The sequence below is a fragment of the Phasianus colchicus genome, chromosome 1 (assembly GCF_987193195.1).
Source record: "Phasianus colchicus chromosome 1, bPhaCol1.hap1.1, whole genome shotgun sequence".
Taxonomy (NCBI): domain Eukaryota; kingdom Metazoa; phylum Chordata; class Aves; order Galliformes; family Phasianidae; genus Phasianus; species Phasianus colchicus.
This window is the reverse complement of record NC_143436.1, coordinates 19,880,950-19,953,038: the sequence shown is the minus strand read 5'-3', so window position 1 is coordinate 19,953,038 and position 72,089 is coordinate 19,880,950.

Sequence of the window (72,089 nt, the reverse complement as noted above, 5' to 3'; positions counted from 1 at the left end):
TAGCGGCAACCTTATCACTCTCTTCTCTTGTAAAGAAGCTTCAGTGAGGGGGTGGAGCAGTCTCATATTCAGGTTGGATTTTAGGAAAACTCAGAAAGAGTGGTGAGGTATTGGAACAGGCTTCCCAGGGAATTGGGGGAATCATTGCCCCTGGTGGTGTTCCAGAAACGTGGTAGATGTAGTACTTAAGGACATGTTTTTGTGAGCATAGTGGCAATGTATGGATGGTTGGATGAAATGATCTTAGAAGTCTTTTTCAAACAATAATTCTATGATTTTATGCGTTGCATTTGGGTTGAGGTAATCCCAGATATATGTAGAGACTGAAAGAACTAATTGAGAGCAGCCCTGCAGAGAAGGACATTGGGATTCTGGTGGACAAAAAAGCTGGATGTGAGACAAAAGTGTGCAGTTGCATCCCAAAAGACCAACTGTATCCTGAGATGCATCAGAAGAGAAGTGGACAGCAGGACAAGGGAGATGGTTGCCTCCCTCTGTTCTGCCCTTCTGAGGCCTCATCCGGAGCATTGCTTAGGGCCTCCAGTACAAGAAAGGCACGGAGCTATTGGAACAAATCCAGATGATCAGAGGAGGGACAGTTGGAACTCAATGACCTTTAAAGTCCCTTCCAACCCAGGTCACTCTATGATTTTTTTTTTTAATTAGTAAAATTTCTCATTTTTAAGATCTGGTATTACTGGGACATTTCAAGGCTAGAAATGAATATAAAATTCCAATGTGAATCTGGAAATCTTTTCCAGAAAAGGAATTTCTACAGAGTAAAGATATTGGACTTGGTTTTTTCCTTGCATTTCTCAAGGCTACTGCAATTCAAGGAAGTACAAGGGGAACATCTTTTGTCAATATGATAAAAACAAATCCTGCAGAATTAAGAATTTGATAAATTATTTACAACATAAAAACTAAGTCAAAAAAAAGAAGAGTTCAAATGTAGCATGTGGTAGGCAGAATAATAAGAAAGGTATCAAACAATACCAGCATTTATGATATCTATATCACAATATAAAATTGCATAAATTGTACAAAAAAGTTACAGCAGGTGTTTCTGTTATTAGTCTGATTTTCATTTAAAAAAATCTAATATTTTTACATAACCAATTCTTTTTTTTCTTTTCTTTTCTTTTCTTTTTCTTTTTTTTTTTTAATGAGGAAATACAGCTATTTTTATATTATTAGAACAAGTTGAAATGTTGGAGAACTCAGAGATCATAAAATATTATTTTCTGCACCTCTACTTTTCTCTATATTTTGCATATGTGGGGAGAGCAATGAATGGGACATTAATCTGGAAACCAGGAATACATTTCTCATCTTGATATTGACTCTGTTTGATCTTGGCAAGTCAGTCAACACCTCTGTACATCAATATACTCAAATGTAGAATAGAGGTAATAAAGATATATATATATATGTATGTACACTATAAATCCCTGAGAGTTAAATTACAACATCCTAAGTAAATAATTTTGGAAGGGATGAAAAAACTTGTCAGTGTTCTCCAAAGTTTTTTTCTCTTACTGTTCCCCCAGTGATACCACCCCCACATTTCTCAAGTACTTTAAGAAGTCACAGTAAAATGCAAGCCCTGTGAGACCTCAGTTAGAAATCTTTGCAGGACCCACTAATAAAGTTTTAATCAATTGTCTATATTATTAACAAAAAAAATCCAAGAACTCCCAGATGTGGAAAAGAAAAGGTAGCTATGCTTCTATAGAATTCTGTATAGAATTGTGCTTTAATGCTGTTTACAGCACTAACTTGTTCCTCACGATTCCACCTTCTGCATCTGTCTGCACACAGGGAGAGCCCATGCACACAGGGGATTTGCTGTAGCCACCCCTCAGTGCCTGTCTCTCAACCTGCTAGATCTTCTTTTGCCCTCATTAGTTCATTTTCTTAGTAGATTCCAAGATCTGCAGACAGAGCACAGTGGAGACATTCTTCCAAGAATATGAATCATCTCTTTCCGTGAAGCTGGTACTGAAACAGGCTGCCCAGAGAGCAGTCCCCGTCCCTGGAAGTGTTCAAGGCCAGATTGGCCCTGGGCAGCCTGGTCTAGCGTTAAATGAGGAGGTTGATGGCCCTCCATGTGGCAGGGGGGTTGGAGATTCATGATTCATTCTGTGTGGCCATTCTGTATGAAGCTTGGAATTTATTTTCTTTATGAATTCTGCATGAAGAACTTCTTGTAAATGGAAAATATGATCAACTTTTCTCACAAGCTGTTAAGTATTAAATAGTTAATGACTATTACACTTTGTTAAGTATCATTTTGCAATTTTGATTTCTCAATTCTAAAATATTATTACAGGAAGCATTGCGTGAAATTATCAGTCACTACTGTCTGGAGCAAAGATCATATATTTTAGCTGAGTTATTACTGCAGAGTCTCCTTTATCTCACAGCAAAGCTGTTACCTAATTGTAGATGAAATAATTAAGCACTGAATGTTTTCTATTTACAGACTCCATTCTTTGATTCAAGACTGTTTGGCCTGGGATTCCTTTGTAAATATGTCATTTGAACTTCTAAGGAATGTCAGGAAATTATACAATCAGTAACAGACTGATATTACTACTGTCATGACATCAGTAAAGTTTTTCTTCCTAAGAATTTAGCTGTGTTCTGAGGAACTGCAAGGTGTTTAACTAAGTGTTCTCATTAAATATGCTTACGATATCTGGCAGGAGCAGAAAAAGCAAATGTTTATATTATATCAGAGAGTCCAATATCCTTTGTAATATTTATGTTCTTTTACTGGATTAAAACATTACCCCCAGACAATATATTCCAGAGTCATTTTTCACATCTTAAAGTTTTGTTGTTGAAAACATTGCTTGACCCTATTTACATAAACTAAGGCCTAACTAACTCTTGAGAAAATCTTCAAAAGATCAAGTCTATGAGGTGTACAAAGCTATAGATTTTGAAAATGAAATTCTGGATTCTCTGCATTTTAGCAATTACAGGAATTATACTCCTGTAATTCAAGAGTGAAATAATCCAACCTAGAGAACTGGAAGAAACTGAGGGAAAGCTCTTTTCTTTAATGGATAATTTCTTTCCCATTTTGTTGATTAAAGCTACTTTTTACTTCTGCTATATAACTTTGTTTTCTCATTGAATTGAAGAAACAACTTATTTAAAAATGAAATATTCTATATTTAAAATTTTTCTTGGTGGGTGCATATGCCTCTTTTATTCAATTGCAATTTCCAAATATTTTTCAGATTGTTCAGATGGAGTCTATTTGCAAATAGTTCAGAATAATCCCACTTTAAAATATGCCTTCTATAATTTTATGCATATATATATTTATGTGTAAAAATATTTCTAAGTATAATGATAAATCAAAATATTGTACAGGTAGAAGAAGGATCAGGGAAAAACAAATAACAATCTAGGGAGTTGAGTCACAGATTGGTAGAAGACAAGAAGGCCTTGTAATCTCCAGTGAGAATCCCATCATTGTCCTATCAAGACTGGTTCCAGATCTGAATCTGGCTTTTAAAATTATCTCTCAGTTTTACACTAATCCAAAAATAATCATCATAATACGGGTACCATCCCAAACACTCATGGCAAATCTGCATTGAATAATAGAAATTATTTCAAAAACCGCTTAGTTGTCTGCAAGAGAATTCATTTTTAAAATGGGAATACCATGGATATGTTAGCCACAGAGGTTTATTTATTGGAATATAGCAGTGAACTAACCCCGCCTATTGTTTTCAGGCCTACAGCTCAGAGTGTTGATGTGTGTTGTCGAAAGAAATGATCCTTCTGTAGCTAGTTGAGGTGCCATGTTGCTCACAGAGGTACGGAAATGCTCTCAGACATTTCATGTGTAAGTTTGTTGGGGCTCTCTAAGAAACTTCACTGTACCTTGTATTGAAGTCCGGCCTGCAATTAATAAAAAGCATGATCAAAAGATTGAGATGCTGTATCTCATTTCCATTTGCTTTCCAGATTCTTAAAAAATCCAGACAGATGTTCTAATTCACAGTAGAACATATGCAAAAACTAAAAAACAGCGTTTTTCAAGATGACTATAGAATACTCTTTTGACCTAGTATTTTGACTTTACTCCCATAGTTGTCATTTCACCAGTAATTCATTTTAAAAATTCATACATGGATCTCTTTAAATCAATTTGTAAGTATACCACTTATGTGTGATATTTATATTGTGCTTGTCATCTTCAAAGCATTTTACAAATATTAGTCAGTGATTGGTTGAAGAATAAGAAAATTCTGAATGGAATATTTCAATACATAATCCCTTGATAAATTAATACTTTCAGTGTCCATTTAAGCTCTGGTAGGATTCTATGTATCTGCTTGGAATTAACCTGGAATGATTAGAGGCCATTTTATTTCTCTGCATTTATGGGAGGTGCTAATACAAATATGAAACATGAATTTCTAGACTAATGTCTGCAGTGTTTTCTACATTAGTTTGTACACATCTTTATCTCTTGAGTATAGAGCTTTGCAGTTTTTGGACAGATAACTTAGAATAGTAAAATTCATCTTGGGCCATTTCAGACTTTTCTTCACAGAGGCAATTAGCATCTAGGGGAAATGGTACTGTACTCAGTTCATCTCTGAAAATCCCACAATTCTAAACAATCAACTTGAGTAAGCGGTGAGGGCAGATGGGAAGAAATGTGTGCAAATAGTTCACAGTGACAACAATTTCTAGATTGCAAATAATTTAGAAGAGACAGGGAAATTATAGAGTCATAGAATGGGTTGTGGTCCCTGGTGATCAGATGGAAACACAGCTAGGAAAAAGAGTACATGAGAGGTTTTATCATATACTGCAGTCATTTTGTGGTATTCTTGAAACAGTCTCTGTAGAGGGGACACAGACAAAACTTTGGTGTGGACAGCAGTAAAGCAGCCTATTCCTCCAGGAATTTCCTTAATTTTCTTTCTTTTTCCTTCCTTAATTTTCTTTCTTTTTCTTCCTTCCTTCCTTCCTTCCTTTCTTTCTGTCTTTATTTCTTTGTCTTTCTTTTTTTTTTTCTTTTTCCTATATCTTATCTTCACATATCCTGACCAAAATAAAATGTCAAAAGCTCCCACTTTGATGTATGCTGAATACTTCAAGGACTGACTTAAAAGTCCTTTCTTACAGTAGAATTTGTGAAGATAGACCGACGAGGTGAGCAAGTGCTTTAATATATTCTCTACCTGTTCACGTATCATCTTTCTTTGACATTCCTTTCTGCCACTGAACATGTCCTAGACAGTGAGCTGGGGAAACATCTGTTCACCATCATCTCCACTTCCCTGTATGAAGACTGGCAACATACATTTGTGTTTCTTTGCATTGTGTATGTATATTGAGTGCTATCTGTATATGGTTTTGTTTGTTTGTTTGTTTCCATTTTATGGCCCCTTTATGGCTTCTAGACCATATGAACTTAGATGATTCATAACTTGAGAATAACTACCATTTGTGACCAGTGAAGAATGTACATCTTTTTACTTTTACTACAGTCATGCTGCATCTCAAATTTTTTGTAATGACTTGTGGAATTTAGAGACTATGATTCTTTTAAATTTAAGTTGTGTTATACTGACTTACTCATTTTGCCAAGGTCTAGTATTTTACTGTAAAATTTTTATTTAATTAATACATCTGTGACTTTCTATAACATGTTTTGACATTGAATTGCATCATCTAAAACATTTAGCAATTCTCAGTGATGAAAATAGTCTTCTGGCAATTGAAAGAAGGACAGAGTTCAAAACCAAGATAACTTATAACCTAATCTGGTAGGAGATATAGCAGCTTTATTAACATATTTAAAGAAATCAGTTCTTCTTAGGAAGTAGATAGATCTTTTTTTTTGGCATTCCCATTTGTCATAGAATGGGTATTTATGAGCATGTGTACTGATATGGGAAAGTGTATGCCAAATCTAATTTCTGCTTAATCATTTTAAGATTCTCATTACTGTAGGTTTGTTCAAAAATTGATAGGAAACACATTAGTTTAACATTAGTAAAAAAGCAACCAAATAGTCCAAATAAAAACATCAAGAACATTGCTCTATATTTTCAAATTGTATTAAGTAATTTTCCACACTACATTTCAAACGTTCCTGCTTAATAAATAGCATACAAAATGGGCAATTTGTAAGAAATACTTTCTTTAATTACCTTATTAAATCTTCCTTCAGATGGAGCACTGCTTGTGCAGTGCAGAATACTTGTGCATAATCTGGTATACGTTGGTTTTTTTCAACTTTTCTGATCACAAAATCCTAAGGGGGTCTCCTTCAGTAAGTTAAAAAAGCACAGACTTAATCTTTCTTCAAAATCTTTCAACCATAAGTGAATACCAAGCAAGTGACATACAGTCACTAAAGCAGCACTCTTTTCCTGCCTCTTCTAGTGATTTAGCAGTGAATTTCGCAATGTCTTTTGTTGCCAAACTAGTACATAGTGATTTTTTTTCTTTGTGGTTGTTATATGGCTTACTAACCATTGCAAAAGATTTATACCTATACTTACCTCCAAAGCATCTGTTGCTTCATTCCAAACATGCAACTCTTACATTGTTTCTTATACTACTTTTTTTTTTCTTTCCTGTTAAAAGTTCAGTTAAACTGAACAGATTGAAGTTTTATTCTAAACCACTTGAGTTCTTTTATTCTTGCTCTTTCACATAACTGAGACTACAGGTAACCATGAGCAACCTTCAAACATTTCTTAACTAACAACATTTTTGTATCCCTGCCAGCTACTGTTAGTTTCAACAAAGTCAATTATTCTTTTATGGTGCAGAAAAAGTAATGTGCAAATCTTTGCTATACTGTCACTAATACATTTATAAAGAACACTCTACAGTTCAAAAGACCAAATGAATTTTTAAAGTTTAAGGCTGTGCATTTATTTAAGACTGACTAATAACTTGGTGGCCTTCTCTGAATATTTGTTCTAATCTTCAGTACTCACTGTACACATATATTTAGGAGATACCTAGCAAATAAGCATTTAAGGGCTTTGTCCTCTTTCTATATTGGTACTTCTCAGCAGCAGACCTGTTCCTATGGAAAGATAATACACCTGACCCTCTAATCAATAAATCTACTGTGCATTAGACAGAAGATTTCTTTTGCATTGCATATTTGATGGCACAAAAACATCGGAGGACCATCTACAAAATAAAAAATAGCAACACTATAGTAAGACCTTATCCACTGAAATAAAATTTACAGAGAAGGAAAAGAGTTTCTATCTGCATTTGACACACTGAAATTCAGAAATATATCTATAGATGGTCAGTTGTACCTTTGTGAAGCGAATAACATTCCCTTGGTTTCTCTCTGTCACTACTGACTACAGAGTTGATGACTGTATTGTAATTTAAACACCTCATTCAGGGGCTAAAATCAAGTAAGAGACCAGAGTGATTCTAAGAGGAACTGACAATATTCTATTGCTCATGTTACAATGCAAATTTTGGACACAGTTCGAGTTATCTTTGAAAAACTACACAAAATCAGATTCTCAAAAGAACTTAGGAATTGGCCTCTAACTCCTGCAAAGCACTATTTAACAAGCTTCTCAAAGATTTTCCAAGTGAAGATTTTATTCATATCAACTTGCTCTCATGCTAAATTTTCCTGAAAAAAAAATTACTCTGGTATATGAACATGAATCACTTTCTCTGGAAAGATGGCTCTGAAGTATCTGGAAGTATGATCTTTATTATCTATGTCCCTCATTGATTTGTTTGCAATTAAGCTAGAATGACAGCTCACATTGGTGTTATGAAATTTAAATTTTTATAAGGTGCTTGCGTATGAGATAGAAATCCATATATACATATAAAGTTCATCTTTAGGTAAAAAAGCTCTGCATTCTTATTAGAATTTTCCTGTCTGAATTAAAATAAAGTAATATGCAATGTTTGTCTTGGGGGAGGGAAAAAAAGCAAACACACAGATCTACTTCCCCTCCCCACATTCACTTACTGATCTGTCTACATATACTGTTATACTTCAACACAACCTTTTAGATCATTAAAACGATTAACTTGTCTTAAGAAAGATCACACTGTTCCATTCCTCATACACTCCAGCTGATTGTACAGCTCTGCAATCTGTTCTGGATCTGGGAAGAGAGTGTAACGGAGAAATGGTCATCGTTCACCAGTGTGCATGCAGAGTGTACCTGCTACAAGCACCTGCATGGATACAAATTATAGCTCAGTAATACCAAAAAGCCTACTTACTGTTCTTTGTTCTTTTTCATAAATGCACGCTCTCTAAAAAAATAGAAACATTAGCTTTTGTGCCAGCTTAGACATGTACTGCTAAACGTCAGTTTAATTCATCAGAAGTAGCTGAAAACATGCCAGCTGAAAAGATGCCTTTCCACTGGGTCTTTTTGCTCTTGCAAACAACTGTTTCTTAATGTTGAATATCTTCATAAAGGGCAAGTTCTCCCTTCAGAAGAGAGCACCACCTCCCTGTGTGGTGCCATTATTACTGATACTAAGCTCTCACTCTATATACAGACTACTCTATTGCACAGAAGTGAAAACTGAAGTATCATACTCAATATATTTCATAAGGGATTGGGAAGATATGTCAATATAAATATGGAAGAATATGGTGGCTTATCTCCATTATCTCCATTATGTTAGCATTTTAGCAACATCTGCAGCATCAGCTATCTGTCATGCTGTAAAAAATGTACATGTTATATAGGTACAAAAGGATTATGGAGAAGCAGAGACCTAACACCTTACTGTCTAGTAAGATGTTATGTAAAAGAGAACACAGCCTGAAGCTCCTGGTTTTGACTCAAGTTTCACATTGATGCACACACATAAAATTCTGTAAGAGAGAAATATAAAGCTTTGTAAAGAGACAATGAACACAAATTGTCAGCAGTATAAACATGGGAGTTGGTAATCTCATCTGATTTGTGTATATGAGAAACTATCAAGTTGCATAACAAGACCCTGTCTAACACATAGAGAGGAATAAGCCAGAAATGACACTGAGTCTATTTACAGACAAGAGGTGAGAATGGAAATATCAGCCACTGATATGAGAGGGAACTATACATTTATTTGTACATTCTTGTATACACTGTATATCAGTGCATATCAACACATAAATTCATAAGTCAATGGACTTGATTAATCTTTATTGATACATTTAATAGAATATCTTTAAGAAACAACATTTTCCCCTTATTTTGCAACAGCTTTTTTTTCAAAATATGAAACTAAATATATACATGTATACATATAATAAGAAATGACTATTCTTTGTTTTCATATGAATGTTAATTTTTTTTTTTCGATTACCAGATATTTATTACAATTAGATATATATAAAAGATATCAGGATAAGTAGCATATCATATTAAATAACTATGTGAATAAGGATACCTCTAACTAACAATTACATGTGAAAGGGTTAAGAAGAAAAGTTCACACTGAATAGCTGCCATTTTTCCAATGAGCAGTAAGTTAATACTACAACACAGTGTCAACTACAGAAAACAGGTGCCATTAGATTCAAATATACCATTCTTTACATCAGAGGTTAAAATGGGCTCTTTTGCATGAGATTCTGTTTTGGAAGTGAACCTCTTAGAAGTAACAACACCTCTCTTAAAATTACTAAAAGAATTACATAAAATATAATATTAATGTTCAAATATTTACAAATGCAATCATATGGATTCTCAGATGCCATGGCTACTTGGCAAGGGATTGCCTTCAGACAGATTAAAAATATTACTTTGCTCTGCATGAGTTTTGTTACCAAACATGAATAACACCAAAAAGGGTTTTCACCCATAGTCACAGCATTTTGAAGGAAATATGTAAACTGTGATTTGCATAAAGGAATATAACAGTCGCTAAAAAGTATCCTTTCCAAAATTTTAGAATCTTCTTTGCCAGTGGTGCAACACGCAGACTGTTGCAAGCTGCAGAGATTGGAACCTTACTTTTACAAGACTGGAGATTACTGGAAAGTATATAATTGAAATCACTGTTATGATCAGTTCTTCCTATTTAAAATTGTGTTAGACACATTATGAAGGAGGTATTTAAGCCACAACGAGGCATTTAAGTGCATAAGAACAAGTGAAAATCAATGACACATATCACATATCTCTGAGCTATTTTGTAAGCTTAGCCTGCAGAGAAATAAGGTAATAATACAGATGTCACCTGCTCACATGCTAAATATACAGAAATAGTTTTAATATATATTTTCTGTGTGCAAGTTATTACTGCCTATATGATTGGATGTCATGATGTCAAATCAAGCATGTTTCATACACTGTGACAGGTTGAGTGAGGAACCCAAAACCCAAGATGATTCAGGGCTTCCATACTCCTGTTGAAACTGCAGCTAATGCCACTGGCTTGTACAGTATTTGTCTGAGTAAAGCAGCTTTTCTCGGATGCATGGAAGTGCACAAGGCTTTCAGCGTAGAGGTTACATGACCTTCACATAATCTGCAATTCAGAACCTATCAACAGAAGTGCAGTGGAGGGAACATGATTGAGAATAAAAGGAAACAAAACAAAGGAGAAAAAAGAAATAAAGAGAGCAAAAAGGAAAAAATCATTCTTACATATCATTCACTGCTGCTACAGATCAAACAGTTACAGAGCTGTACATATGATGCATACACAAAATAATTACAGAGAAATTATTTTGCTGACTCAAAATAAAAGATTGTATTTCTTGGCAAGTTCAAATGATACAAACCTCAGCACAGTATTCTTTTGTTTCTAATTTCATGTTCTTTCTCTTCTTCAATTTCTTAAGAACTCATACAGTACATCACCCAGAAACCTTAAAGCAAAACAATTGTTATTTGTCTGAAGACACAGTTTCTACATATTTCAAATTGCTATTCCTTTTCTATTTTATTTATATAGCTGAACTCATTCACACACTTTTGTGCCACAGGTGTGTGTCACTCAAGAATTGAGGAAGAGGCAAAGGTAAGCCAGGAGGAACACAGAGACGCGTTTAAATATGCAAGAATGGGGCTGGAAATCCTGGAGCTGAGACCCATGTAGTGAAAGACAAAGTGGGCATTGGTAAAACAAAGAGTAGGGAAAACATGGGGCAGCTATTGAACCGTGCAAGGGAGCTTGCAATGAAGGACACAAAAAAGAACAATGTACTAAAAGCCTTCCTCATCTCAGTCTTTACTAGTCAGACTGGTTTTCATGATTCACAGGTCTCTGAGACCACTGGAAATGTCTGGGGGGAAAGAAAAGGGGGGAAAAAAAAAAAAAACCCATCGCTACAGTAGAGGAGGATCTAACTAGGAAATAAACTGAGCAGACAAGTACATGGGCACAGACAGTATGTATCCTTGGGTTCTGTGAAAGCTAGTCAAACTCATTGCAAAGCCTTTGAAATATCATGAGGATTGAGGGAGGTTCCTTAGGACCAGAAAAGTCGTTGCCTTCAAGGTCACCCATACCTCTAACGTTGGGAAAGAGACAGAGACCTTGCAGATAAGAAAGCCAACAGTGCTTTGAATTGGGAACAATATTCAGCAGATCAAGGGGGGTAATTTGTCCTCTTCTCAGCACTGATGAAACTATATCTGCAGTGCAGTTTAGTTCTACATTTCCCAGTACAATGGAGGCATGGCCATACTGGGAGACACATCAGTGAAGATCACAGAATCACATAATGGCCCAGGTTGGAAGAGACCTCAAAGATCATGAATCTCCAACCCCCCTGCCACATGCAGAGCCACCAACTTCCCCATTTCATACTAGACCAGGTTGTCCAGGGCCCCATCCAACCTGGCTTTGAACACCTCCAGAGACGGGGCATCCACAACCTCTCTGGGCAGCCTGTTCCAGCACCTCACCACTCTCATAGAGTACTTCTCCCTGACATCCAACCTAAATCTTCCCTCCCTCAACTTAAAACCATTTCTCCTTGTCCTGTTGTTATCTATCCTTTCAAAGAGTTGTTTCCCCTCCTGTTTGTAGGCTCCCTTTAAGTACTGAAATGCTTCAGTGAGGTCACCCGCAGCCTTCTTTTCTCCAGGCTGAACAAGCCCGGTTCCCTCAGCCTGTCTTCACAGGGGAAGTACTCCAGCCCCCTCATCATCTTTGTGACTCTCCTCTGGACCCTCTCCAACAGCTTTCTGTCTTTCTTGTGATCATGGAACTGGAAAATCTTTCACACAAGGAAAAGTTGAAAGAGGTGAGACTGTTCAGAATGGAGATCGGAATGATACCCATGTGGTTCAACTCCCGATAAGAGGGCATAAAGAAGATGGAGCCAGGATCTCCTCAGTGATGTACAGTGACAGGACAAGAAGCAATGGGTATAAGCTTAAGCACAGGAGATTCTGCCTGAACATTAAAAAATAAACAAATAAAAAAAAAATCTGACAAGGTGGTCAAACAACAGTTAGCCCAGAGAGGTTACAGAGTCTCCATGGGTGGAGATACTCACAACTCGACTAGGCAAGTCTTGGCAATCTAAATTAATCTGCTTGAGTGAGCCACTGGCTTAAATATGCTGCCAGCTTCAGTGATTTTCTGATTCTGTAGTTGCTGAAGCATTTCTTCAGTTATAGTTTATCAATTTTCTTCATTTTTGTATTTTTTTCTTAGTCTCTTTTACTCTTATGGAGATTAATTTCATCACTCTCAGACTTTCTTTTCCATTCTTTATTTCTCCGCACTAAAATCCCAGTGACTTTAAACCTCCATGATAATGTTCCATAATCTTCTTGTACAAAAAACTCATTTATTTCATATTGGAATCAACCGATACATTCACAAATTTTTCTGCCTCCAAAGCGCGCATCTTTTACAAAAATAAATAAATAAATAAATGAAATAAAAAAATAAAAAATAAAAAATACTGTATCAGTTTTATGAAAGGTAGTGTAGAAATTTTGGACACTCCTGGAAAGGAAGAGAAATATCATCTATGCAGTCAAGTACCTGCGCTCTTCCCAGCATTTCCCAACCCTCAGCTCTGTGCCCACACCCTTGGGCTTTGCCTTGCAGGACATGCAGGCCTCAGAGACACCACTTTTCCTTCCAGAGCTTGTGTGCTCTGTGGCCAGCAGCATAAGAGTAAATACCCATCACAGTGACACCACGTCTGCTAAGGAATTTTGACATAAATATTAGCTTATCCTGTAACGCAGTTCTCTTTTATGCTCTCTCTGATTAGCAGTATCGCTTTATTTCAACAATTTGATATTTATAAAATATGCTTCACAGACAAAAATATTCCCTGTCCTGAATATCAGCATCCTTTAATGATAAGTTACCTTGTAGGTATTCTAGCTACGTGATTTAAAACCTATATTGAAAGTTGTTATGAGTAGGTTTTGGTTTCATTTAGCCTTCTTTAGCATAAATTTCTTCGTATGTCTATTTATACTCATGCACATGTCCTGAAATAACTTTGCCACTATACTACAACATCCCCATTGTAAATACTTTCCAGCATGAACAAGAGAGGCCAGTTTCCCAGCCAAGAAACCAGACTTCAGCAGGAAGTGATCTCAGTAGGCATATCCTTCATTTCTGGAGTTATTTGCTTGAGCCCAAAGTCAAATGAGGACACATCTAAGCATACAAACTAGAGTAAATAAAATGTGTTACAAATTAAAGGAGAATCAGTCAACAGAGGACATATAAAGTACAATATGTTCTCTTCCTTTTGTCAACCATACCATATTGATGCAATTAAAATAGTGATTTCTAACATACACACTGACAAGATAAGGCACCTATTTAAGTGGCAAAGTGCTCTATATATTCTACTGTGATCTAAATACATATGTAGATTAAGAAGTTCTTTTAAAAAGTGTATCTTTCTTAGATAAAGAATTGCAAAGCCTTACGCAATGGCATACAGCATAGTAAGACATGCATTAAATTACTGCTAGGAAGCAAAGAAAATCTTTTCTTTGCCTGTTTTTAATGTTTAAACAAATATGTGCAAGGTAAGCTACAGAGGCATTTAACTTTTAAATGGAAGCCTCATAGCATATTCTTATCTTACTAATTTCTAAACATCATAGAATATCTTGGGTTAGAAGGGACCTTAAAGCCCATTTAATTCCAACCACCCTGCCATTTGCCACCCACGAGATCAGGCTGCCCAGGGGCCCATCCAACCTGGTCTCCAGTGATGCCTCCAGTGATGGGGTATCCACGGCTTCTCTGGGCAGCCTGTTCCAGAGCCTTACCACCTCTGAGTAAAGAATTTCCTTCTAACATCTAATTTAAATTTTCCCTCTTTTAGTTTAAAACCATTCTTGCTCATCTTTTCACTATCAGATCACATAAAAAGTTAGTCTCCCACCTTTTTAAAAACTCCCTCCAAGTACTGGAAGACCTAAGTGAGGTATCCCCAGAACTTTCTCTTCTCCAATTTGTGATTGCTCATTTTACTTTTTTGTTAAGATTTATGAATGGTTTCGGAACCAGTTTCATATTTGTATCTCATATTTCATATTTCTAAGGATACATTTTTATGGATCTATATCATGAACACATTTATTGTTCCATATCATACCTACTTATTTAGTAGTTTTAATTGAAATGTACTTTGAACATTATTGTTGATACTTCATGGTTTCCAGCACTCAGTATTGAGGCCTGCATGTACTGTACATCACTCATCTCTTAATACATCATTGACCATTTCTTTGTGATCTTTTTTTTTTTTTTTTTTTTTTTTTTTTTTTTGTGCTACTATCAGTATAATTTCTGAATATTTTAGAAGTGACCATGAAAAACTCTTGACAGCATCTGTGTGAGATTTACTGACATTATTATTTCCATGTTACATAGACAGGAAAACATAGAGGTAGTGTTATTGTTAGAACCTAGGTCATTTTTAAAGAAAATATTTATCTCCACCTAGACATCATCAAATCTTCATCCTAATCTCCTTGTTCTTTCTACCCCTTCTTTGACTGTTCACCACCATTAATTCCAGACATTGGTGTATTCTTCCTTCATAGGCAGCAATACACAAAACATGTTCATACTCCTTAAGTACATAGTATGACAGTAGTCCCTGGCAGATTAAAGCAGCAACTTGAAGGGAAATTTACCAAACTATCAAGTCTTGGATTTAAGTGTGCCCAGTTCAGATGAAGTCTTCAGATAATTTCTCTACATCAGTAATCTCTGTCATGAGCATCGCTCTACTGCATCTCAGATTTAAGACTCACAGTTTGGCCAGTAATTCACATATGAGGCAACTAGTGCATTTCTGACAGTAGAATGACCTCCCTGTATTTGCTGCTAGGTAGAATATAAGATAATTCAGTGAATACTTACAAGCAATTTAACATTGGCAATAGGCAATGGAAACTTCTTCTCTCACCAGTAAAATTATACAGGAGAGAACATTTCAGCTTCAACAGTTTGGCAATCTTATAAGTAAATGAAAGCTAGAATGCTGCAGTGGAAATTATTGGGCAACTTTATAGGCTTTATGTGTTCATTCTGAATTGCATAGAACAAAGTAACTAAAGCAAAAGATAATAAAACACATAAAATGACAGAAAAAAAAAAAGTAAAACTTTCTGATAACTGTAAGTGAAATTAATTAGAAGACAGTGAAGAAATTAATAAATACCTTTCACTGCAGTCTTTAAAGAGAATTAAAGTCCTTGTTAGAATTCAATTTTGTATTTAATTTTTATTCTGTTATTAATCTACAACTCTTTGCTCTCAGGGATTCTTATGAAACACGTATGTCCTTTTTAAATATATTTCATGTATAATGGATAAGGCATGATTGTATTAACACATTTAATCATTAAAACTCTAATGAACAATGATTCATTCAAAATATGAAAATATTTATAGTTAATTTTTCAAACTAGGTAGGAGAGAAGACATACAGAGAGCAAAAATATGTTTTGCTGATTTTTTGAATGTTTTTTTTTCACATTTAAGAAGTAGAAAATTACTTGTAAAGGTTCAGTAGAAAAAAAAATCAGCAATTTGTGTGACAAAATATTTAATTGTGCTATAAGAGCTTGTCTCAACAATGAACAATCATTTCCTGAGAATTAAGATTATTGCAAATGTGAATTTTCTTTTGGCTTACATGAATTTCATCCAGGATATCAATGATTATGAAAACACAGAATCACAGAATCACAGAACGGCCCAGGTTGGAAGGGACCTCAAGGATCATGAATCTCCAACCCCCCTGCCACATGCAGAGGCACCAACTTCCCCATTTCATACTAGACCAGGTTGCCCAGGGCCCCATGAACCTGGCTTTGAACACCTCCAGAGACGGGGCATCCACAGCCTCTCTGGGCAGCCTGTTCCAGCACCTCACCACTCTCATAGAGTACTTCTCCCTGACATCCAACCTAAATCTTCCCTCCCTCAACCTAAAACCATTTCTCCTTGTCCTGTTGTTATCTACCCTTTCAAAGAGTTGATTCCCCTCCTGTTTGTAGGCTCCCTTTAAGTACTGAAATGCTTCAATGAAGTCACCCGCAGCCTTCTTTTCTCCAGGCTGAACAAGCCCAGCTCCCTCAGCCTGTCTTCATAGGGGAAGTACTCCAGCCTCCTCATCATCTTTGTGACTCTCCTCTGGACCCTCTCCAACAGCTCTCTGTCTTTCTTGTATTGGGGGCTTCAGACCTGGACTGAGTTCTCCAGATGGGGGCTCAGAAAGACAGAGTAGAGAGGGACAATCACCTCTCTGGAAAAAAAAATATATATATATATATATATATATATATATGAAATTGTTTGCTCCACCAGAGCTTCTCAATTTGAAATATTTTAAGGTTTACTCAAACCTCAGACAAATCCTTTGTGATTAGAAACCAAAGGACTTAATTCCTCACACAAGTTTTCTAATAATTTTTGTTATACAGAGGCTGGAAATATCCCCCGAACATCTGTACACTGAACTATCAGTTAAGTTTTTAAATGAAGCCAAGACTTATATTTCTTCTGAGTGGTTAATTCCAGTGAGAATGAAGTACAAAAAACTGAGAGGGAGAAGAGGAAGAAAAGTAGATAAAATACTTTCCATAAAGGAAGAACTAATTCTTTACTTAGAGATTTGTAAATATTTTGAAACATTGAAAAAAAAATACAAACTTCTGTGTTATTAAAATGATTATTTGTGAAAACTTCAGGGGCTTAGGATTGTCTACACTGGAAAATAAGATATTTTTAGCTGTACATCATGATGATTGCTTTAAAATTTTTAGTGCAAATAAAAATAACAATAAATATTACACCACATTAGATTCAAAATAATCTGTGCATAACTGCTGATATCCATAAGAAAACATGGATTATTCACTCCCACTATACTTTATGGTTTATTTATTTATTTATTTATTTATTTTTCTCTCTACATATTTATTTATTTTACTAATTAACTAAAACCAATAAGGATAAAAGAGCTTTCTGTTCACTACAAAGATATGTAGAGCCACATAACCTGCCTCTGAACAAGACAGTGCATTTCAGCTACAGTTTTTCTCTTTTCTTAATGTTCCTCAGATGCTCCTCTGCTAGGAGCAATCTTCAGATTAAGTGTTTTGGCTTTAACATTTTGATTTCTAACATCATTTTCCTGGGAAAACAGTTGTTTTCAATCACAGAACTGGTTTTCAAACTTTGTTCTCACATGGTATTTGGAGTTGCAGTGGACTCAAAGGAATAAATGGACCTCTGGGGGTCTCTACAGGACCCTTCCAACCCTTATGATTCTGTAATTCTGTTACCAAAGAAAGATGGTGACCAAAACCAAGTTGCTATCTCCAGAATAATAAATCTGTCGTACTGACATCTTCTTTTCAGTGATTGAAGACCTGTTGAGAAAGTAAGAAATCATGAATAAAACATACTCTTCTAGTAACAACAGACTATCTCTGGATGTTCTTTTTTCCAGGAACAGTTTAGGAACAAGCAGTTTGAAGACAAGAACTTACTTCACAAAAGTATGTGTATGCATATGTACACTAACGCAAGTCCAGTGTTTCTATACGTGGCACCTTTTGTTATGAGGAAAAGCATACATCACATGGTCCTAAGAAGTCTACACTGGAATGTAGGAAGCCTAAAATGGCAAGAAAGTTGGCTTACTATGTCTACACAGAGAGGCTGTTCCTTTGAAGACTTTCGGCTCACTATGGATGAAGCTCAATATATGAAACCAAGAATTCATTCTTTATTTAGTAGAAGCATGTGCTATAGTTAATGCTATTTTATGACTTAAAAAATACACACTGTATTTGTATTAATAATTTAAAAAATAAAAAAATAAAAATCAGGAGTTCATTTTTTTTCGTAATCTTAAATTTTTATGTCATCCAAAGTTTAGAAAGAAAGTTTATCTTGGGAGAATTATTAATCTAAAAAGTCTGCCTTTTTTAAGGGGTGGAAACTCCCTAAACAACTGAGAAATAATTTAGTACATGCACTGAAATACACATAGACAGCAAAGATAAAATTTACTTAGAAGCCTAACAGGTTATATGAAAGAACTCAGTGATCTTAACAAATTAAAATCCAAATGCACAAAAGGAAGAAAATCTCATTAAATACAAATAAATCAACAATGACAACAGCACAAATAGTGAAGCTAAAGAAAAAAAATATATCAAAAACTATATTTCTGGATTCTACACTAGAAATCAAATATTTATTATAAATATTTACTTCCCAAGGAAATGTATACAAAGCCTTCAGAAGGCTAAATATTCACATGGCATGGATTTGTCAAAAATGTTCTTAAAACAAAAGGAAACAAAGTCCTGGGTGAGACATTCTTAGAGAGATGACTGACTTTTAATTCTGTCTACCACAAAGACTTTTGGCAAGCCAGTGCTAATATTTTGATCCTTGAATGAGATCATACTTTTTCTATTACAGTAATTGGACTTTCTGCAGATTTTACTGGGATGTCAGAGCACTGTCTATACAGAGGTTTACATTTCATCTAAATTAGGCATGGCACCACTAAGAATCATGACACTTTTGTGCATTGTGTAGCCAGCAATAAATTTATTGCAGTCATAGAGCCTCTCTTCACTCAGTTACACTTGTAAATATTTCCTTTGGCAGTGAACTGTGAAAGAAGCCATACTCAGTAATCTTAACGTGATGATGAAATCCTACCATGCAGGAAAATATTGGAGGGAAAAAAAAAAAAAAAAAAAAAAAGAATAAATCATCCTTTCTATGTAAATAAAGAAATAAATAACATGTAAATCAGGACTACCCCATTATATGCAGTTTGCAGCTGAAAAAGAATTGAATCAATTGAAATTAAAACCTGGTCTACCAAAACTGTCACTAAGATTTGTAGCTTTCACTGATATAGAAGATTCAAGTTTTAGCAGAAATGGGTCATTCACAGTTTGGGTGGAAACCAGTTGTTACTCATTCTGGTTATGACTCAAAGGGGAAAAAAAGTTTTCCAGACAAAACTCAATGATATGGGTGGAGTTTTCCTTTGAATTTTTGGTTTGTTTGAACTCAGTACTCAAAGCAAAACTTGGGGGATATGAATCCACATGAAATGTAAAAGTTAACGTGGACCTCTTTTGAAACAACTAGTTGAGATTACACTGTTTTAGCTATAAAGCTCCAAAATAGAAAAATATTTCAAAAATGACTGCAATTCAAAATAGAGAAGAGACATGTAATAAACATTCCAGAATGCTAAAAAATAATTCCACCAATTCCAGAATGCTATCATTTACTGCAAGTCATTAATTCACTACACATTTCCAGCTTCTCACAATCCAGTTAGAACAGACAAAATACAAACTTTACTGAGCTAGGAGCCAGGTCTTAGCTTCCACCATCTTCGAAGTTTAACCCTTTACATGAAAACCTGGGTGAAACTGATAGCTATGTACTAGCAACTCTTCAGAATCTTTTCAGGAATACACTCTTCACATCTCTCTCATGAAGCTGAATTTGTATTAGAAAAACACTCTCACCAAAGTGTTTTGTAATAATAATTATATAAGTCCACAGCTATCTTGGTGCTTAAGTGCACCAAGGGGTGCATTTAATAAATATCAGATATTCACTCTGGAAATTAATTTTCTGATTAACTTTGATCATTAAACTTTGAGTGGGAAAATTCTCTCAAAGTTTGAGAACTGGCTTCTTTGTGTAATAAAATAATCCAGGATGAAACAAATTGTGGCACACTTTTGGCCCTGGAAGCTCTTACAGGGAGTTCATATGCAGAGAAACTAGAGTAACACATGTAGTGTGGAAGTCACTCCACCAGTACCAGCTGGTTTGCTCCAGATTCTCAGCTCAGTTCACTCATAAAACATCATTTTAATGTACTTGATCTGATACACTAAGGACCAGTAAATTGTCTTTCCCTTAATCAATAAGAAGTCGTCTTTAACTACACTGTCTAATAGCTTTTCATAGTCACTTAAAACGATAAGTTCTAAGGACTTTTAACTAAACCTACATGAAAGTAAGTTATCTTTTATTCTTTTTAGATGCTTCCAATTATGTAGTATATTTAAATGCCACCAGTGAGAGACAGCTATCTGGGTACACTCTGTGTCTGGAGTAAGCATTTCCAGAAGTTTCTGAGGGCAGCTGCTTCATACGTTTCCCTGACTATGTCAAGCAGATCCATTTTTCAGAGAAGTGATGATTACAACAAAGAATCCTCAGTTTGTTAAGATAAGGCTTTAAAGTAAATAACCTTCAGATTTTTTTGTTTTCTTGAAAACACGAATGGGAGAAAAGTAGAATTTCCAGACAGACCAAAATAAATCTCTAATTGAATAAAGTATCTAAGAAGCAGTGAATTTGAGTAATGCAAAAAACATCAGAGAAACTATGTGGGAATCATAGAATCATAGAATGGGCTGGGTTGAAAAGGACCACAATGTTCATCTAGTTTCAACCCCCCTGCTATGTGCAGGGCCGCCAACTACTAGACCAGGCTGCCCAGAGCTTGGCTTCTAAGACTGAAAGTTACATGGAAAAAAAAAATGTAATTAAAAGGCATAATTTGTTTGGAATTTATTTTGTATTTTTATTTTCTCTCTTTTTTCCTCCACATATGAAATATGTATTTATGCATGCACTTATTTACTATATATTCAGATATTTGTGTGTATTTATAAATATATATGAATATATATGGCTTTTTTTCTTTGACTGTATTTTATTTTATTTTCATCCCTCATATTGTATTTATCTCTTTCTGTTCTTCTCTTTTGCATGTCTGTTTTCTCTTCTTTTCTTCCCCCTCATTTCAGAGCTTTGTTCAGTCTTTATCAGTCCTTACTCTACAGACAGATACATCTGTGTCTCTCCCGTTTCACCATCTGGACACACTAAACCTCTCACTGCATTTTTATAATTTTTCTGCATGGGAGATCAGAGACAGTCTCTGATTGTGGTTAAAAAAAAAAAAAAAAAAAAAAGCAAGGAAGAATTCTCCAGGCTACTAGCCAGCATTTTTTTTTTATTCTTTCTTGAGAGTATCTATTAATCTGAGTTTGATTAAGAAAGATTCCCCTAAGCAGTACTGATCCTTGTTTGAGTTTTTTCATTCTCAAAGGCAATCAGATGTAATGCTGCACTCAGATATGAAAGCCTTCCATTTGAACAATCATACATATTTCCATATTTTACTTCATTTAAGTAGTATTCGTTTATTGAAGATAATTTTGCCAGCATCTCTCAGTGGAGATGTATATTCCTCTGTGACGGAGTTGGACTGTAAGCGAAGAGACATTCTGACAATGTGGTTAATCTAATCTAGCTGTCAGCAGCAACCTGCAAAAGGAGGAGGTTTGCCCTCACATCCTTGCACTGGATCTAGCACCTGCCCAGTTTTGTGGAACTGATTTTAAACATTTTTTTTCCTCTTGGTTGCTGTTTTATTGTGGTGGTGGTGGTGGGATCAGTGAGCTGACCTGACCTGACTGAACTCAGTTGCGTGTAATGAATTGACTGTGTCACCACAGACAGGAGGGCAGCAAGACAGCCATAGGCAAGATGAAGGGAAACAGTGTCACACCCTGATGGCTGTCTGCAGTTAGTCAAAGGCATTGGCTCTGAGAGGACGGACTACATTTCTTCACTGACCACAGAGGGATCCTAGAAAGTCAAGCATGCTGGTCTAAAGTCAAGTTTTGTCAGTGCTCCTCCTTTTCCCTCAGTATTTACATCATCCCTCTTCAGTACATGAAAAGTCTCAGAAAATAGACGGAGGTGATCAGTACTCAGTAAATCAACATATTCATTACAGACATGAAAGTCAAATATATTAATGTAGTTCACTGCACAACATAATTAAAATTACTGAGTTAAGTAACTAATGACAAAAATGGTTTACAGTTATATTTGCATTATGTATCATAAACCGTGCAAACTGAAATCTCTAGCAGATGTAATATCTAACACTGAAGTTGTAGTACACATTTTACAGAGACGGATCGTGTACAACATTTCATCAAACAGTTGAAACGAGAAAAAATAGCATGTTTATTTAAATACGCATAAATAAACTGGTACTACTCTACTAAATTGTGAATTAACTAATACATTAAAATTTTCATTTTATTTTGTTTCATCTCTGAGTTTAAAAGGTTAACAAAATCAAGAAATTGAAATAAAATTTGGGCTCTTATCATCTTATTTTTTAGACTATGAGTCTGCTTCTACCCTGAACGACCTACTTTTGTTCATATTCATTTTTCTGAGCTAGAATTCAAATCTTTTTTTTCTGAAAAACTCTATGGAGATCTGCTATTTAATTCAATTAAAATAGAAAGCAATTAAAAACAAATAGGAAAGAAAAGCAATTTGTTATTCATACAGTTTGATCCTGTTGTACTTAGTTAATTTTAGTATTTATTTACTGCAGAACTTAAAAAAATATTCAAGAAAAGGTCATTATTATACATTAAAGTCCTCTGCCATTTGGATAAGACCTCAGATCCCAAACTGAGAACATATTCTGTAATATTCATACTGTTGATTAAAGTGTGCTGTCAAGGGCCACAAGTTTTGTAAAATAGACATCTTTCCAACTTTTTTTGAAAACTGTGTCTACAAGACCTCACGAACATGGAATCATTAAATAAAACAGGAAACTAAAACATAATATTCTTGATATTTTCTGAGAGAAAGAACAAGAAAACCAAATTCTAACAAAAAAATGTAATTTTTTCTTTCAAATATTGTAAATCCAATAAGAAAAAGAGTAACAAACAAACAAAAACAAAAACAAAACAAAACAAAAATACCAACAAAAGCAGAAGGCCACAAAATTCCTCATGGTTTTCCTTGTCTATAATTGTCAACCTTAGGGCTGGTTACCCAACTCTGAAAGGGTGATATGGCTAAGATTCATTTATTTGATGGTTTGTTTGCTTTTATATTCATGTGAATTAGGCTAACTATATTCAATGTTCACCTTTTTTATTAAAGGAATAACTTATGGTTTATTTTCTTGTCCTCTAGCCAAACTAGAAAGGAAAAACACATAATTTCTTTTTCGTAAGTATTTTGTATTGAATTTATTTATATGGTTTCCCTTTCATCTGAAAAGGAAAATTTATTTCAATTAAACTAATATTCAACTTAGGAAAGGTGCAATCACTTCAGCTGAAGTCCTATTGAAATCAGGAAACTGGCTTTCTTGTTGTCAAAAGTAATAAAAATATCATCTTTAATATTTGTATACAGGACACAATGACTGCACAAAAACCAAAAGTGTGCTAACATTGCTCAACAGTAAAGTTTCCAAGTATTAGGGAAAGTTCTGTACATGTTTGGTTCTCAAAATACAATAAATACTAGAAGTGTTCTTTCTCAGGTAAGCATAGTCATTATAAATGACAAATGACACAAATAAAACAGAATGTTCTTTCTTGCTCAGACAAATCCCCATTCACATTTACATTTTGTGTTATCAGACTTTTTTCTGCACTGCAATCTGTGTGTTTCCCACTTTCATACACAGAATCACAGAATGGCCTGGGTTGGAAGGGACCTCAAGGATCATGAATCTCCAACCCCCCTGCCACAGGCAGGGCCATCAAACTGCCCATTTAATAATAAGGCAACCCAGGACTCCCCATCCAACCTGGCCTTAAACACCTCCAGGGATGGGGCATCCACAACCTCTCTGGGCAGCCTGTTCCAGTACCTCACCAGTCTCATAGCAGAGTACTTCCCCCTGACATCCAACCTAAATCTTCCCTTCTTCAACTTAGAACCATTTCCCCTGCAGTCCTGCTGTTATCTACCCTTTCAAAGAGTTGATTCCCCTCCTATTTGTAGGCTCCCTTAAGGTACTGAATGGCTGCAATTAGGTCACCCTACAGCCTACTTCTCTCCACGTTGAACAAGCCCAGCTCCATCAGCCTGTCTTCAAGCTCCCTCTCCTCTTCATAGGGGAAGTGTTCCAGTCCCCTGATCATCTTTGTGGCCCTCCTCTGGACCCTCTCCATCAGCTCACTGTCTTTCTTGTATTGGGGGCTCCAGACCTGGACCTAGTACTCCAGATGGGGGCTCACAAAGGCAGAGTAGAGAGGGACAATCCCCTCTCTGTCTCTGTTGGCCACCCTTCTTCTGATGGAATCCAGGATACTATTTGCCTTCCCTGCTGCAAGAGCACACTGCTGGCTCATGTAAAGTTTTTCATCCACCAGGATCTCCAAAAGTGGAGATCACTAAAGCTTTGGTGTACTACAGGATAGCAGGAAGAATCAGTTTGTGTTTTTGACTCTGCACAGATCCAAACCATATATGCTTGCTTCCAGTGAAAGCACTTCCATTGCCCTGAGCAAATTTTTGACTGCCATCTTTTTCTTAACCTAAACCTTGCAACTAGTAGTAACTTTCTGTAATTATCATTGTTCTTACAAGCTTTACCAACAAAAAGCTTAGAAACTTTACCAACAAACTCAGATGACTCCTGTCACCACAGCTGTATTTTCCAGAGTTCTTCATCCAATTACAACAAATTACCCTCCCCTCTGGTCTGAGCATGACTGAGATGCTGGGGTTACCAGTTTCATTTGCTCACAATGTTCAAAGACTTCTTTATAAACCACAAAATTTCAAATTTGTCCGGTTTGAATAACTGGACTTCAGGTACCCACTCCAGGCAACACTAGTGAAGAGGTAAGAGGCAAAACAACAATACCATTCACCAATTGTGCAGTGTTGGGATATCCCTTGACCCCTGAATTATCCAATCCTTCATATCATGTCAGGCTAAAACCAAATTCTGGAAGGGATTTGGATATCCTACAGAGCCTTGTCCTAGAAATTTAAAAAATAAATTCGAGGAACAGTTAGAGGAATATGCTGAAGGCATGCTGTAATTAAATGGACGTTAATATATATTTAACAGGTTTCTGAAACCAACAGCAGGCAAGCCGGGGAAACATAGTAAGTTTGAGAGATACTGGTGGATGTCTTCATTTGGCTACACTGAGTGGTATATGTTCATATGATTATATGAGTAAAATTACGGAAATCTCTAAATAGTGGAGCTGAAGAGGAGATAGAGGCTGGGTGACGGATAAAGGAATCTGACAGATGAACTTATATCTAGGACCATATTCCACTGTAATATAGGCAACAGACCTGCTGGATCCTCATAAGATTACCTTTACTTTAGCTCGTCAGTGACAAGGTACTGGGCAACATTAGACTACTATTGTTTGCTCTTTCTAAAGGTATTACTAAGTTCATTTTGTCACAAGAATCTCATGACAAAGTGTCAGAGAAGATAAGGTCAGGTTAGTTTGTACAGCACATATAACCATGGACATCCAGTTCAGCAGTCAAGTAGAAAACACCATGGCTGTCATAATCCTTATTTTAGGTACCCACTGCTGTACTTCCATCACATTCTACACACATATAAGTTTTTACAAACAGACTTTTACAGTACTGGTTCAGAAAGGATTTTGATTTTAGAAAGCTCAGGGAATATTAAAACAAAAACAAAAACAAAATTTAAAATGCCCTCTTTTGAAAGTCCATTTTTAAGGAGATAAGCCATAACAAACAAAAAAGCTCACACGATAGCATTTTTTGAAGGTAAAAAATCTAAAGTGTCATGTTTCATGGATATTCTGCAACCAGATATATGTGGTTAGCTACATAACAAGATCACTGACACACTGAACTGAGCTCAAAGGCAATCACTGGGAAATTAATAAAGGAATGAGAAAAATATAATGTATAATCACATTAATAAGCCAGAGAATTTCACTAGAATTTTATATCCTTACATGCTACATAAAAAAGTGATTCCTCAGTCAGTGTATGTACAATGACTTAAGATACCCCGAATCCAAGCAGAAGCTTGGAAAATGACTAAACTGTGCAAATTACTGAAGTCCTTCTAGTAAGTCTGATAAACAGAATCACAGAATCACAGAATGGCCAGGGTTGGAAGGGACCTCAAGGATCATGAATCTCCAACCCCCCTGCCACAGACTCATTCAATGCTAGACCAGGCTGCCCAGGGCCCCATCCAATCTGGCCTTGAACACTTCCAGGGATGGGGCATCCACAACCTCTCTGGGCAGCCTGTTCCAGTACCTCACCACTCTCTCTGTAAAGAATTTCCCCCTGATGTCCAAAAGCCACTGCCTTTCCATGTGCCCCACAGCTGCAGACAACGGCCGCAGTGCACGCAATAATAATCAACAATAAACAAACAACAGTGTACTACAGAAGGTCTCTCTAATAATGCATAAATCAACACAAAGTGCTGTCAAAAAGAGCAGAGCAAAAGCAATTCAAAGTAATATCCAGAAATAATGTGTCTCTATTATAACGCGTGACAACATTATGTATATGTCAACATGTCTTACAAAATACTAGAATCCTATGGGAGTTGTGGTGCAAGAGTGGTTTGCCAATCACACCAATGACAGTATTTAATGTCTGATTACGTCTATTAAAATCTATAAAGAAATTGCAAAATTATAAAGCTAAGATTTTTTTCTAATTATACATCCTGAAAATATAACACAGCTGAAGAAAGAAGAATTGCTTTGTCAGCAGAAGTTGCATAAAACATCCTGATATCGGAGATTTCTGGTCTTTGGTTCCCCAAACAGGCAACCACTACTTACTGCTGGTTTATTTAGATTTGCTTAGAGGAGAATGAAAAAAACAAAACAACTGCTTTGGTTTACAGTGCGACAGAGGTGTAGATAGCCTGGCTTTCCACTAGCCCTCAAGCTGCAAAGCACACAGTTCCCTTTTGTGTTAGTTTGGATGCATTCCCGTAACTACGCTAATTTTTAAAAATGTTTGTACATTTCATAGTAATTATAAATGAGTGTAAATAAGAGTACGCCTCCTTCAGCATAGTCTTCATTCTTTTTGTCTCATTACAACACTTTCTATCATTTTTTCACACTGAATGAATCCTAAAATAAACACTGAAAGGAATGTATAGCCAGCTAAAACTGGAAACAGTACTTGTTTTAGCTTTGTGTTGTGATCTCTTAGGAGATAGTAAAAGAACAAAATGCACCATAAATCTTTTGATTTCTATCCTAAAAATGTCTACTTTTATTATTATATCTATTTTCAGATCATTACTTGTGTTTTAAATGCAAGTGGAGACAAAGTGAAGCATGTTGATTGAGAAAGTATTAGACATAGAATAGATTTTTGTCTTGTCTTTGAATTAAGGATCATCACCATGTTTTTTTCATCCACCTTTTTGCACAAAGTGAAAAACTGTTATCTCAGTACTCTATCATGAAATACTGTTAGTTGATATCTCTACGGTATCTCAATACCTCCTTATGGCCACTTTAATCTATGCATGTACGGCTAAAGAGTTCTGTAAATATATGCACTACTGGATCAATTAGGGAATGAAAAAACTGCAAATGATCAGTTTTGAAATTCTTTTAATGAAGATATTCCAATAATGACCATTCAAAAAATATCAGCATTTCCACAAACTGAAAGATACTAAAGACTAGCTTCAGAAATCTGATCTATCTGAATGAGAATACATTTGAAGTAAGGCACTTGTGACTATGGTTAGCTGAATTATTAGCACTCTCAGATTTCTCCCTTCACTTCCCAAGCAGTTCTCAATGTGTCACTTCTATTCGTTTGTTTTCTTCAGTTACGGGTTGATTACTAACCTGCCAGTTAAATTTGCTTATTTCTTGACTTAACACTCCTAATTTCCATTCTTGATGTGTCTAGCTCACATCTTCTTCAGTAGGGTACTGAAGCAGAGTACCCTACTTGTCATTTACACCGGGTCTTCCTGCTAAATCTGTGGATGACTGTTCACCTATCAGGAAAACCTGTGGTGTTGTAATATGTCACATATAGGTTGTAATCCATTTTGTAAGTTCAGTTTGATTAAGCAGGTCTCCAGAAATGTGGCATCTTCTATTGAATCTCATCTTCACTTAAAATAATCTCCCTTTCAATTAATCAGGCATTATCACAGTTTGAAAATTTGTTTAAGTATATGTTTAAAGAAATCTATTAGCTGTAAATGATCAGTACGAGGGGTTTTTAAGATACTTAAAACATACTGACCTCTGACATAAAGAGCACTAGTGCATAAGGGCTTTGGGGGCTTCTTGGAGATTTTTTGTTTGCTTTTGCTGTTTTGCTATGAAAAAAAAAAAAAAACCATGCCTAAATTCTGCCTCTTTTAACATCTTCTCAGTTTCAGTATGGTTGCAGCATTTTTGGTTTTTGTAATGCAGGTTCCATTTTTTCTGCTATTGGAACACCCCCTGTTAAGTCATTCCACTGTGTGAGATGAGTCTGTGTTGCTCCTGGGTCTATTCTGTCATTTTGGAGTGAATGTAGAACTAATAATGTTAAGATGATTTAAACAGTGACAATAAATTATTCTGTGTTACAGTAACCGGATATCTTCTATTCTTACTGATGTATCTTGTCCCAGTATAACCTTTATCCTGAAAAATTTTAAATAACCCGTCTGTAACCACAGAAGACAAGCTGAACTTTCCCACTGAGAGGGAATTTTCAGGACAGCTGGCGAAGAGCGTACCATATATTGCAAGAATGCATTCCCTTCTCCATGCTATTTTAAGTGCACCTTAGGAAGCTATGATAATTACTGTGCTCATCAGCTGTAGTAATTGCAGGGAAGAATGTTCATATCAGAGTTCACATTGCTATGGTAACACAGGCAGTAATAACAGTAATAACAGTGTGCACCATTTTAGAGCAGGGATTCCCAGTTAGGGATCAGAAGCACCTGCAGGTGCAAAGGATTTTTCCATCCCATTCCCTTCATGAAATATCTGTGTTAAAATAACAAAGTTCTTTTCTAACACCAAAGTAATTCATCAAGTTGGGGGAGGAGGTGGGGGGAAGGGGGAAAGCATCAATGAAAACCCCAGCCATACAGACTGTAAGAGCCTATTCTAACATTACACTGCCTGCTGTTAGAGGAGCACTGCTGTAGCCAGAATAATTTACAAATAAAATAGCTTGATACTGATACAAGGACCTCTTTTCACCTTTCTAGCATTGTAAGGAAGGCTGAAAGTGGGTGTAAATTATAATGGAATGTGGGTGCTAAATTTAATCACGTTCACACCCACTTTAAGGATTCTTCATGTTAACAGAGCTATGAAAGAAACTTAGGCTTGTCTGCTTTCAGAAGTTATTTCAAAATAAAACAGAGTGCCAATTTTTAAGTGCAGTGGTTATTTGAAGGAGCTCCCTGTGCGGGAACTCTTATTCTGCAAAGCATTTCCTCTGTCCCTCTTTCAAATTTAACTTAATCCACTTGAGATAACCAGAAAAAGGCTCTCATCACAAGCTATTCCAGTCAATTTCCCCATATTGCCTTTTACTGTAACTGCAATCAAACTCAGAGACTTAAAGCACTGGTTTTAATGGTCTACTTTAATGCTAGGACTTCCAGGAATAATGGAAAATGGCATAATGAGCCATAGAGTAGAAATGGCAAAAGCTAATTTTCAGAAACTGGTGGTCATTTTTTGATCATTGATTGAGGATGTAGCCTACAGTGTGATTGAAATTTGAAGGAATTCTCCCTGTATGCAAATTGTCCACTGGATTTGGAAGGAATTTTGTCTACTAAAGACACTGAAGTACAAACTGTAAATACTTCATGTGTTTTTTGTTGTAATTCTCATTGTTTTTTTTACCCTAGGCCTCTAAGTAAGAAAGTTCAGTTAGTTTCCAATTTTAGAGAGAAAAATCTCACTAATGTTCATTTTTTCCTGTTCTTCTATTGCATCACATCACATAGTCCACTTAAAAATATAGTTCACAGGTTTCATAGTTATGTTTCACTCTAATAATTTACTGCCTATTATTTGTCTTCTCAATCTCCATGAGATGCTAACTCTGTACGTTTGATATAACAGTGTTATCACTAGCCATGAAGGCCAGTTCAGACCAGAACAGAAGAATTCTCTTCATTGCAGAATATTTCATAGAATCATAGAATCGCAAGGTTGGAAAGAACCTGCAAGATCATCTAGTTCAACAGTCCTCCCATTACCATTGCTACCACAAGCTACTAAATCATATCTCGTAGCTCCTCATCCAGATGTCTCTTGAACACTGCCAGGGATGGCAACTCCACCACCTCCCTGGGGAGGCCATTCCAGTGTCTAACCACTCTTTGAGAGAAAAAGTTCTTCCTTAACCTGACCTAAACCTCCTCTGGTACAACTTGTGGCCATTTCCTCAGGTCCTGTTTGTTGTCTGGGAGAAGAGGCCAAACCTCTCCTCATCACAGCCTCCCAACTCCTGGGGTACACCATTCGTAACAGGTCACCAGCTGGACTTAACTCCATTAACCACTACCCGTTGGGCATGGCACTCTAGCCAGTTCCTTACCCAAAGAAGGGTATATCTGTCCAGGCCACAGGCAGCCAGTTACCCCAGAAGAATACTGTGAGAGATCGTGTCAAAGGCTTCGGTGAAGTCTAGGTAGACTACATCAACAGCCTTTCCCTCATCTAACAGGCTGGTCACCCAGTCGTAGGAGACGAGGTTGGTCAAGCATGACCTGCCTTTCATGAACCCATGCTGGCTGGGCCTGATTCCCTGGATGCCACACACATGCCATGTGATCTCACCCAAGATGATTTACTCCATTACTTTTCCTGGTACCAAGGCCAGGCTGACAGGCCTGTAGTTCCCTGGATCCTCCTTACAGCCCTTCTTGTAGATGGGAGTCACATCGGCAAGTCTCCAATCCTCTGGGACCTCTCCAGATAACCAGGAGAGCTGGTAGATGGCAGAGAGCAGCTCAGCAATTACCCCTGCCAACTCCTCAGCACCCCAGGACGAAGCCCATCTGGTTCCATGGACTTGTGTCAGATCAGATGGAGGAGGAGCTCTCTGTCTCCACCTGAATCACTGGGGCTGTATTCTGCATAGCATCCCTTACTTCCAGATCAGGGCATAAAGTGCCCTGAGGATAATTGATCTGCCTATTAAAGGCAGATGTAAAGAATGTGTTGAGGACCTCAGCCTTCTCCTTATCCTCAGTGGCCACATTTCCCGCTGCATCAAGTAAAGGATGGAAATTCTCCCTGGTTCTTCTCTTACTGTTGATATATTGATAAAAGGATTTCTTATTCTCTTTTACTGCAGTGGCAGCATGGGTCCAGGTAAATGACATCGGTCGCCTTTCCCTTGTCCACCGATGCCGTCACTCCATCATAAAAGGCCACCAGATTGGTTAAGGATGACCTTCCTCTGGTGAAGCCATGCTGGCTGTCATGGATCACATGCTCATTCCTCATGTGATCAAGCATGTCATCCAGGATGATCTGTTCCATGATCTTCCCAGGCACAGAGGTGAGACTCACTGGCCTGTAGTTCCCGGGGTCCTCCTTGCTCCCTTTCTTGTAAATGGGAGTGACATGACCCTTCCTCCAGTCATCAGGGCCCACACCTGACAGCCACGACTTCTCAAATATGATGGAGAGCGGCTTGGCAACCACCTCAGCCAGCTCCTTCAGAACCCTGGGATGCACGCCATCCAGCCCCATAGACTTGTACACATTCAGTCTCATGAGGCAGTCTCGGACCTGCTCTGTCCTTACAGCGGTGGGGGATTTACCACCCCGGTCCCCACCCAGAGGTGTGGGGATGCAGGGCTCAGAGACACGAGAAGTACTGGAATCCTGGCCACCAGTGAAGGCTGAGGCAAAGAACTCATTCAGTACCTCAGCCTTCTCTTCGTCCATTGAAGCCAGTTCTCCTTTTACATTTACCAAAGGAGGTACACTCATTTTGGCTTGTCTCTTCTGGCCAATTGCTTTACATCCCATGGGAGCAACAGAAGGCCAAGCAAAGGAAGCAGAGAAACCAATCAGAGTGTAACTAGCAAGGCTATTTTCAGGATGATGAGTGAATTAAGAAATAAAATGCATGGAAATATACAGATTAATAGTAAAATCCTGACTGCATGTAAGACATTAGTCAGAATCTGGCTGACATCAGAGACAGGACACAAGTTCCTATAATTAATCAACATATTTTAAATGTGAATATATAGGCAGGCATGTGTGTACACATACACATGCATATTCATCATATACTTTATAAAATATTTTGCACTTACCAACTGTATTTCATAATTATTTTTATTTCATGTTCTTGCAAAAATATTTTGCATTACTCTGCAGTGATTCACAAACTATGGAAAAAATCCTGAGTAAGCAAATTTTTGAATGATGTAAAAGTGTCTGAAGCTTTGTAACATCCATTTATGGAAATCATTTTGGCTTCCTGTGTTGAAAATGTGTGAATATGAATAATTTGATCAAACTATACACATACTTTGGGCATTAAATTAATGTTTTTTGCTCGCTGTATTAAAAACAAGGCCTAATTGAGAGATACAATAAAAATCCCATGCATGATACTTACTGAATAAAAAAAGTCATGTGTAAATTCCTTTTTATTTATTATTTTCTTTACAGGCATGATATTAATATTAAAGCAAAACATAATAACAAAATTATAAAAAAAAATAAAGCTATAAGACCCAGTCTCTTTTGCATGTGTAAAAAAATAGGGTTTTTTTCCATTTTTTTTTACTTCAGAAAATCATAAACATAACTACTGAGAACAACATCTACCCTAAGCACTGTTTTAATTTTACTTTCATATGTTAGTTTAAGATTTTATCCTCTCCTTTTTGTCATGCCTGACATGCAATGACTTCAAACTCAGATCAAACTGGGTGGCCTTGGACAAATCACTCCCAAACTTGCTTCTTTCATTGTCAACAATGTGCAGGGAAAGTAAATTCTACGTCTCTTTAGTTGTTTCTAGGCTAGTAAAGTAGAAATAATTCTTAAGAGTTATGCAAAGATGCTACAAAGATTTTAAAGTGCTACCCATAAGGACTAAAAGAGAGCTATGTGTTATTTAATTGGTTTTATAGTTTAATTTATTAAAAAAAAAAAAAAAAAAAACCTAGAAAATATTCCTGTGTAGTTTTAAAAATTCCCATATCCCAAAATCATAACATAGTACAAAACAGATTTGAAAATTTCAAGCTAGTCTATTTATATGTTAAGGAATACAAGATCTTCTGTAGAAACATTTTGCCGAATAATATTCCCTGTTGCGTCCATTCTATATAACTTTTTAAGCAGATAGCACATGAGACTTCGTGACTGGTTGAAATACCAGTGACTAGCAATTATGAATAATAGCAATACATGTTTTTCCCAATGATGGATCAAGATGTGAGAGAATCTTTTCTTTGTATGGTTTTGGAAGGCTAGTGTCTGATAAGTCACACGTGCTGTCAATAGAAAGGAAACAGACCCTAGTTATCAGAAGAAATTCTTCTTGAGGCTGAAATATCTACAGACATTCTTGTTCCAGTCTATCACTGGAGCCCAGCAGTTAGAAGCTGTCATCTAAACACCTAATGTACATGAACCTAAGTCAAATAAAATCCTGTTACCAAACTGTTTTAAATTGAATATTTGTTACTGTATGGGAGAATTATCTTCATACTTTCAGTTATCAGTGTGGAATCTCATGGCCGGGGAGTACAACAGACACCTTGACTGTGGCTTATTAAACCAGAGATAATTATTTCCATTTAAAAGCCCCCTTATTACCAATTTCAGACTACAAACAACATGCAAAGACAGAGGGAAAAAAAACTTGATTTCTGCAGGAACTGTAGTCAATGTCAAATTTTCCAATGAGAATGTGGCTTTGATTATCATATGGATTTTGCAGGCTGCCTCCTTTGAAATACAGAATCATAGAATAGTAGAATTGTTTGGGTTGAAAAGGACCATTAAAGGTCATCTAGTTAGTCCACCTCCCCTGCAAGGAACAAGGACACCTACAGCTAGACTATAAATATCTAGATATCTGTCTAACCTCTCAGTAGTTATTAGAATGTCAACAGTGAGATGTTTAAAATGAAGAGGCATTTCTGAACCAAATCTTCTCATATAGGAAGCAGAAGAAAATGGGAGGAAGGACAGATCTGACAAAATAAATAAATAAATAAAATAAAAAAAAAGAAGAAATGTTCTTGCTGCTCTTCCTGTGGCTTTAGGAGCACAGTAAAATAAGCTCTTTTCTTTCAAGGACATGTTGAAAGTAAAATAAAGTAACAGGATCGTGTTTTTGGTGGTTTTTTTTTTTTTTTTCATTGCTGCTGGTCCTGTATGCTACTAGGTTTTACTTTGAATCACCAGCATACTGCACAATAACAACAATTATCTCAAGCTTACTGTCCTCAGATTTTGCTAGCCTGGGAAGAAATAAAAACATTTAGCCAAAACAAATTACTTTGAAGTATTTCATGTTTTCAGGTGATGAAAAATTTATACATAGCTCTTGAGCTAAGATGAATTGTCAATGTTCTAAAAATATTTCATGCTAAAAATTTGTATATCAGCTATTTAGTAAGACAGATTCATAGAGTTTGTACAAATTAAGCAGGCAATCTAACATATTACTTTACTTATTCCCCTGTGTGTATCTTGTTCTACACAGTGGTGTAATTCTTTGCTATTTAATGGTAGACACAATTCTGAAAAATAATATTTCAGCGTGTACATTTTAGACAGTAAATTTTAAGATCTAGATCTTTTATTTTGACAATGAGTATAACACCAGAATGCTCTAAATATAGATTTGGAAGCAAATTTTCAAAAAAATAAAAAAGATGAGTTCAAGACAGTGCTGTCAGGCTTTACAAGCTGCATGAGCTGGGTGCTGATGATGACCCCAGCAATGCTATGCCCTCACTGAAAGATGCTGTCCTGCAGTCCCTGGGGTCCATGTGTATCTGGATTGGAGTTTAAGCAAGGCTGGTCACAGAATCACAGACTGATTGAAGTTGGCAGTGACTTCAGGGTCCACCTGACCCAATCCCTGTTCAAGCAGACACACCCATAGCAAGGTGCCCTGACCCGTGTCTAGGTGGTTTTGAAGATCTCCAAGGAGGAGACTTCACAGCCTCTGAGCAACCTGTGCCAGAGCTCCATCACCTGCACAGCCCAGAAGTACTGTCTGGCATTCAGATGGTACCTCCTGTGCTCCAGTTTGTTCCTGTTGCTTCTTGCCCTGTTGATGAGCATTGTTGGAAAGAACCTGGCTCCATCTTCTTTGCAGCTTTCCTTCACGTGTTTGTACACTGCAATAAAAAAAACCTTGGACCTCCTCTTCTCCTAGCTGCACTGTTCCAACTCCCTCAGTCTCTCCTCACAAGAGATGTTCTCCAGTTCCTTCATCATCTTCACGGCCCTTCATTGGACTCTTTCCAATAAGACCGGGTCTCTCTTGTACTAAAGAGCCCAGAATTAGACACAGCACTACACGTGCAGCCTCACCAGAGCTGAAAAGAGAGGAAGGATTACCTCTGTTAAACTGATAGTCAGAGTTTATCTAGTGCAGCCCAGTATGCCATTATTCTTCCTTGTTGTTAGGGCACATTGCTGGCTCATGATCAAAAGGATGCCCAGATCCTTTTCTGCCCAGCCACTTTTCAGCTGGGAAGACCACTGCGTGTACTGGTGCCTGGAGTTATTACTTCTTAAGTGCAGGGCTTTGCATTTCTCTTTGTTGAACCTCATGAGATTCATGTCAACTCATTTTCCAGACTGTCAAGGTCCCTCTGGATGGCAGTACATCCTTTTGGTGCATCAGTCACTCCTTCAAATTTTGTGTAATCTTTAGTTTTGCTGAGGGTACACTCTGCCCATCATCCAAAATATTATTTTAAACAGGACTGGATCCAGTGTTGACCCCTGTGGTACATCATTAGTTACTGGTCTCCAAGTACACTCCAACCACGTGGTCAGTGTGGTTACAGCCTGGGAGTGCTCACAGGGCTTAGATACCAGGTTTTTCTTACTCTACAAGTATATAAAAAAGCACATTTCATATTTTTTGAGGAAGATATGACCTTCCTTTATGACCTTCTGTCTGTGCTAATAACTGTCCATCTAATTGTACTCAGGAATAGACTCAGAGGTGTATTGAAATATGATTGCATGAATTGGAATCAAAGTTAACTATCATCAGATAACAGAATTGAACTTGTTTATGTTATAGTTAATGCATATCACTGACAGATACATGTAGTTGTAACTTTTCTTTGCATAGTGAATCCTGTAAAAATCTTTTGAAATGTAGGATTAATTATTCAGCCAAATGTTGGTTAAATAAATTTTCTCAGGTTGAATTAAAGGCCAATTAGAAAAAAAAGAAAGAAAGAAAGAAAGAAAGAAAGAAAGAAAGAAAGAAAGAAAGAAAGAAAGAAAGAAAGAGATGAAAATTCAGATATGTGTTTCTGAAAAACTGCTGACTAGAAAAAGATATAAAAAACATAAAAAATTAATACCCTCAATCTGGATTCCTTGAAATATTAAGAGTCTACATCTCATATTCAGACAAGAAAGGGAATACTGTTACAGACTTAGTCTTTGAAGTATATATTAAAAAAAATAATAACTGTGCAAAAAATGCCGTTTCTTTACATCACTATATGTTAGGATAACTCATCTCAGGTTCACTAATGATCTTGCATGTGAACATCCATACCAGAGCCTTTGCATTATCTTCAAAACTTAGGTAAATAATTCAGTGTTATGGCATTAAAAACTGGAGAGTGATACAGATACCAGCAAGGTTTACCTAAGGCGTCTAGAATTTCTGGCAGTTTTGTCAATATTTTTCCACATAAGCATTAGCATGATGCAGTTTGCCAAACCAAATCCATGTTCATCCTACAATCACTACATACAAGAGCAGTTATCTCCATTACTGATGTGGATCTTAGCAGAGCTGAGGTTATCTCCATTGCTTTCAGGAGCTCAGCAAGTCTCTGCTGACTATGCTTTTAATGATGTCACCTCAAGTAAACGCTTACAGATAGGCAAGATGAATGGAAATACTTCTGCAACATGGGACTTTGTAATAAAGAATATAGCACAATATAAGCAGATCAGTAACAGAAAACAGCTGGTGCTGGGAACATGAGTTTTCCACTATGTATATTCTGAAGAGTTGCACTTGAAATTAATCATGGGCTTGTCTTTCATGAGGAATGCCCAATAGTTGCTGAAGTTCAGTACATCCACTCCCAGGACACTTCTGATTTCAGTTCCATTCTGCATGAGGCACATGTAAGCAGGAGCATTTGAAAGGTTCACTTCAAAATCACAGTCCAGATCAGAAACATTAACCTATGTAACTTTCCTTAATTCTATGCAGCCACACTTCTTGAAAAAATGGAAGCTTCTTTAAATTTGTCCCTTCATTTGTAATTTTCCTCTCATTTTAATCCAGAGCTATCTGACTATTTAGAACCCTTTCTATCACCTCTATATATTTTTAGTGTTCCTATCTTTTCTTCTTTTTTCTTTCCTAAACCTACATATGACTGCACAATTACAATTCAACTGCATAACACTTTGGCAGAACAACTGCTGTGTCCATGCTTCCTGTATTAAATCATCAGTTATAAGGCTGGTGGCTGGAGGCTGGAACGAAGGAGTTTGTGTTTAACAGAAGAAGGCACCTATTTAAATTTTAATTCCTAAGGAGACAGAAACAGACTTAAACTTGTTTTTGTTAAGTCTGGGAACACAGCCTGACCTTAATTTTATATCTGAAATGGGAGCTAGACTATATTTCATAGAGCTTTGCAAAAAGGATTCTGTGAAAAATATAGAGTCCTTGATAGGAGCATGGCAAATGGCCTCTAATAACAACCTGAACACCAACATTATTTCACTGGCTCCCTGCTCCCCTTCATAATCATTAGTAGATTTACTTTTCTGCACAGAAGTCATATTCTTCAAGTTGCATAATAAGAAAAAAATATTTAATGAAGACTTGCACAATTATTTATTTTTATAAAATTTTACAGTCCGTAGTCCCAAAGGACCATAAGGCTATGTTGCATACAAGACTTATTCCAAAATGAAAGAAGTAGAAAAATTGATAAGGCATTTTTCTATGCCTCTGTTTTATTTGAGCCCTCAGTTCCAAAAGGCCTTAGTAGAGCCTCAGTCAATTTCTACTTGGCCATTTGTACCAGATGGTAAATGGAGCCAGGTGCTACACTAGCAGCATTCTACTCTGTGTCTATACTGCTGTGCACCCAAGCTACAGAAGCTGGTGCATTGTAATCACCTTAGTCTAATACTGAAGAGACCTGGGTCTAATCTCTTACAATATCTAATATTTGAATTTTTACTTTGGATTCAGAGCTTTTATCTTTTGGGAGCTGCTTGTTCTTAACTGTTCATAACATCTGCAGTCTGTTCTGATAGGGGAATCACTCATGACTTTTCTCAACAGTACATACTGCAAAGAGCACAGTTTTGATGAATAAGCTTCAGACTGCTGCACTGCCTTACACTGCTATAATTACAGAGTTATAAAGGGAAATAGAGTCTCTCTAGACTGCTCAAAAGCAGATTTTGTTCTTCCACTATTGGTCTGAGTGCTTACCAGCTGACTTGCACTTGGGTTTCTGCTCCTTGATTGAATGCTAATAAATTTTCAAAGAGAAAAACAATCACTCATAAACCTTCCAAATAAACTTTCAGCTGATGATCATTGTGGCTGAAATTCATGATATTTCTGGTTTGTTTTGTTTTGGCTAGTTTGGTTTGGGTTTTCTCTTGAACATATGCAAGGACATCTGCTACCTTTAGAATAAGAAATTTAAAGACTATCTCATCAGCAAAATATTCAAATACATAATCCATCAAGAAGGTTTTCCCATAACATTCAGCATATAAGGCTGTTGAGAGGTCTCTATATGTATATGTGGATATATAGTGATATGATGAAAATATAAGGTGCAACTGTTCTCTTAGTACATGGCATAATCTAAACATGTACTGTATGCTTTAAAGTACAGCCAGCTGGATTCACCAGAGTAATGTTATTCTTAAAACTGAGAAACAGATGAGGTCCTCAGTGGGTTACCATGACCGTGCAGAGTGCCTCGAAGTCCTTGATGGAAGCTGGGAGAGTAAGCCATTTTCTTCTCACAAGAGGACAGTAGTGTAAATTTCCTAGGTTTCTTCTTCCTTATCCCCAGTTCCTGACAATCATATATGTAAGATTAGGACCTAAAACATTTATTTTTGTTGCATGATCAGCATTTTGTTTTATTCAATGACTTACTTACACTATCATCACATCCTTTTTTAAGCCTTTCCTCAGAAGGAAGGAGTGCAATTGTAGCATGTTTAGACAACTGAAGTAGAGTTGCTGGAAAATCACTTTGCCTTTAGTAGACACCAAACAGCAGGCTATTAATTATTAAAACTCCTAGTTCCATCCAGTGTGCAGCTTTTATGAGTATTCACTTTCACAGTAATAACACTACGTCTGGCAGGATGCTCACTGAGGGGTTTATGCCAGTTCTTCAACAGAACATTCAGTTCATTCTCATCTCTTCATAGCAACACATTACCAGTTAGAGTGAGACGAAAGGAGATACAGCCATTTCTGTCCCCATGACTTGTTATAACAATATTGCAAGGATATAGCAGAAGTTCTACACAACACCAGCTTTTCTGTCTAATGATTTCCATTATTTCATCACACCACTGTCACAGGCATCAGCCAGATTTCCACAGTTCTTACTTTGTTCTCTATTTCATCCAAACAGTAGATGTTTATAGGGCACAATCAGCAGAGGAAGCAAGACAGAAAGAGATAACTGGAGAATTGTGAACTAGACTTTGGAACCTACTCTCCAACTCCAGACTTTCTGATGAGCCTGAGCCTAATGAACATCACAATGTGAAGTATTAGTTGAGGTTCCCAAGGGGAGAAAGAGATGTAGGGAAAATAAGAGGTATGGAAACAGAATAATAACAAATAATAACACTTTTTGGATAGACACTGAGTACTTGTACAAGCAATTAGTTACATTTGTTTAATAGAAGCTGTGATGGGGAAAGCTACAACTGCCTATTAATACAGTTTAGCACAGCAGACAGTCTTGTCTGTCCGCTTCTCAAATATGCACTATTTGTCTGTGTGCCCTGTCATTAACATCCAAGATGATATGGACAGTTTTCTTTCATATCAAAGTCGAGTTCCACATGGCAAAGGCAGTCAGTCCAATGTGTAAAAAACAAGACCCAGCTTTCTTAGTTCTTCACCTGATTAGTATTATTTTATCTGGATACAAGAATTTTTTTCAAAAGCAGTTACAGTGAGAGTTTTCACAGGGAAAAAATATTAGCAAGGCAGTAAATAGTGAAGAATCCAGTGGCTGCTTTGTAGTCAATTCCATCAACATATGAAATTAGTAAAGATATTAGTCTTTAAAGAGAACAGTCTGTTATTAGTGTCTGATCTGGAAATGGGAACTGCCCATAGTGAGTACATGGCAAGAGTAAACTATACTCAATATAGAGAAGAGTGACTCCATCTGCATTCAAGAGGAATGGACCCAATTAACACAAGTTAAAAGGAAGTGGTATGCCTCACCCCCTAAGCTCGTTTCAAAATTCCAACCACTATTTTTTTTCTACCAGATGGGTTGATGACAAGTAGCAATCAGAAACACTCTGGTTTAGTGCTATTAAAATCATTACTGGAGACATTTGGAAAAGAGGCATCAGCATTCTTTTATTGTATAAAAATATTCTGTCTTTTATGAGCTGAGTCATAACAAGCTGAGACATATTTACTACTTACACCATTTTAAACACTATAAACAGAGTACTTGCTCAGAATATTGCTACCACAAGCAAGACAATTGACATTTTTAACCTTAATATGAATAAACTCCAATAATTAGTATTGCAGCAATGCAAATGACTGCAGTACCTCTTACATTAATACTGTTCAACCAGGAAATTAGTTTAAATTATGGTAGCTGGCAGTTAAATATCTCATATTTATGACTTCCCAGCAAATGCAGCTCAGAGCACAAAGGCACAATTTACTACTAGGAGAGTGAAACATTTTTAGTCTTAGGATTTGTTTCTTTGTTTTAAAATAGATGAGACACTATATCCCTCCTACTGAATTATCCTGCAAGAACTGTCAGTAGGCCATCTCAACTCAGTTTTCCCATCCTATATAATGATCTCTCTGGATTAGATTTATTACTGCCTTCTTTCAATCTCTCCAATCCACAGTAGTCTCCTATCTGGTGATGAGGGCTAAAAATAGTTCCTTCCAGAGCCCAGCTTCATAGCTGTAACACCAAACATGCAGAGAAGACAGATGTGATGGCTGGTAGCTGAATGCGCTCTTTCACCACCACAGGCCAAGAAACAAGGCTCCAGTGCTGGGCTCAGAATAAGGACTTAAGTCTGAAAAGCTGGGACTAGATTTGAGTGGAAAATTGCTTTTGAGTAGCAAGAACAAGCACGATTACAAACAAACAGACAGCTCTATTGCAATGAAATTCAATTCTATTCAGGGATAAACAAATCCTTCAAAATAAATAGATTAGAAGGCATGTGAGAACATAGAATGATCATTCCAAGTGAAATACTAGATGCATAGAAATATTTAAAATTTGCAAGTTACCTTTTTCACATTTAAAAATATGTTTGTAAATATATTTTTATATCAATTTAATATTGCCATCCTTACTGAGAAAAAAAGAGAAAGCAATCTCTTCAATGACTGATTCCACTGAAAACTCTGCAACTGGGTTACTCAGTGTCAGGAAGAGGGTTATACAGTGTATGTGAATCTGCTGTATAGGGTTTTCCTTCTCTTTCAGCTACAATTCAGTAAAAGTTCTTTAAGATGAAAAAGTTATTCCCAATAATGCAAAGTAAATTATATTATTTCTATGTTTTACACTCTCAAATGCTTCACAGTTAGGCTCCATGCCAAGACTCTACTTCACTACTTATATAATGCAATTAGATAAGGACAGAGTATCCGAAATGAAAGCACAGTCAAGCATTCACTCATATCCACATACAAAGATATACTGGAGTTCTTTGAACAAAATATGCAGAGGTTAATATAGCACCAGCATAAGACATTTTCCTTAGCTTTTGATGACAGTTTTTTGCCTCAGACCCAGTGAATCCAATAGTAATTGTGCATTTACTCCTGCCCAGACTCAGACAGGCTCCAAAACAGTCATATTTGCTGTGTTTATTCCAGTGGAATTTATGTGGAACCATTTGCTGTCATTCAAAATGGTCCCAGGAAAAAGTACAGGACAGGCTGACCAAACAAATCCAATATGCAGATTTACTTGACTAGACAATATGCAGAATAACTCAATTTGTTTAATTGTTCTTACATAAATGCTTTAATGTGAACACTGAAGGAAGTTGAACCAATGTAAAAATGAAAATAAGGCTGTACATGGAAACACAGAAGAGACAGAGATGATATGACACTGAACTCTCTGGCTGAGTCTGTACTAATAAACTAAAGTGTCTTTGTGAATTTGGCCTCATGTGATAGTAAACTATTAGAATATTCCCTGGCACCAACTTGGCATGTTCTGGCTACCACAATCCCCCCAAACTCTCTGATACTACTTAGCAGCTGTAGCTATTCAGTGACAACTACTTGCCTGCAGCCACCTTCTGTAGGTGAAGGCTATTTGTTTGCATTTGGCCTTAGTACCTAGAACATTCCCAGACGTGTTTAATTTACTCCTATAGCCACAGACTCTGTGATTACCACTCTATTTTACATGAAGCATGACTGTGAATTGAGATACAAAAGTAGTTGTGGGTTACAATAGGTTTTGGGATTCAGGAGTAGTTTGCTGCCTCAGAGCAAGCAGGTGACTCTGAGGATGATCAAGCTATTGTGGGAGAGAAGGTGAGATAAGGTCCCTGAGTAGCAATGAACTGCTGGTAGCAAAACTGGTTTTGAAATCATAGCCAGAGAATGAATCCAGTAGAATACCTCAGGCAAGGAATCCTGTTTCCAGGGCTGTTGTTTATTTTTAGCTGTTGCCTTCGTTTCATTTTTCCACTTTTTTTTCCTGAAAAGACAGTCAGAGTTTGGATTCTCTACAAAAAAAGATAAGTCAGCACTGTGAGCCATGCTCCAGATCTGTCTCATCCTGAAAGCCTGGGTCTTTGTGCTCTGCCCTGACTAAATGAGTTTGGTGGGCTGTGCCACAAACTATGCCCTGGGTACAAAGCAACCTGAAGATCCATTCTGTCTTCTTCTATCACCTCCCTTCACACCTCCAGCTTGCCATTCTAGCACAGAAAGGTGAGCATTTCAGGAAACATGTACACGCACTCACAGAAAGAGATACAAGCACTATTTTTACTAATCAGAATTGGTTGTAGTAAAATGAAAACAACAACAACGCAATAAAACATTATCATGAAGTATGTTGGACTGGGTTGCAGCTTATGTCTGTCTACTACATTGTGAAAGAGTCATCAATCATGCATGGGATTTCTGTTAATACTGGAAATGCTGAAAAATTGGAACTGATCTTTAGCTTGAAGTGATACAGTACTATCCTCCAGACGCTGCTTCTCAGGATAGAAAGACTATTTTTCAGACACGCATGGAGTGCAGATGTCATCCCGAGAGGAAAAGGAACAGTTCAACAATCCAGACATTACTGTAATTGTTTTAGAGGTAAATGACATCTGTGGAGTACAGTCGAGAGAACAGATTATAAAATCTTCAAGAAGGCTGTCTCCATGTGCCCTCCTTTGCTGCCCTCATCATAAGACGAGGGAAACTTAGCCCTAGAGCAAAGGGTCTTATCCCAACTGTGTACAAGAGTTGTACATCCACTGTTGAGTAACTCTAGATTCATGCAGCTGTTGCAGCTTATTAAGGAAAAGAAAATGGTGTACTATGCTTGCAGCAGCAAGATGTAGATGGTATCCTAGCAATGATTTGATGCTATTTAGGAGACACTGACTGATTTCAGAAATAGAAAACTAGGCCCTCTAGAGAAGTCCCATGCAAAGTCCCCCACAGAGCAGCAGAATTTGCTGCCCGCAGATAGTAGGCCAGATTTGTTTCTTTGTCACAGCTGATAGAGTGCAATCTGCAATGGGAGACTGAATCAGCAGTGCCCATCTGAAATGCAGTTATACACCTAGACATTAAGCGGATCAAATCTGTGCTGCTACATGATTGAGGACTGGATGGATGTAGTGTTAATGACCACAGAGATATGACACAAGGATGCTGTGCCTGTAGACAGACATGGTCTCTTGTGTCACTGGAACTGGTTACTGTTCCCACCTGCTCTTCATCATCCCAGCCCTGGACATTATTACTTGTTCTGAGAACAAAGATGTGCCTACAAATATTGCTTAATCCATTTCAGCCAAAATGAAGCAATGAAGGAGTTTATCTTAACCCTTCTAAATCTTAGTGCTTAATCTTTGCTTAACCCAGCTCATTCTAACTGTAACAAGCTGTGGCAAGTTTACTTTGAAATGCCAGGTAGAAAACCAAGTTATGGCTGATTGACAGTGCCACGCAGCATCCTGCTGCCTCAGCTGCTCAGATGATAACTTCTGTCAGGGAGACAAGGCCAAGCCTGAGAGAAGCTGTAAAACCTGGAGCCTCACGAAGGAGAGTCCGCTGAGAGTGTGTGCCAGGGCCCTTAGTGTTTGTATGAGAACAGTTTCTTCCAATAGTGACAATAATGCTTAGACTGGATGAGCCCTACTGAATCACTTGAAAAAAAAAAAAATACAAAAACATAAAATTCTTAGAAATTCCTTCTTTCTTCTTTGAATAAAAAGTCTAGTGACTTTAGCCCTCAGAATGCAATTATTGTGAGAAATGTGCCACTTATTCTGAGAAAATGTCAATTCCTTCTATATCTATGGCTTTACTAAAAGACAGGCCACAAGGCTCTTTGAATCACAGTAAGTTTATCTGAGCTATACTCAACACTGTGAAAATGCAAATCATTTTCCAGCTTTGTTGTTTTAAAAAGTAATTCAAATCATGGAAAAAAAATAATAAATTGCCTTTCAGACAAAGGAAGAGAGGGGAACAATATATCCTCCTGCTTCTCTATTGTATAACAGACACGAATTCTTAAGTGTTCATGTAAAATAAGAGTAAACTGAAATAAATCAAATAAATTATGTTGCACAGTTTCAAGACCTACTTTATGTCTTGGCTGAAATAATATACATTATCATTAATGGCTTTCACAGTACAATACTGAGAGTCAGATTTGTTGCTGCTACTGTTATTTTCATTCCTTGATGTTTACTATCTGCTGTGCTTATGTGAAAGTGGTACTCTGCTGTCACACTTCAGAAAATCATGCAGTGGGGTTAACTGTGCATCACTCTAAATCATCTAAGGCTATTTTAGCATCCTTGCTTTATGCCAAAAATGTAAGATCACTGCAATTATCTACAGTGATAGACTTCACACTAGATACAATTCAAATTTCAATTATGTTAGAAAATACTAGTGTCAGAGGACTGGTGTAACATTTTATCAGCATTAATTCAATGTCCATTTAATTGAGTTGCAACAAAAGATAATTTGAAGTTCTGAAAAAAATATCTATCTTCTGGAGAAACTCATAAATGAAAATATATTATTATGTATCTTTCCAATTAAAATAGCTTGTCTATTTTTCATTCTTAATGCATATTAGGATTTGCCAGATTTGGGGAAGTGAAAGAGGTTATGTTTCATGTAAGAGTTCAGAATTGAGAAAATACTTTAACCACTGAACAGTTAAATCCCTACAGAGAAAGATTTCTGAGATACTGCAATATATCAAAGAAGTCTGCATTAAGAATATGTTGCTTCTTGTATTAAGGGGGTTGGCAGGAAAAAAAAATTGCTCTGTTCAGTAGCCATCACCATAAAATGATATAAATGCATCTACACTATGAAGGGACCTCAATTTGCCAGTTGAAGAGGGCAACTACACTTTCTGCTTACAATGCATAAGAGAGCCTCAGCACTTACTTGAGACTCCTCAGTTTTTGGAATGGTAATGGTTATTCGTTACATTGAGGATGAAGGATGCTAAAAGCTATGGTTTTGATGAGCTTTGCCACATCCTCTTTGACAGCAGTGAAAAGGAAAAAGGGGGTGCATTCACAATGGTAGTGGATCAGTGGAAATGCCTCCATAGGAGCCATCAAGCAACCAGTTGTCCATTTACATAATCAGAAGAGGTCCAGTGACATAGAGCTAGTTGCTATCTCTGCTTTGCAAGTCAGAGTGCATGGTAACCTGAGCTCTTACTGCTCCTCCTAAATGAAAGAGGCAGGCTGAACCAGCACTTCACAAAATTTGATCTGAACCGTGAGATTAATTATCCATCTTTTATTATTCAATCTCTGACCTAGACAGCTCCTCTTTCTATCTCTGCATTTCAAAATCATGAGCACATTGTGGATGCTATTGGATCACAAATTATCATCAGCAACACAGGCAAAGGTCAGGAACCATTTGGTTGAAAGTATAAATTATGGGGGAAAATGACTTCTTAAAACATATTGCATGTTTTTCCCTTCTCTGATCTTGAAGTTCTGAGAAGGTTAAACACTGCTTCACTGTGAGAGGATTGCCTAGTTATTTATGTTTTATACCATATGAAACTGTAAACCACTAGAAAGATTACCTATGCATGTACATAGCAGAAATGCAGGGAAAGAACAGAATTCCTCTCCTGTTCAGCTATAGTGAAAAGAGAAACAGCATGTTCAGTTCCCACATCCATGTTACCAGCAAAATTCTGACAAAACAGACAATGTTCAGAAAAGAGCAACAAGATTAAGTGCTAATTTACTAAGAAAAATTGAAACAGTGTAGCCTGACCCAGCAGCAGTGTAATTGAGGCACTGTAGCAGACTGAGTACACTGAGTGGAAATATATTATTTAGGATTTAATGGATAAAATTAACAAAAGGGATAAAATGAAACCATGTCAGGAAAGGAAATGAGAAGACTAATCCACTGCTGTGTAGGATTTTAGGAACTGAATCACTGACACTGTTATGCCACTCCCAGTAACAGAACGGCATATCAAGCCCTGAGGAGTTTCCTGCAGAAAGCCTGAAACTGTGAAAAGCAGACAGTTCAATGGGAGGGAACAACAGCTGCTTTCCTTGCCTCTGAGTTTTATGCCTGCTAGGCTCTCCAGTTCTGCTACGGGAAGAATTCTGTACTAAAGGGTATTCTGTATAAAATAAGAATTCCTATAAAATAAATTCTAAATTTTGTAATTAAATAGAGAAGGCGATGTATTCTTCAAGAGAAATAGTCAAGCTTTCTGCATCGAAAAACTTTGAAAGACAAAAGACACGCATTTTTACAGAAAATGTTAACTTTACTCTCAAGGAATTAAAAATATTATATATTTATGAATGTTTACACAATTGTCAGTATTTATTTTTGTTTTCATAGTTATGCTTTATTTTAGTTTTGGAATTACTTCTGTTTCTGCTTTGTGCATTACTCGTAGCATACCTGCTGAGATCCATTTGTTAAATGAGAAAAAGTGGTTTTACAACTGTACTACCTTTTCATCCTCCTTCCTGTTGACTTAATGCTTTCATTTTTCAGACTAGTTTACTGACAGTTTTCCTGAAGCCAGCTTGTTAATTTTGAATCTGTAATTTTCCCATCATCTGTTGCTCCTGCCATATACATACACTGCTCACTGAGCACTGAATTAGGAAACGAGCATTTTTAGACCTCTGTCTCTAAACTGAAGGCCCAGACTTCATGAGGATCCTGAGCAGTTCTCCTCTATGTCCTATTCCTGAGTCACAGGAATGATGTAAACATGATATTGGGCTATATGGGTTTGATTAGGGATTGACTTGACAGCTGCAGCCACCTATGTCAGGTCTCTACAAATCCCATCTGTGTTTAAAAAAAAAAAAAAAAAAAAAAAGCTGGGGGACTCCTGTGGACCTGTTATTATTCTTCTGCCCATAGAAAAGAATGTAGGCTATATAGTATTAGCATTATTTATTCATGTCTGGATTATCCGACTACAAGCCAGACTGCATTTCACCAACTGCTATGTACACATGATCATAAAACTGCATCTGTACTGAGGAGTCTACAAGCAAGGCATAGGAAAAATAACAAGAGACACATGCAATTTATCTGCAGAGCAAAACTAAGACCATAAGCCAGGTTACTCTGTCATCACCTGAAAATAATTCACTGCCACTGTACACTAATTATCTTTTCTTAATATGCAGAACTTACATAATAGACTTGATAAAAACAATTAGAAACATGTAAGGATTCATTTGCAAATGTATACATAGCCAATATATTATTCTTATTGAATGACTGTGATTATATAAGGCCTACATATCAAAATTTAGTATTTAGTTCTAAACATAAATATACATCACATTGTCAAAACCTAGATTATAAGAAAGTTTTACCAGACGGTGCACCATTCTGTCTAGACAAAGCTACTCCTGAATCTGAATGGGTATTTTCATGTAGTAAACAAAATATGAATTTGACACACTTAATGCAAGTTTTTATTATTTTACCTTGTGAGACATAAAACACATTATTTCCTTGTGGAACACTATCAAGAATCTTCACATAGGCAGTCTGGTTAATCTCTGTCAGACATCAACTGACTTAGTAAAAAAGCAAGAGATAATATTTCATGTGTTTCAGCTGGCATAAACAGAATCTGCAACTTTAATCTTACAACACTGGTCTCAGTCCAGCAAAAGATACATGTGCTCTTTCAGATCATTTAAATGCCAGGAGCCTGGGTTTTCTCATCCCACAGCATGTCCTTGTACAGAGAGAAATGCCGCTTACAGTCCAGTTCCATGATAGTAAGACAGAGAGCAGTGACTGAAAACAATAGTCCCACCCTTCTGTTACTACCAGCCTTCTCAGCCTCACAACATGTATCCCTTGGGAAGTGGTAAGCATTTGTGTAGCTGCACTCAAAACTATCAAGGAGCTGATATTAGTCAAACAAACAAACAAGCAAACAAAACAGCATGATGAAAATGCTTTGCAACCCCAGTTCTGTTCTTTGAACAGAAGCATTAATGTTTGTGCTGGCATAAGGCAGGGTCGCCGTGTCAGTGGAACTGAGGAGCTGTATCAGATCAGGGAAGAGTAAAAGCATTCTTTTTAATGGATACAGTTTTTGACTTGATACAAAATATGTCTTCGACAGTTTAAATGTATGCTCATTTTTGTCTTACTAAGAAAAAAATGTCTCAAAAATTATTCATTTTTAAGAGATTTTTGACTTTGTCTATGGATCTCCTGACTTAGGTTATTCTTACAAGTGTAATTCTTAAATCCCAATTCAAAAACCCAATCATAAGTCTGTTCATAATTTACTGAGCTAAAACTGAAATTGACAAAAGTTTTTTTAGGGAATGTCTTATGATAAGGTACTTGTCTACATGGAAAAAGAATAGGGATTTTAAAGCTTCATAATTGCACCTTTTCAGAATATGTTATATGAAAAGCTGTATGCTACATGGCAAGAACCTTCCCCATGAAGTAGGGAGGTCTTTTGCCTATAGGACTTCATAAACTTTCTTCCTACCTCGGACTATCAGACAAAAAAAAAATGTCTGCTGTTGGTCTGGTCATCCTACTCAAGAAATTTCCATAATGTTGCATGAAGTACTCTATGACTGATACTTTCTTGATTTATCAAGGGAGCACGTGGAACTTCTCTGTTCTTTCAGCCACTAGGCTAATTTGGGCTCAGAATATGGTAATGTGAACAATGAGCTTTTTATGACATACAAATTCCTGTAGAGTACACTGGAAATAACTTCCATCCTCTGGCACTTACTGGGAGCAGCCCATAATAAAACTACTATTTCTACTACCTGCCTGCTCTGAGCATTTTGGCCTTTCAGAGCTCCCAGTTCTGACTTCTAGGACCACCAGATCTTCTCTTCAGGCTCTTCCATCTCCTGGCTATTGGCTGTGACAATACATAAACCTGAATTTGCTTCTGCAGTGTAATTATACTGTGAATGCTTTTGAGCTGCAGAGAACTCTTCAAGTCTTTAAATATTGTAGGAAGTGTATGAAGACCCATTCCATTTATGATGACGGCAATAAAGTCTAGAACAGCAACATGTAATACATTGAAAAAAAATATTGCCTTTCATTTCTATGCACATTTGAGAGCCATTTCTGATTTTATGAAATGTAAGTCTGTCAAATTTGCTGAAATTCCTTAGTTCTACAGATAGACTGCATATAAGCTTTTTAGACTATATAACAGAAGTTGTTAAGTTTTGTTTCCAAATTCAATATGCAGGTAATCTGTTCTCTGATTGGACTGACATGTCAGTACTTCCAAAATCTTAATATAATGTCTCCATAAGCAGTGAGGCAATACTTTATGTTATGTTCCACAAACTTCTGCCAGTGTTCAAATGTTTGCTTGAAAGGATCTCAAACTCTACATATTAACAGTCCATATAGTAAAAAATAATTATTTAATTAAAAGTTAAAAACGTATGGACTTTTTTTTTTGCTCTTATGTTCTCAACCTAATGGTCAGTATTACAAGAAAAGTTGATACAAGTACTTAGTGGATATTTCTGGGTAAAGCATAACAAGCTTAACACAAAGAATGCTTCAGCAGTAAAACTACAAGATCAAAGCTAAAAATGCTTCATTTTGTTGTGATGACAATTTTGTTAATTGAACAATTTCAAAGGTATGCAACTTCAGCTATTGCAGTTGCTTCCTTTGTAATTACTGACTTTTCAAAGAGCATGGGCTCTCTCTGCAGATCCTTTCAACTGACCACTGTGTCGGCACCATAACAAGATGAGTGGGAAGTCAGTCTCATGAGAATAGACTCATGTCTTATTGGTCAACCCAGTCTACTGCTACTATAAATCAGTCAATTATGTGCAATAGAAAGTCCTGAATTGTTGACGCTCATGTCTTTAATAGTAAATCAGCTGCAAGTAGATCAGTGTTATGAGAGAAACATGTATTTTTCAGTACTTTTAGAAATTATGAATACTCTGGATTTAGATTTATTTTTTTTCTAATAGAACTGCATCCAGTGTCAAAGACTTTAATGGTCTGCCAGACTGCTATTATGCAAAACAATGCTGTCTTGCCACTGTCACTTCAACTGGATGTATTTAAAAAATAGCAGAACAGTAAGACTGTCTTTGTATTAAACCAAATCTATGAAGCCTTTGACTCAGACGATCATGTAGATGCTGTCACGTTCCAAAATTTCTCAGTCAGGTCAAAATTCCCATTATATTCAAGAAGGAACTCAATATTGATGTTCTAAGGGCAGATGATAGATAAAAAATGCCTTTATTATGTCACTTGTATATCTTGCATTTACTAAATCATTCTCCAATGACCGTTTATCATTAGTGATAAAATATTTTTTCATGAACTTATTATATTTTCTGAAGATAACATAAACTATAAAAGAGAAACACATTAGTATTCCTTCGTTCTTAGAAAAAAGGTCCAATTAAAAAATAGCGCAAGTTATGCGACACCACCTAGAAAGAAGTTATTTTATCACTACTTGGAATAAATGGCCACTCAAAAGGGCACAGACTGGAATGTTTTCTTGCAATTCTAGCTTAAGCTAGTAGGACAATGTTTGGCAGAGCTCAGCTGTCTTCATAACAAAATGTCTCTGTGCAAATATTGCTCATTACAAATTAAAAACAGTAATGGAAAAAACTACAAATATAAAGCAGGAAAACAAAGAAGATTCTGTTTGGCTTTGAAATAGAAAAGAAAAATTATGTTTTAATCTTTTTGAAAATGAACTCTAAATGAATGTTCTTACTTATCACAAGCAAATAAATAAAAATAAAATTATATAGATTAAAAATGCAACATTATTATATACAGGAATAATACAAATATTAATGTTTTATTACAAAATCACAAATCATAACAATTGTTATGCTATATTATGAGCTTATATCAATATAAATAATCAAAAATTATATCAGCAATGACTGTCTGTCGAAAATTATTTCAATTTGCTTTCCAAAATAACAGCTGAATTCATATTAACAGATGAATTTCTCTCTATAAAAGAAAACCAGATGTCAAACAGTCGATTTTATTTACTTGTTTGATCAATTTATATGTACATAATATAATTAATATTTTATATTTTATAATTTTAATTATTATTTTTATAATTTATAATTATTTTATAATATACATTATTATATATAGGGGCTTCTGCTATTTTTAACTTGTCGAGGAGATATTTTCCAGAATATATTCTTAGTTAAAACAATTTTAAAAATTCTAAGAGATTCAAATGGTTTTTTAACTGATTTCATGATTTTTGCTTCATCATTCGTTTTTCACCGGGTTTAGAAAAATAATAGGTATAAGAAAAAATCTTATTATGAATGAATTACAGATCTTAGCAAAGACTGGGTTATTTTACTCAAATTCCATTTTTCCTTATTTCTTAATACAGCACTTTAAAAGCATACAATGATAAATTAAAAAGTAAAAGCAAAAATAGATAAATAAATACTTATCTTTTATCTCACATCTCCCCCATCCCAATCTTCAGCCCAAAACCTAATTTCCTCTAGCATCATCTATCTGATCCAAAACACAGATCACACTTCACAACACTACTGCAAACATGCAGAATCTCTGCATCCATAACCTTGACTTTTTCCACTGGCTGTCTTTGGCTTTAGCTGTGGATGTACTTAAGAAGGAAGCCATTAATTTAATAGCAGAAAAATTGACAGTGCTTCACTTTTTCCAGCACTGTTCAGATAAGACTCACTCACGTGAGTGCTACAAAGCAAAACTTCTAGAAAAGGAATAAAACCAAGGCAGGGAGATGGGAATGAGCCAGCAGTGTGCCCTGATGGCCAAGAAGGCCAATGGGATCCTGGGATGCATTAAAAAGAGCGTGGACAGCAGGCTGAGGGAGATGATGCTCCCTCTCTGCTCTGTACTGGTGTGGCCGGATCTGGAACGCTGTGTCCAGTTCTGGGTTCTCCAGTTCAAAAAAAAACAAACCAAACCAAACCAACCAAACAAACAAAAAAACAGGGATCTCCTAGAAGGAGTTCAGCAAAGGGCCACAAAGATGATAACGGGGCTGAGGCATCTCCCTTATGAGGATAGGTTAAGTGACCTGGGTCTGTTCAGTCTGGGGAAAAGAAGACTGAAGAAGGGATCAGGTCAGTGTTCATGAATATGTAAAGGGAGGTGGGAGGCAAATGGATGAGGCCAGGCTCTTCTCAGTGGTGTGTAACAATAGTACAGGGAGTAACAACCTAAAACCTGAACATAGGAAGCTCCATAGAAACATGCAGAAAAACTTATTTACAATAGGGATGATGGAGCACTGAAACAGGTTGTCTAGAGTTTGTCTAGTCTCCTTCTGTGGAGATATTCAAGACCCACCTGAACTCATACAGTGTGACCCATAAGAATCTGCTTCAGCAGAGGTGTTGGATTTGATCTCTTGGGTTCCCTTCCAACCTCTGCAGTTCTTTGATTCTAAGATTAAATAGATTAGTAACATGGTCTTTAAGAGAATAAGCAATTGTATCTCCTGTGACACACATAAGATATAACAAGTCTTCAGGGCAGTGAAAAATTCCCACCACATCAGCATCGTGCTGAGTTTCCACACATATTTCCTTCTCACCCACAAGCAATATCCAAGGAAAAGAAGAAGGCCTCTGGGTCTCCCTGACCTCAGCAGTGCTGTGGAGCACTTGTGTTGTACAGCCTCATGGGTGATTTTTGGCTCTGTGACATCTCTGTGATGTCTAAAACTGGAAAAAAATGTAATGACACTTTTCCCCTTAAACAGTTTCTGTGATACGTCTCTTTGATTTGCACTAAAATATGTATTCCACAGCATCTGGGTTTTACTCTTTTGCCTTCTTAGTTTTCAGATATGTGTCTATTACAGTAAACCACTTGATTATCTGAAAACTCTACATTAGAAGCTTGCAGTCAGGAAAGACTTTGTTAACAGTAACTCTGCACTATAAAACAACAATTAACCTATCTTCAGAGGAAATTATTTTTAGAATTTATTCCAGACATGTTTAGTCTGCTGGAAATATGTTTACACTGTCTCAGTCTTCAAAAAGCATGATGTAAATATTTATTGAGATTCCTGATTGTAGGGTTTTTGTTCTGATTGCAAGTATGACATTTTAAATAATGTCTTTGCACTTTCTTATGTTTAGGGAAGGGAATTTGTACCATTTCTTGACATATTTATCTCTTTTGGACTGAACTAGTCAGATGTGTGCTTATAAATTGTAGAAATTTTCCATTAACATAATCTATTATAATAATCAGGTGTGCTATTACTCATATAAATCAAAAGGAAGTCAACATTGACCATTTCCTTTTTTTTTGTAACACCATTTATTTATTAATTAGTTTAGTGTAGTCATTGACTCTTTAATGAGAGTTGATGTGTATGTTTGTATGTTTGCAATGATTGGTAATGTACAGGTCATGTTAATAACAAATGAGCAGCAAAAGTATCTCGTTGGACTAGTCCACTCGTGGAGTATAATGGGGACTGATCACATTATAATCATCTGCAATTTTGCTGCTATAGAAGACTTAACACTTTGTAAATATGACACACTAAAAAGGCATGTATTGATCCTCTACATAAAGCATATACACACACAAAAAGAATCAGCCTCTAGGAATGTAATGCTATAAAACAGGAATCCAAAGTTATTTGCATTAGTATGAAGAATAACCTAGCTGATCAGAACAATTCCTATGGAACAATTTTCTTTCCCATTGGAAGATGTCATTTCAGTGAACCCAAAACATTCTTCAGATTCCTTGCCCAGTTTTTGCTCATCCACTTACCAGTAAGTTTGAAGTTTCTCAAATCACAAATAACTGGCAAAATGAAAAACTGCATGCTTGTAACAATCTAGGCCTTGTTCCCAAGGTCTCTCTGTACAAAGTCCTCAGAAATTTATTTTACAAGAACAGGATTGCAGTCCCCGTGAGTTCCCAAGGACCCCATACATAGGGGAACAAGGCAAGGGTGTTTGAAATTTCATTACTGTTATACATAATATCTGATTTTAGTTTCCATTAAGGAAGGACAAACTCTATTTATTCCTTCTCAATAAAAAAAATCCTATTTCCTCTTAGCCATTCAAACTGACATAGAGTTGCAGTGCCTGTCCCTTTAAAATAGGCTCCATCCAAGATTTGATGGGACATACAGACATTGGTGGACGTTAGATCTAATCTGTAACCTGTTAGCCTTGTTCTGTGTTCACTAAACATGATATATATGTAATATTTTAGGACTAGTAATTCACAGAGAAGGAATATGCAGAGCATTAACATGATGCCATTATGGAAAGTGCAAGAAAATCCAATATTTCAGTGGATATACTAAAGTAGCACTCAGTACACCAACAAATTCTTCTCCATTCTTCATTAAGTGTATTGGTGATCCTCAGCGTATCGCTTCCCATTGCCTTCTTTCTTTCCACCCTGACCCCTCCCTCCCTTTGCTTGTCTTATACATTAGAGGAAATACTGCCTCTTGCTCTTCGTGTGTGCTTTGTGTGTGCACAGGAGTTTTTTGAGGCTTTGTCAATAAAAGGCATTGAAGCAAACATTGTATATTTTCTCACAGGTTTGCTCTGTTATCACAATAAGTGAGAGTGCTACTATATCTTGCAGCTGATTCGTAATACACATTTTAATAAGAACGCCCGTAGCACCAGCACTGTAATATCTGTGGCTAGTGCATGGTTGGAAAATAAATAGGTTACTTCAGAACTCTTGAAAAGGACCAAGAAGATAACTTCAGTGGCAGAAGTCTTCTGTATGAAAACTTTACTTTAGCTAAAGCCTAGTCAGCTCCAGCAAAGGTTACCCCACAAACGTTTCCCAGACCCAACCTCTGTGGAGCCGAAGTAATTATCTCCATGTTCATTCCTTTCTTGTATTCTGCTGTGACTGCCAACAACGAGGTCAGTTACTACAAGACGTTATGGTGGTTTCAGCAGTGCAGACGCTTGTCTACCAGAAACAAGCAGTACACTATTGACATAGAGGGAAATGCTGGCTTGCCTCAAATTGCCTTATATAGCCACACCTTTGTGTAAGCATGGACTTGCATTCAAAGCCTCTTAGATAAAGTAGTGCTTGTTGCATGAAATACATTCTGTATGTATTTCCTTCCTGCTTAATAATGATCTATTATAAATTAAAGATTTTTCTTGTTTAGCAGGAATTAAGCATTAAAAAATAATTGGTGCTACTGAAAAAAAGAAGGCATTTAATGCAAAAGTAGTATTTTTCGCAACCAAATATAATTGTTGGTTAGAGAGCAGCTTCTGATTAGTATTCCACTCTTGCTTTAACTTTTCACCTAAGTTTTTGGGAGTGTCATTAACCTACTATATAATTTGCTTCTTTTTCATACAGTTCAATCATTCAGTTTACTTTCTTGTGAAATTTAATCATTTTAGTATAACATTTTTCTGAAAAATATAATTCAAAAGAATCTGACAAGGCACATGAAAATTTAGAAATGCAGCAGCAGTAAATAAAAGCTTCATCCCTATTGTCAGCTAATCGACTAAACCACTGTTCTCACTATACTTCCAAATGGGATAGGAACAAATGAGATAAATGAAACAATGAAGCAGTGAAACAAGGGCAGAAAGAGATTCTTCCAAAGACATGAATACAGATGAAGAACAAGATAACCGAGTTGATACATTTATAATCCGTTTGTTCTCTTTTCTGTTTCCACTGGAAATTAAAATTTAAATTTTGGAGCCAAAACTGTTAAATAATGTTTCTGTTTTTCCTTTTCTTTATTTTTTTTTTTCTTTTTCTTTTTCTTTTCCTTTTTTCTTTTTTTTAATGTGCATTTAAAGGACAGGACTATGGAGGAGAAGACTATGAAGTCATATTTCCCAGTTTCCAACTAAGTACGCAATTTAAGTAAGAGCATAATCAGGCCTATGTATTTAGAATTAGAAAACCACAGCATGGCTGAGAATGGCAGGGACTTCCAAAGGTCATCTGGTCCAACTCCTTCTCAAGCAGGGACACTCAGAGCACATTGCCTAGGCCCATGTCCAGGTGACATCTGAAAATCACCAGGGAGGAGACTCCACAAACTCTCTGGGCAAAACGTGGCAGTGCTCCAGCAAAAAAGTGCTTCCTGATGCTCAGATGGCACCTCCTTCCTTTCAGTTTATACCCACTGCCTTTTTCCCTGTCTCTGAACACCACTGGAAATAGTCTGGTTCTGTCTTCTTTGCACTGTAACAGTTTTTAGACATAGGACCTTGCATGAGCAGATTCTCCAATAACATTGTTAGATATGGAAGAATATGGTCTAGCCTAATAATTTAGCAGAGGAAATAGAACAGTCATATTTGGCTTAATGATTTCAAGGAACTGTTTTCAAATACACTGAAAACAAATACTATCTTTCCATGAAATTCAATAGTTTGATAGGTAGGCCTCGGGTACTTAAGAAGACTCATGGTATTTTAGCAAGGTTTTTTGTTGTGTTTGTTTAGATAGATTGAGAAATTCTCAGAAACGTGCTAGTATCTAGTTTTGTTTATTCCTAGCTAAATACTGTACACACTATGTGAGAACTTGATCTTTTTTCATGCTAGATTAACCAAAATACAAGTCTTCTCTGAATTGGATCAGATGTCCTATATAAAGTGAATCATTATTATCACCATTCATTGCCAAATTTGCCTCCAATCTCCTTTTTAACTATAGTGCAAGTCAAAGCACACATAAAGAAAACAAAACTGAACTGAATTTATCCAAAAGGTTATATACCCTCCTTGTAATAAAGGAGCTTGCACCTAAAAGTAGGCATTAATTTTTACAGTACGTAGTTTCACACTGTTGATATGGTGCTGCCTGCCAGTATTTCTACTGCAAACAAAGTCAGCACAAAGTCTAACAGGATCAGCACTCAGTGATATCTACGGATATGTGTAAAACAAGGTGGGAGAAAAAGATTGTGAGTAGCTGAGTTTTTCTCACCAAACACTTGTCAAGTCTTTTGTTATTTCTGAGCTATTTAGGGTAAGATATTTGACATTTACAAAAAAATAAATATTTGTGCTAGTGCTGATCATTCATATTGATTCAATATGAAAATAATCTCTTTGAATAGAAACATTTTATCCTAAATTTTAATAACTTGTTTTCATTTAGTAAGCAGCTTTTCTTATACTGAGCTTAGTTTGCTCACCTCCATAGTCACACTTACTTGAAAATTTTAGTACCTCCATTCATAGTGCACTGTGCATGAACCAGCTCAATTATGCATGGCTAAGTTTACTTACATGTACAGGGCACTGAAGAATTTAATAACATCATGTACGCTCAGTTCATAGAGAAATATATATATATATATAAAATACACTGTGTTAGTTTAATAGCCATTTAAAAATATTTCTTAATAGATTTAATGAATATTTCACAGGTACAGTATTTGATCTACTCTAAATGATTACATGAATGTCAAAAACATACATAAATATTTCTAAAACCGGTTATTATACTAAAATAAAGACATTTTAAAAAGCAAAATGTTTCATTTTAGCAATATAGTTCTTATTGACAACACATTAAAAACCTACAAAGTGTTTCTATTAATCAAGATAGTGGAAAAGAACATATTCCAAGTGCCAACTTAAGCAAAACAGTTACTGTATTATTTGCTGAAAAACCAGGGGACTGAACATGAAATCCAGTTTAGCTTGCAGTTGGTAGCAAATGTTGGCTCAACATCTCCCTTTTCTTAGGGGAGAGAAGCAAACTATCCTCTATGAAATTACAAAATAGTGTATCAGATAACAACATGAATATATGAAAAAATGAGAGCAATAAATTAAGTGTAAGTAATCCTCACACTCATCAAATAGGTGAATGAGCCATAAAGGAGGGGCAGAATTCTTCAAAACACAAAGAGAAAGAAAATGCCACCCTTCACAATCGATGCCTGAGGAGAAGCAGGAGGAAGAAGGGAAGAAAATTACAGAATGTAGCAAACTACCACTAAATCAGGAGTAGGTCATAATACCAAAATGGTACTGGAGCAAAACTCTAAATAACCCCTACCCATATATAACACAGATGATAATCTCTCTCGCTCTTTCTCTCTCTCTCTGACATTATACCAATTTCTTTGTAGTTATTCACACCAGTAAAATCTCATACATGACACCTTTATGCAGCTGGTGACCCTGGGATAGTATGGCTATAGAGAACCACACTTGTTGATTTTGAATCTTCCTGTGCTGAGTACAGGACGAGGATTCCCTTGTGTGGCTGTGCTGCACTCTCTTTCCCAAATTACTTCAGCTTCTAGCTTGCCTCAGACTGAAAGGACTGAAATGGTGATTGCTAGCCTCTTTGGGGACTATGAGATTTACCTTCATGTCTGGCAGTCTACGTTCAATGGACTCCCTGGTAAAGTGTTCAAATGGAGCCAGTGTCTGGTAGTGCTCTTGCTGCTCCTTTGGCTTCTCTCACAGCAGCCTGTTATGTTCTCCTTATCTTCTTTGTCTGTGTGTAACCAAGCAGTTAGTACTCCCTACAAGTCAGCCATTATTGTATGTGTCACGTGTTGCCCAAAGATGTAGAGCTTCCACCTCCAGAGATCTTCAAAAGCAACCAGGACATGGTCCTGGGCAATCTACTTTTTCTGTATAGAAGTATAATGGAGCTGTCAATGTGAGCTACTTAAACAAGAGGATACTGTTTCTTCTAAGAGTCATTTTGACTTGGATTCTGAAAAGCTGAATTTTTCCTGAGAACATGGAAGAAATCATGCCAAAAATCTCACTTCTCCTGAGGATAATACATGAGGTTAAAGAAGCTGATACTTAGGACAGATCTTTTTCTGTGGAAATGTTTAATTTTACTCAACACACCTGAAATGTCTTTCTTGTGAAGTATAGCTATGATGAGATTCTGGCCACATATAATCTTCCACAAGAAACAACTTGAAATCACCAAATTATATCAGAGCTAAAGAACACTTCTGTAGCAGTACCTTGAATACTTCTCTTATAGGTAGAAATAAAAGTCAGCATGGTCTTTTATTGAAACAGCGTTCTATACTGTATCTCTATCTAGTAGGTTACAACTTGAATTGCACTGTTTGAACTTAAAGAGCTACCAAAGTTAATCTTGTATTATCTTTACCGTGCTGTATTTCACAGTAATATTTGAATAATGTGTTGTAGGAAAGTGTTAATAAACCTTCTCTTCCACTGTAATCTATATAAGTTCCAATTAATTTCACTTGTGTAGTGCATTTCTTGGTGATACTGTTTGCTATCTTAGACTTTTAATGGTCTGTTTCTATAATTTAGTTCTTTTTAGCACAAATCCATCTGATTTTTTTTTGGCTGGCTTGATAAAAAAATCTCAATTTGAGAGATTTCTGGGAACAGCAACTGAATGCTAATATTTCTCCCATTACATTTAGGGATTCTGATACAAAACATAAATACAAAGGTCATAAATCACACAAGCTGCATGTTAACTATGAAACATCTCCAGTCCACATGAGGGTTATTGGTTGAGAACCCACACCCTTTGGTCAGGAGAGATCTCAGAAGTTGGTTGGCTATAGCAGATAATACAGAACAGTCCAGATACGACAGTAGAATGTGAAACATGAATTTCTGCAATTCTTCTTCCAAAGAATTTTCTGAGGAAGCATTGCTCAAAACAGTGGCTGTTGTCATGCAGGCAGTGCTATAAATTTCCTTTTTGCACTCTGCAGTAAACTTCTGTCTGTAAGTACGATAAATCAACTTTCCAGAGGGCACAATCCACTGAAAAAAAGAGTGACCAAAGTTGCCAAATCCTTTGGCATTTCTGAAGTATGGAAAGAAGTACTAAAGGTGATGGAGAAATGAACAGATACATCTAATCATAACCAATGACTGTTCTAGAAGTGCAGCATAATCATCATCTGTGGGATATGTGATGCATATATATATGCAAGTATTAGAGAGACCTATAAATGAGACTTCTGGATATACAACATGTATGCTGTATGATTCATGTTTAATTTTGTTCCATCGTCCATCCTGAATTAAATACAAAACAAAACAAACCGTGGAAGGAGAATCAAAGAATGATTCTATAATGTAAATTCTCTTGTTGAGTTTTGGTTTGCTTGTTTGTTTGATAGGAATAGGGCCTATTCATTTGCAGGAAAAGTCTTTTCTCAAATTTCAGGTCTGGATAAGTGTAAACTTTTCACAATACAGATCTGTTAATCTTCTTCAATGACAATCTACCCAGAAGATGAAATGAACAAAATATTACTCGCTTTTTGAAGAGTATATTCACTTTTCTTCCCTGAACCTTGATGATAAGGTTTAATAATATATTTTTCAGATGGGAAATTCCGTATATCTTAGTTACATACATAGGATGCCTGCATAACATGGATCATTCACATACTGAAAAGACCTGAACTGTTCACGAGGAGTTGTATGCAGAGACCGGAAATAGGAAGAAAGAAGCTTTTTGGAGGCTACTGAGTTCAGTTTTGCACGATAAAGGGTGGAAAACTGATATGCATATATGCCATCAGAAGGCATTAAGTTGCCTGTGGTGAGAATTAGTTCTTTTAAGAATTTCTCAAGCCAGTTTGACTGAAGAGAAACACTAAGACAGAGCAGAAATCATTCCCACCAATTCAGAAATACCAGCAGAGTAATCAAGTACAAACTTCCATGGCCTAACATTTGTACTGTATTGTATTGAATCATATTGTATTGCATTGTATTGCAGTACATTGCTTACTAATAACAAGCAACCCTTAAAGCTGTGGGAACTTTTTTCAGAACTCTCCATGGGCTTCCCTGGGACTCTGAACATGCATAATGAGAACAGATCTCTCAATAATAACTAGCTGTCACATTAAATACATTACATTGCCTCACATCTATTACCCCTCTTGTCTATAATTTATAAGCAATTGAAGAAGCAAAACTGTGGCTTATTATTATTGTATTTTACTTAAGGCCTGATTCTTCAATCACTTGAAATACATAGCAAAACTCTTCCTGACTGCAGCTGGTGGAGGATTTACAGTTGCATCACATTAGCAGAAAAGACTTTGATTCATTTCAGTAAGTTCTTCCACTTACAAGATGTATAAATCAGACAATCATACTTTTACAAAGACAAGATGCTTTCATATTATTCATTTATCAGAGCAAATATTGTTGGTCAACATGGGGTGACCAGAAAATAGCATAAACTGAGAAAGTATTCAAGCCACCATGCTACAAAACAGTAATTATGCAAAGTTTGGGGACCTAGCAATGCACAGTGTGTAAATTGTTCCTAGAGTATGGAAAACATTATTTATGCTCAGGCTGTATTTTAAATACAGAAGGATCTGTCTGTAACCTCATCATAGACAGTCTTGCATTCAATTCTGTTCATTAATTCCAGCCATGCCTACAGGCAGCTAGCTTGGAAAAAATATTTGTTATCTACAGATTATTTCAGATATACACTTAAGTAAAGAGCGTTTATATCAAATATACAGGGTGTGAGTGCAAACTACAGTTTGTTTTGAAAGCTTTAGGCATGCAAGTAAACGTGCAAGCTGAGTGCTCTGCACTTTGGATACAATGAAAATTGATAGGTTGGTGTGCTGCCACTGAATAGAGCTTCTGACAGAAGCTCTCATAGATCACTGTTTATTATAAATGCCAACAGGTTATTACCTTATTTATCTAAGGTTCAAAATTCTTCTTTTTTGCCCCATGTAATTTGATAACTTAGGCTAATTAACCTAATTTAGTTATCTCTACAAGCAAAGTAAATAAAGAGAAAACCTTTCTTTGGCACAGAAGGCAGCCAGCAGAAAACAGCCAAGAGACAAGCAGATTCTACCGGCCCTCACGAGAAGATGGCTGCACACAAACTACCTGCTGTGAACAGCCCAGCCGGCCCATACACATTTCTGCCCTCTGCCCAGGAACTGCTTAGGAGAATGCTATTCAGCTCAAGCCAAAACCATGCTGCGTACTGTATGAGCAATTTAATGGTGTAGAAAATTTGAGTTCTAGTGCCTGGTAACATTCCCTGGCACTGCTTAATTTACTTGTGTTGTAGCCTCAGGAGTAGGGGCTCCCTTTTAGCCTTTCCCTGTAGTGGAAGTGCCAGGTAAAATTCTTTATTTTGTGCATTTGAAGGAAACATTTAGATATATGGCACTTTGGTTTAAATATCTGCCACAGCATCTAGTGACAAGAAATGAAGGAACGAGATTATTTTTACTGAACTGCTAAAATGCAGCAAAGTTATTTTAAGTGATTAGCATTTTTCTCAGGGCTTCTGGATCGCTTTTCAGAGGTACCAACTTACTGCCATCGTCTGTACAAGGAGAAGGAATTTGGCATCCCTGCATAGCACAGCATCTGAGTTGCTCTTTGCTCTCTTAAATATGAATGCTACAGCAGTGAAGCACTTTAACCAGGGACTGTGAAAACTCATCAGCCAGAAAGGCTGCATAAACTGCGATGTGGAAGACTTGCAGACTGGCACACAGCACCTGAGCCTGTGGGTACTGGGAACCCTGACCTTCCAGTAGGTACAGCAGTGATCTTTCCCAGGGTTGTCTTAGGATCAGACTGCTCAGGGTCCTTTTCTGATGGCCCATCTCTGTACCCATTCTTCCTGCAACCTATTACTCAAAGGAAGAGCTTAGTCTTCAGCAACTTATCATGTTGTAAACATGAGTCACACTCAGAGTCAAAATAAACGTCATTTCTAGTCTTTGTAAGTTACATTCACTGCAAATCTCCTGCTGTCAAATGACAACCCATGTTAAATGTGTTACATATGATAATACAATCTTTGAAACAGTATTCTAACTAATTCTGACTATAATTACTATAGAAATTAAGCTTTGAAATAAATATATTTTTAAGTCCAAAGTAGTGCCTAATTACATTCCAAGGAAGTAGCAAACTCTTCTATCACCCAAGAATGGTTGACATCATTTATTTTAATGGATATATATTACTTTGAACTAAGTCTTTGCCATCTGTTTCACTCCACAATTAGGAATGTAAAAGGAACATATTTCACAATTACATCACTAAAATGTATAATGTAAGTATCTTAAATGCATATGTATGTTCTCTGAACAATGTAGAATGAATCTGTGATGATTCCCTCACATTTCAGAAATAAATCAGAATGGATGGAAGCTACGTAGTCATTACACAGAAATTTTCTTGACATCACAAAATTCAGGATGTTATAACAGGAATATTTTACTGTACAGGCACTTTAAGTGAAGTAAAATATATGTGCAGAATATGGGAATACATCTAACAGAATTGTTTTAATTTCAGTCTTTTTAAAAAATAGAGTTATCAAAATATAGCTACATTTCTGTAACCATATGCTTCCTGCTGTCAAATGGACAGCTGTGAGATTTTATTTTAGTATCTAAGGATTCATCTGAACAGAGAAATTGAACTGATGACTTACACAGCATCAGCAATATACCTTAATACATATAACAAATACAGGAAAAAATAAAGTGCTCGACAAAATAGAACACTTTTATTTCTTGTATTATTTACATGGATTCATACTCCTCTGCCCAGAATTAAAAAATATATATGTTGTTAGGTCTCCTTACGTATTATCACCTGATTCTTTTTTTCACTCACATGATATTTATTTATGTTACAATGTCATCAGTGGAATTACTTTTCATCAAATAAACCAACAGGAATCCTGCATTCAGAATAAGTGTCATTACTTGAACAATATCAGGGAAATCCTTATCTCAATTAGAGTTAATTTAGGAGGAATTTGGAAACAAACTGTTAATTCATGGTGAGTTTTTAATGACAGTGCATAAAGAGGAGCCAATAATAATTATATGGAAACCCTACAATGAATGGGTACATAAATATTCTCTGCACAGTAGACAGTGTACAAATGGATACCTCAGTGTCTACATCAAGAAACATTTGATGGTACCTTGCAGACTGCAAGGAATGCAGAGAAATCTAGTAAGTTTTAAATGGTGTATTTGGATTACTGAAAGCTGTTTTAGCCAGAGCCAGCATGAAGCACTGCTAGAACCATTTTACTCAGCGATCAATTTACATTTCTCAGTAGGGAAAATTAGCACCAGTTTCGCTATGCTGTGTTGCAGGCTACTGATCAGCAACTTCCAACAGCTGAACTCCCACATTTACAGCTATCTCTGCACTGCATTACAACCTGTTGTGCTATGTGTCCCAAGATGATAGCCCTGAGTAAATGTGGAGTAGCATGCTTGAGTCTGATGAATGGAAAACTGAATGTTTTCCCACTATCCTTACAAACCTGAGAAGATTATCTAAAGAAAAGCAAAAATATATCTTAAACTGTCTTTCTGATCATCTATGCATCTGTCTGTCTTTTGTCAATGAATCTAATTTTCTTGCTGAGGAACAAGCAGGACAAACTTCTCTGCTTCCTGCCTCCAAGGCAATGAGCCCTCGCAGAAGGAGAGGGAGTATTAAGCACTTCCTACAGTCTCTTAAGCATTAAAATTGCAATTTTTTTCTGTTCCATTTCTGTACTTGAGGAGAGGAGGAAAATGTTGATTGCAGTATCCCTATCTGCATCATCTAAGCATTGTGTCTTTTGCTGCACACACTCAAACATTCTGTGAGTGACAGTATTCAACTAGTGTAGTTGAGTATGCAGCTCTCCCTGTTCCCCTACCTGATCTTACCTTTTCCCAAGGAATTCTTCCAAAGGTGCTGTTTATCTCCACCTTGTTCCTACTGGGAAAAAAAAATAACATTATCACTGCCTATTCATTCTGTCATGCTGGCAATACTAAAATGAAGGCTTTGCCCAATGTATAACTGGAGACACAGGTGCTCCCTCAATAATATCTAAAAATTATTTACAGTTCCTTTTATAACTTGTGCCCTGAAGAGATGACAGAAAGACTTTGGGGAAGGTGCTAGAATGGGCATGATAGCCTTCTCATTTCTTTTCTCAAGTAAACAAATTGCACTGTCAGAAAACAAGAAACGATGTAGATGCAATCAGCAAACATATCTTTATGAAATGCCACTTTTCAGATATTCTATTATCTTTGCCCTGAAAAAGTAAGTGACTGGGTACAAATACAGTATAAGAACACGTATAATTTTAGAAGAGGGGAGGAGTGAAGGGAAAGATGAGAAGAGGAAAAGAATAGAGAGGAAAAAGTAAAGCTTGCAATATTTTTTAGAAATAATGTTCCAAAGAACATTTAAACATAATAACATTGGAAAGTCAAAGTCATCAAGTATCAGAAGCTAAAAAAAAGTTAAATGAATGCAGTAGAGCTTGTATGTGTCCTTGACCAGTTCATGCCTGTTGCACCTTGAAGTATAATGAAACAAGGCCCCACAATAAATCTGCTCCCTGCCTGGAGAGATATGGTAAGAAAACCCCATGGAAACATAGTGCTCACCAGATCCCATCCCTGGCCATGTAGAAGGTCAGAAACTCTGAACATTCTGACTTTAAAAAGATGATTAGAGCTCCTGGGAAAGACTGGAGGCTGCCTGTGGTACGAGATTCATGAGGAGTGATTCTAACCTCCTAGTGCCATCTTGTCCTGAGTCTCGAGAAGAAAAGCTCAAAGCCTTTCTTCTTTCCACAAATTCTAAATGAGGGAAATACTATCACATTAAACAATCTAAAGTATCTTCCTGGTCCCACTGTATTCAAGCTTCTCTAAGTATTTCTGTAGAAGAATATTGTGTGCTCCAATATTGAATAGCATATTTCAGGTATCAAATTTCTTTCTAACTCAGACAGAACAACATAAGGGAAATGCAGCAAAGTATATCACATAAGAACTATGGCATCACAGCCCTATGTTCATCTTTCATGGGAGAGAGGAACACAGTGCATGTTAACTATATACTGGAAAGTATCCTCATTCGGATGGTAGCAGAAATTTTGTGCAGTTCCAAGAGGAACTGTGTCTTATTGTCTCAGCTTGAATGCAAAAGACTCTCTGTGCAACCATAATCTCAGCTCTGAGAATCACAAGGTTCACGACTGCATCCAAGATTGTGAAGAGGGCAGTTTAATGCATCTTTCCTCTATTTGACCTCTGGATTAAACAAGATACCTGTATGAGGAACCAATAACCTGTACTGGAAAGAACCTTTCTAAGGAAGTCAAAGAAATTAAAATATAAAACAATAAATATCTGAGAAAAAAAAATCTCCACAGGAAAATGAGGAAAATTAAAAATATAAAATAAACAAAAAAAAACCCACAAAATTAACCAAATAACAACAAAGAAAATCAGGTTTACTAGTCAGCAATTTCCTCACACTTTCAAAGTCAGAAACATCTGCTACTGCTCTAAGTGGCATATTGGATAAGTTGATCATTTCTGACTACAGCAGTATCATCACCCAAGAGTATTTCCACCAAGCTCAGGGACATATGGATAGTCTGGATACTTAAATTGGGTTTAGGGAGCAGAATTTTTACAAATAGAAGCTTACTATTCTGAAGGCTTCAGATAAATCTCTGGTAGCTCAGTTTTCATCTTTTTTAGATAGTGCATATGCAAGGCATTTTATGTCTCCAAGTGTTGTGTTTTGACAGTTCATAAACAAACTCGGTATTTCACCCTTATATTTTCCTGTATGAGTAATACAAAAGCGTGCAGCTAACAGTAACTTGTTGCAAAGAATGAAAAGATAACGTCAGGCAGCACTGGGGATAAGGCAGCAGCCCAGAGGTCAGGAGATTCTGGTCCTCTTTTTAGTCTTCGCCACTGGCTTAAAACAGTCGATATGAAGAGATTCACTCAGTCTTTAGCTTTTGCCCCTATTTCTTTCTTCAGATGAGTGAGTTATTTGGCAAAAAAAAAAAAAAAAAAAAAAGCTGAAGAGTGGAAAGAATCCTTTCCTTATACAACGTGTTAAGATTCTTTTTGCTACTAGAAATGAAGATCCCTAAGGCGGCCACACAGGGTAAAGGCTTTTACACAGTTATTTGGGTCTATGATTTCCTAAATGCCATAGTATCTTACTACTTTGTTCCTCCTTGTCTAGGCTACTAAGACCAAAGCTTGACTTACTGTTTAGCAGCACTAAGACCCAGTTTCACCCCAGGCTATGGAGTCTCCTTTTCTGGAGATACTGAAAGCTACCTGCACACTGTCCTGTGTAACCAACTGTAGGAGACCTGCATTAGCAGGAGGGTTGGACTAGATGATCTCTAGAAGTCCCTTCCAACCCCTACAAGACTGTGATCTTGAGGTCCCTTTGCTTACATCTGTCTGTATCAGGGATGAATGAGTGAGATTTGAGATTTTAGGCCTAGCAGACAGAGTTGGCTGTATGAAAGTAATCTATTTTAACTCTTCATGGAGTCATACAAGAAAGCCTTTTGTTCCAGTCATTTTTCTTGATTCCATCAAATGCATGGATAAGAAATGCTGTCCGAGCTTTAATACCTTTTGGTATTCAAGCTATAGGATCTATGTAATATGAACACACCTACAGCAGTCAGTAAAAAAGGTAGGTCCCTAGTGACTACTGTAGGTAGGTTCTTATTACATAGCCATGACAGTAATTGGGTATTGCACAAATTGATACGTCCTGCTCACAAAAAATGTTTAATATCTACTACAGCTTCTGCCTTTAGCTCTATATTCTTTTTTTTTAAGGCCATGTATCTGTTTCTTGCTGAGATACTTCCTACAGAACACTGTCAAAAGACATAATTATTAAGTAAATAATTTCTAAGCAGGATAAATTTGCAGTACTTCATCAATTCATAGAAATATTGTTTTTAAGAGCTTACCCTAAATCACATGTACCTCATGCACTTCTCAGCAGGGAACCCTGACAGGGTTCCAGAGCTGTTGCTTAAGAAAACATTCAAGCTCTGAATTTATCAGAAGTGGTTTTACTTGCTTTAAGAAATCTTCTTATATTGCAAAATAAGTATTTATTAAATGGCAAGCATTTAACTTCAGGGTTAACAAGAAGATTCTACCGCATTTGTTCTTGGAACTGAAGGTAACATTGAGCTCCACATCATTCTTGTTGTCAGTCAATGTTTAATCTTGGAGACTGGCTACAGAATATGAAGAGAGAAAATCCTTAAGGTGGCTAGATTTGTCAATACAGCCGTTTAAATCCTACTTTTTTTTTTTTTTTAAGTGAATCTAATCATAGTCTTCTTTCTTCTAACTCCAAAGGTCACATTTCAAACTCTGCTAGAAAACAGGTAGAAGTCATAAATTATCAAGTGACACTCTGTAGTATGTGTTTCAGAGAGGACATTTAAATAATTACAGAGGTTATTTCTGTCCCATTAAATCCACATTTAGTGCTCTCCCCAGACCCTTGCCCACACATGTAGTGCTGTAACTCATGCCTTCCTATTTTGAGTCCCATCTCTAACACCACCTCTCAACCTGTTCTTCTGTGCTTAAAACAGAATAGTCAGGGTGAAGAACAGATTAACAGGAGTAGCTTTAGTACAGCAGAAATTATGATAGACATAAGAAAAATTACAAGTGAGGTTGCAGCTATATGTTCTGTGGTTTCAAAAGACATTTGACCGGTCAAGAGCTGAAAGAAACAATTTCTGTCTTTCAGTAAATTTTATGAGTGAATTCTGGTAAATTCAAAAAGCTTAGAGTCCAATGAAGGCTATGGCAACTATAAATTCATGTGAATTGACATTCTGACTCAATGTGCCTTTCTTCCTGTCTGATACCCATGAGAGTACCACTCAACATCCAGTTCCAGGGATTTTTTTGGTAGGAGTTTAGACTGACAATGCTATATAGTCTAGCTTGCCAAGACACTGCTAGAACCTCTGGTAAAAGTATTCTAGCAATCTTTCTAAGTGTCTGCTTTCAAAGTACATACATAACATCTTACGATATGATCATATGCATACCTTGAAATAATTTCAAATATACAGGACCTTTGTCAAGACCTCTGCTTACTTATCTAGACTTATCTGAAAGCTTTGATACGTTTTGGATTAAGTCACTTGTTAACAACAGGTTGAATTAAGGTTAAGCTATACTCTCAAAACGTCCTTGCACCTGACATTGAAGTCAGACTCTTAACCTTAATGGATAGTGCTTTGATAGGTTATCTCTGAGTATGTGTCCTTTTGTGTGAGAGACTTTCAGAAAAAATATACAGATCTTTCAGGATAATTAGAAGATAAGTGTATTGTACTAGTCCAAATTTTATCATTTTAAACTACAGCTTAGTTTCTAATTATGTTTCAAAATCTTTACTTGTGAAAAAACATTTCAAATACAGTCAGAACTTAATAATGAGGTAATCTGAATGTTCAAAAAGCACTTTAAATACCTAAAAAATAAACAGGAATATATTATGAGTTAAAGAGCATAAAATTGGGAGTACTCTTCTGACATACACTATGTAATCAATACTACTCCTACATCTGAGCAACTCCAAAATTAGATAAGAAATAATTCCCACTATAAATAAGACCATATTTTTCCTTTGTTATTATTATTTTCTCCATCAAACCATAGAACATTTCCTCACTTACAGAATCCCAGGAAGATCATCAGCAATTTTCAATGCTTTCAGATGACATTTTACCACGAAGTGTCCCAAGCCTTCTATCAATATGTACCAACTGCTTTGACAAGGAACAAAGAATGAAGAAGTGCTATGTGTATTCTTGGGCTACCAAGAGCATTCCCCTGTTGCCTACTATTATATGCATATCACAGAATCACAGAATCACAGAATCGTAGGGGTTGGAAGGGACCTCCAGAGATCATCAAGTCCAACCCCCTGCCAAAGCAGGATCCCTACACCAGGTCACACAAGTAGGCGTCCAGGCGGGTCTTGAATATCTCCAGAGAAGGAGACTCCACAACCTCCCTGGGCAGCCTGTTCCAGTGCTCCGTCACCCTCACCGTAAAGAAGTTCTTGCACACATTTGTGCAGAACTTCCTATGCTCCAGCTTCTGGCCATTTCCCCTTGTCCTGTCTCTGCACACTGCTGAAAAGAGTCTGGCCTCGCCACTTTGCCCCCCACACCTCAGATATTTGTAGACCTGGATCAGGTCCCCTCTCAGTCTTCTCTTCTCAAGGCTAAACAGACACATATCACTTAGCCTTTCTTCATAGGGGAGATGCTCCAGGCCCTTCACCATCTTTGTGGCTCTCCACTGGACTCTTTTCAAGAGATCCCTGTCTTTTTTGTACTGGGGAGCCCAGAACTGGACACAGTACTCCAGATGAGGCCTTACCAGGGCAGAGTAGAGGGGGAGGATCACCTCCCTTGACCTGCTGGCCACGCTCTTTTTAATGCACCCCAGAATGCCATTGGCCTTTTTGGCCACAAGGGCACACTGCTGGCTCATGGCCAACCTGTCGTCCACCAGGACACCCAGGTCCCTCTCAGCAGAGCTCCTCTCCAGCAGCTCATCCCCCAACTTGTACCGG